The sequence below is a fragment of the Danio rerio genome, chromosome 4 (genome assembly GCF_049306965.1).
Source record: "Danio rerio strain Tuebingen ecotype United States chromosome 4, GRCz12tu, whole genome shotgun sequence".
NCBI lineage: Eukaryota > Metazoa > Chordata > Actinopteri > Cypriniformes > Danionidae > Danio > Danio rerio.
The window spans coordinates 57,420,411-57,480,712 of NC_133179.1; the positions used below are offsets into that span (position 1 = coordinate 57,420,411).

The 60,302-nt window shown below is 37.2% G+C and overlaps 1 protein-coding gene, 1 long non-coding RNA gene, 4 other non-coding genes and 1 pseudogene across 7 annotated transcripts; 2 read left to right on the forward strand and 5 right to left on the reverse strand.

Moving 5' to 3' along the window:
• Positions 1 to 6,788: 6,788 nt before the first annotated feature.
• LOC101885870 (uncharacterized) lies at positions 6,789 to 7,195 on the reverse strand. The gene is made up of 3 exons (XR_012402756.1): positions 7,073 to 7,195; positions 6,926 to 6,982; positions 6,789 to 6,852 (listed from the first exon to the last, which is right to left on the reverse strand). It is a non-coding gene; the product is annotated as an uncharacterized lncRNA (long non-coding RNA).
• A 9,496-nt stretch (positions 7,196 to 16,691) lies between these two features.
• On the reverse strand, positions 16,692 to 18,246 carry LOC137490824 (uncharacterized; annotated as a pseudogene).
• Positions 18,247 to 24,177: 5,931 nt separating this feature from the next.
• On the forward strand, positions 24,178 to 24,259 carry trnal-aag (transfer RNA leucine (anticodon AAG)). The gene has a single exon. It is a non-coding gene; the product is annotated as a tRNA-Leu (tRNA).
• A 3,206-nt stretch (positions 24,260 to 27,465) lies between these two features.
• Positions 27,466 to 27,538, reverse strand: trnaq-cug (transfer RNA glutamine (anticodon CUG)). The gene has a single exon. It is a non-coding gene; the product is annotated as a tRNA-Gln (tRNA).
• An 835-nt stretch (positions 27,539 to 28,373) lies between these two features.
• On the reverse strand, positions 28,374 to 28,446 carry trnar-ucg (transfer RNA arginine (anticodon UCG)). The gene has a single exon. It is a non-coding gene; the product is annotated as a tRNA-Arg (tRNA).
• A 5,254-nt stretch (positions 28,447 to 33,700) lies between these two features.
• On the forward strand, positions 33,701 to 33,773 carry trnak-cuu (transfer RNA lysine (anticodon CUU)). The gene has a single exon. It is a non-coding gene; the product is annotated as a tRNA-Lys (tRNA).
• Positions 33,774 to 37,575: 3,802 nt separating this feature from the next.
• LOC137491087 (uncharacterized) lies at positions 37,576 to 57,533 on the reverse strand. 2 transcript variants are annotated; one of them, XM_073948509.1, is made up of 3 exons: positions 57,478 to 57,533; positions 56,711 to 56,858; positions 37,576 to 43,118 (listed from the first exon to the last, which is right to left on the reverse strand). In XM_073948509.1, exons 2-3 carry the CDS (start codon positions 56,793 to 56,795, stop codon positions 41,830 to 41,832), a joined length of 1,374 nt encoding a protein of 457 aa, XP_073804610.1. In that variant the 5' UTR covers positions 56,796 to 56,858; positions 57,478 to 57,533; the 3' UTR covers positions 37,576 to 41,829. The 2 variants fall into 2 exon arrangements, with proteins under 2 accessions (XP_073804610.1, XP_068076270.1); XM_068220169.2 differs by having other exon boundaries at positions 56,711 to 56,891.
• Positions 57,534 to 60,302: the final 2,769 nt, after the last annotated feature.

The following is a 60,302-nucleotide window of genomic DNA, read 5'->3' on the forward strand; positions in this document are numbered from 1 at the left end:
GGGTTAGCAGTGTAGGCTGGCATGGGTAACCCCTATCCCCCAGCAGAAAGCCATCAATCTCCCCTGTAAAAAAAAAAAAGACACATTGGTTTAGTGCTGCATTAAAATGCCCAAGTGTGTAGTTCATACATTAACTTACCACTTTGCAGTCTGTTGCTTAGGGTACACTCACGATATATCCGCGAGTCATGAACAGAGCCAGGCCACTTGGCTTCAACATTAGTGATAATATGTGCAGCATCACATATAATCTTCACAGTGGAAAGAATAAGATATGAGATATAGTATTGCTATGTGTTGTTTAAACAATTTAAACTGCATAACTCAACGTACCTGCACATTAATACTGTGGATTGACTTCCTGTTAACATAGTCTGACTCATTTTCAGTTGGTGCAATGATAGGTATATGTGAGCCGTCAATGCATCCAACCACATTGGGGAATCCTAAAGGTAATTTTAAATATTACAATACTTTCAGAGGTCACAGCAAAATGTTATTAACTAATTCTAATATATATATATATATATATATATATATATATATATATATATATATATATATATATATATATATATATATATATATATATTTCATATTAAATACATTTGAACCAGCTTGAATGCTACAAACCAGCAATTCTGTAAAATTCCTCCTTGATGACTCCCAGGAGTTTGTGGCCAGGAAACACTACAAAAATGTGCAGAAAGCGTTTCAGAGCAAGGCACACTTTCCGTACAGCTCTGCATACAGTAGCCTTACTAATATGCTCCGCATCCCCGATATTGTACAGAAAGCTTCCATTAGCAAAGAAACGTAAAGCTGCACATAGTATCTGCTCGGATGTAAGAGCACGGCCACGATAGGTGATGTTACTGATGTAAGGACGGATTAGATTATGGATATATGTAATTGATTGCAACGAAAAACGGTACCGCTCAAACAAAAATGTATGTGGAAAAGACAAAAAATCCACTCTGGGTCTCAAAATCCTTGCTCGACGTAAATGTAATTCTCTTCGAATTAATACAGCCTCCTCATCTACGGGATCTTCCAAAAAAGGACAGGCCATTGTTCTTTGTGTGACTGAAATGAAGGTAATGAACGACTAAAGCTAAGGCAAAAAATACCGCTTCGTCTTTAAAAAGGGGAGGAGACCGACAGAAACTCAGAGTTTAGAGAATAAAACCTGCTCCGGACCAGGTTAGATTCACAGAGTAAGTTACCACAGTAACTGACTCTGAGTTAAAGTTACTTTTCTTTCAGAAACAGGCTTGACTTACCCTGATTTCTCGAGTTTAACAAACCTGCCATTTTGAAACGGAAAACCCAGAGTTTCTCTCATTTCAGGGTTAAAATACTCTGAGTTTTCAGTTAACCTCCTTTCTGAAACAGGCCCCTGTTTCAGTAAGGAGGTTCAAACAACTCGGAGTTTAAACTTGAACTCTGAGTTGATTTACCGAGAGATTAAAAACTCTGAGTTTTCGGTTTCAGAATAGCTGATCTGAGTTGGGTCAATCAACTTTGAGTAGACCATCTCAGAGTTAAGCGCGCACACCGTGACTATAAATAGGCATTATCAATGGAGCGCAGATATTACGAGTGACCATGGCAACATCTTAAAAAAAGAGATCAGCATTTCTTTCTCCGGCTGAATTTGATCTGCTAATGCAAAGTTATAGCAAATATGAGCGTATATATTTAAAAAGAAGCAATTATCAGTGAAACAGAGACAGCGTGAGAAAACAGCTGCTCAAGTTAATGCATAATTTTTTATTTAAAGTATTTAAATATTTATATTTATAATAAAATAAGTAATATAATGTGTGACGTTTATAAAATGTTTCTAAACTTTTATACACGTTTATCAGTTTTAATAGATTTAACAGTGCACTTGTGTGTCTGCCTTTTTATTGATCAAGTGATAGAGTTTGATATAACATTTAGAAGGTAAGCAGTGCTAAAAATACTTTAAAAAAAATAAAAATCCCGTTAATCTAGTAATAGTACATGTCAAAGGTTAAGCTAATTATTAATGAAAAAGGACAAGCCATTCTCTTTCGCGACTTTGATCTTTGTGTGACAAAAATGTAGGCAATATCTGTTTCCATCAAAATATATTACATAAATTCGTGCAAAACTGAAATAACGCCTAGAAGATGTGAATAAAGCAGCGTTTTCATCCAACAAGTCAAAGAGAACAAAATCGTCACTTCCTGATTAACTTGCGCCAAATATCAACAGTAAAAACAAAATTTACTGTGGTAGAAAAAGCTGTGGCAATGATTTTTTATTTAATTAATGTACTTGCGCCTCAGAAGACAATGCTGACACACAATGATCACGTGGGGGCATTTGAAGCCATGAGACGCGGAGATCTTGACATGCTCCAGACGCTCGGAGGTAATTACTAATATACACTAATACTGAAACAGTTAAGGCATTTTAGAATGACCAAAACAACATTTAAGATGTCCTTTCCTCAGTCTGCTGGTTTGTCTATTCACACACATTTTCATCCTCATCTCTAACAAACCTTTTTTTAATGCACATACTGTAATTTGTTAAGTGTTTTCTTCATATTTTATGCACATCTTTTCTTATCAAATAAAAGTTTAAAATACTCAGTTATGCACATGTTTTATTATGCATTTTTTTCAAAAGTTATGTGAATCACGACGTTTCCATCAATCGTTTTTATGCACATCTCCAAAATGAGCTCTAAAATAGGTGTGTGGAGACGTAAGGCTAAGGCAAGAAACACCGCTTCATCTTTAAAAAAGGGGAGGAGACCGACAGAAACTCAGAGTTTAGAGAATAAAACCTGCTCTGGACCAAGTTAGATTCACAGAGTAAGTTACCACGGTAACTGACTCTAAGTTAAAGTTACCTTTCTTTCAGAAACAGGCTTGACTTACCCTGCTTTGTCCAGTTTAACAAACCTGCCATTTTGAAACGGAAAACCCAGAGTTTCTCTCATTTCAGGGTTAAACTACTCTGAGTTTTCACTTAACCTCCTTTCTGAAACAGGCCCCAGGTGTCTGAATTCACTTATTTACATAGTCATTCACTCTGTCTAGTGGACTAAACTAATTGACCAATTTAAGGGCCAGGTGAATGAGGGTGTGGCGAGATTTCAGACACTCTGATTAGTTTCTCTAATACAAGGGTTTTCTACAAAGGTAGATACATGTTACTCTGTGTGACAAGGAGGCAAATCAGCTTCTAACGCCGAGAGGGTTATTTTACCTTTATCTAACTCTAGAATTTTAACACTTTACTCTGAATTACCAAAACACTTGAAATTTAACACCAATGAATTTGCTGTGTACCCACTACTCCACAGACCACCCCTAGTCTATAATATTTTAAATCTTCCTACATTTCTTTTTGTTGATTGATCAATGGTGTCACCAGTAAACAAGTGCCACGCGTCCTCCACCAAAACTGTAGGGATGGTATACAGTTTAACCCAAAGAATGACCAGTCGGGTATTTAAAAAAGAGCCGGAGTCAGAGATTTAAATAAATAAATCAAGTTTACTGAAGATAGTTTGCAGTTTTATCAGCTGAAACCAGCTTCAACACTCGCAATGAGTTCCTCGGCCGCTCTGTTTACAATCACCAATCAATAACAATTGCACTCTCACATAACGTCAATAGGCTCGTTTGAGGTGCGCCTTGCCTTGACTGCAATGTAGACGAGAGTAGGCGGCGTCAATAAGAGGAGGGTTTAAAAGCGTCATTTGAAGTCGGACACTACTCGAATCTTGCTGTGTTGCCGGCTGCAAACGTCAGCAATGGAGGAGATCGCGTTCGCGTTTTTTGTGTAGTGGACGCAATCAAAATACCACTGTTATTACATGAAGATGGTCAAAATTGCCAAAGGTGAAAAGTGCTCATTACTTAAATAAAAAAAAAAAAAAGAATTCTAAGATCATTAAGTCATGTTGCTTTTGTCTGACAAAATTTGGTTGTGTTTTTGCTAGGAATGTCCCTAGAATTCAGCATTTTGTTGATCAAGTGGTCCATCTATATAGTCCCTCTGAGTTTCAGAGTCATTTCAGACTTTCTAGAGGCCATGTGGAGGTATGTATGGTAGATAGGTGTATAAACTTTATATATATATATATATATATATATATATATATATATATATATATATATATATATATATATACATACACACACACTTAAATGTATAATGCATTTATATATACACAATAAATATACACAGTGAGCACAAACAAATATTATGTGAATACAAATTTTTATTAATCTTGGTACAGCACTAAAATGTGTATATATTGTATACACACACCGTTCTCATTGGTGTGTGTGTGTATATGTGTTCATTTATTTATTCACCCATTAAAAAAAAAAAATCTCCAAGCAATGTTCTGGGTTGTTTTATCTACATTTACTATATTATGTCAGAAAATGCATGAAATTATACATTAAAACAATTTAGCCTTGGACCAATGGATAGGTTGGCTTCAACTTATGTGCTGTTGTATACAAAAGCATTGTTTGTATTATGTTAATCATATTTTATTCTATTCCTAATGCAGGAGCTTATAAATGCACTTGGCCCGATTTACATGAATGCGAATCAGACCAAGGTGCCACTCACAGACAGTATACTTGCCTCTCTATGGACTCTTTCCAATCAAGAGTCCTTTAGAGGAGTGGCAGACAGATTTAATCTAACAAAATCCACTGTCTCAAAACACCTGCATGGGTTCTGTTCTCTTGTAATAAATCATTTGGCTCACCATATCTCCTGGCCTAGAGGACAAGCCCTGCATGTATCACAGTTGGGATTTGAAACAGCTGGCTTCCCGAAAACCATCTGTGCTGTTGATGGATGTCACATTCTCATTGTAAAACCTCACTGTGACAATCCTGTGGCCTACATTAACAGAAAACAGTTTTATTCTGTTATTCTTACAGGATTCTGTGACAGTCAGCGGCGCTTCTGTCATGTCAGTGTGGGTCACTCTGGTAGCTGGCATGACTCAAGGGCCTTTCGTTTGTCGGAAGTGGGTCACCTTCTTGAGGAAGATCCACATTCCCTGGTTCCAGAGGGGATGCATATAATTGGTGACTCAGCATACCCGCTTTCCCCTCAACTAATGAAGCCATACAGGGACAATGGCCACTTGACAGTTAGACAGAGGCGTTTTAACAGGAAATTGAATTCTGCTCGTGTTGTGATTGAGCATGCATTTGGCATCCTAAAAACAAAATTTAGGCGGCTCAAATGTCTACAAATGAAACATCTCAAGAACATATCTTCTGCAATCACAGCATGCTGCATTTTGTATAATATGTGCCTGGAATGCAGTGACATAGCAGCTGATGAGCAGGCCAATGATATGGATGAACCATATCCATCAGAAGGCCACATTCCCGGTGATGTGTTGCAGTATAGGGACTCAATCTGTGGCCTCCTGTAAGCATTACTTTCCCTTCCACTCTGCCTTAAAAAATAAAAATACACTTTTCTTTTGCACAAAGGATTTTCATTTTTTTTTTGTGAAATGGTAGATGGGATTGTACAGAATAATATTAAACAGTTATAAAAAAAAAATTTAATAATAATAAATATATATATATAATTTTGCCTCCTGACATGAAAAAAAAGTGATGTTATTAGTTTTATTTTGGAAAGAAAATCTTTAAACTATAATAATGGTGTGTGCTGACCAATAAAAAATAAACATGGGAGTGGGTTTATATTTATGCTTTATTTTTTTAATAACTCAATTATCATTTCTTGCGACTTGTTGATTTGTTTTAGCTGTTGAACTATTTCTGAAAGGCAGGTTAGAGTTTTCTTTTCAAACACCCTTCATCTTTTTTCTTTGAGCCTTCTTCGGCAGTCCAAGTGAGGCTGCACTGCTGCTTCTAATGCAGCGGTTCTTCTCTCTGCATGTGCCTCATAAACATCATATAAAAGCTTCCAACTCTCTTCTGGGGTCTCTCTTTAAAGGGGAAAGCAGTGGAGGGACCAGGCTGATTTGGAGGAAGATGTTCTTCTGARCTTGATGCTGGTATCAGAGACTGTGGAGCTGTTGTCACGGATGTTTTGAACAGAGTARTTGAGCAGATTGTGCCAGGTGGTGCACTCCCAACACCACATTTACCAAATAACTCCTCCATTTKCTGTGAGAAAGTATATAAAAACAAATTAATGCAAAATATTTTAAAAAGTCAACCAAATCATTCTGCAGCAGTTGAAATACATAAAGAATGCCAACCTTGTAGTACTCCCAAGTTATTTTTTCCTCCCCTGTTGCTCGGCACCGGTCCTTAGCTCTTTTATACGTGGTAATCATGTTACCAAGTTTTTTTCTAAGTTTCTCATTAGTCATATTGTAACCATTTACTTTAAAGTCTTGCTCAATCTTTTTATAAAAAGCAATTTTGTTTTTATAATATAACTGCATGTTTGCTTGTGTGAGGTCAAGCAGCAGCAGTGTGGTCCTGTGTGTGAATTCTGTGAAAACAATTTGTAATTTAGAAAAAGCTTTACAGAAAGATTACATATGCATTTTGAAATGGAACATACCTTGGATTTTGTCGCAWTCTGTCTGTTTTAAATGTATCTGAAGATTGGGTCCTTGTGGGGCTTTAGTGAGATCTATGGTTTTTGTTTTACCAGAACATTTAACAAATGCTGGACCAGGAGTGATCTTTGGAGGGGGGCACTGGGACAAAGGTGTAGGATTGTGGATCGTGACTGAARGAGTAATGACTGGAGGCGGAGGGCATTTGGTCAAAGACACTGTACAATGACTTGTAGCTAAAGGGGGACATGGTGCCAAAGAGGCTGGATGATGACTACTATCTGCAAAATAAAAAAAAATTWAAATTAATAAATCTTATAAGAATTTAAAAATTGTGATTACCAACAACCTTACCTTCTTTCAGTGTTGCAGATCTCACTTGCTGCATTAGACATGCTGCATATTTGTGATCTATAAAATAAAATGACAATTAAAAAGTTTAATTTACAAAAATCAAAGTATTAGTACTAGATAGTCAATGAATTTTATTTATGTTCTTACCTTGCTTTATTTTTTCTGCAATTTCTTTGGAGACAGTTAATGATAATGTTCCTTGGCGATCAGTCAGTGTTATGAACACATTCTCCATTTTGTTGAAACTGTTGGTTTTGAGGATGCCTTTTTATAACCAAAGCCCTAATGGMAAATGCACTGCAAATTTTAGATAGTAGATTTAACTACCTTGGAGTTAAAATTAACACTCCCTCAGAGTTTATATGGGAACCACTATAAGTGTTAAAAATAACACTTTTGAAAGTGTTAACATTGTCAACACCAAGAGAGTGTTAATTAACAAACTCTTATTGTGTAAAATATCTGTTAAATTTCCGAAAAAATACCAGCAGCTGTGGTTGCCAGTAATCTGCTGTTTTTCACATTCATAAATTCAGTTTACAGAATATTTCTGTTAAAAGCACATTCAACAGTCTGTATTTTTTATCGATCTCACACTGCAAATTTTAGATTTGGTAGRTTTAACTACCTTAGAGTTAAAATTARCACTCCCTCAGTGTTTATATGGGAACCACTATAAGTGTTAAAATAACATTTTTGAAAGTGTTAAAATTTTTAACACCCAGAGTGTTAATTAGCAAACTCTTATTGTGTAAAATATCTGTTAAATGTATGTCAAAATACTGGCAGCAGTGGTTGCCAGAAATCTGCTGTTTTCAACATTTTACATTCGTAAATTCAGTTTCCAGAATATTTCTGTTAAAAAYAMATCCCATAGTCTGTATTTTTCATTCGAACACACTTAAGCCTTAAATTCCACAGCAAAATCCTAACTAGTGTCCTCACTACAGAGGGCTGAACACTCAGACAGTGATGAAGTTAATGAGACAATTAAGTGTCTAATTAAAGGAGGATTGAGAATTGTTGATGAACAACTGTTAACAAGCAGAATCACTGAAGGACAGAAAAACACAAGCCAAAACCAAAGATGAAATCAACTGAGAAAAAAAAAAACTCTAAATAAAATAATAATCAATAAAAATAAAACAAATTACACAATAAAAAAATGTTATTTTTCAACATCTTTAAAAAAACTCATCACATTAAACAACTTATCATGGAGCTTCACCTATTACTGACCTTTGATTTTATTTCTGTCATGTGAACAAAMGCTCTTAATGAAATTTCCGTTGTTCATTTGAAGTCACCATGATGGAGGACAGAGTCTGCTTTAGTCAGGTTCTTCAACTTCTTACTATAAMTGTCTTTAATTTGGCTGCTATAGTTAGTGCTAATTACACTATTTATACATATAGCATGGAAAGCTGAAAGAAAATTAAAGTGTCAGTCTGAAGAGATTATTAATGATAACATAGYCWWYCTTTCCTGCTTKTTTTCTAATTCAATATCATATTAGTTATGTGTGAGAAATAAATAATATACATAAATGAAACCACTATAGCTTTAATAAAATAAAAACAATATTTACAATGAGAATGTTTGATCTATGGCAGAACTCAAAAACACACAGACATCAAYAATTAGTCTTTGAATCTCAATAATGGTGACAAAAATAAAAATCAAGTAAAAAAAAAAAAAACWCTACTGAAATATCACCTCCCAAAAACAACACAAAATAAAGGAAAAGAAAGAGATTGTAAGAACATAAAGCTGCATAATTTATTCATGCTGCAATGCATGCTGGGAGCTTTGTACTATGCTGGCACCCAGCATGCATTGCAGCATGAACTATGCAGCTTTTKTTTTTTAGCAACCACGGTTGAGGTTCATGTCCTGATTCTTGATGCCTGTGTGTCATAAAKAGCAAGCTGGAGCTTGAATGTTTAGTGCRTGACACTYTAATTATTAATTGCATCCTAATTGTTTGTTGAATYTTCTATGAAGAGMAKCAGACTACCWGWAGTATTGTYCCATGCAGTTTTAATWCAATTATATTTGMATATCTTTATGAATYAACTTAATAAACACCTGAAATTAAATCTATAATAATTAGGCATAAACAGTATAGTTTCTCTTGACCTTTCTTTCTATARCTGATGCATTTTAGAAACACAGCTATAACAGTCAGAGAATTATTAGGATATAAGAGTAAAGCTTCAAGAGCTCAAATAAGCAGCCTCTGATCTCTATGATGGTGAGGTCAAATGAAATATTTTTTTTWATAAAAAAAWATAAACCTCTGTTCATTGTCAAATATTCTTACAGAAWTGAAGTCAAACTGTAATCAGTGAAGCTGCTTATRCTATTATTTAATGGAGTTGTTTAWTCCTCTGTTTTAATTCAGYTGGTTTGGTGTGAGGCTGTGTCTGTAGWTTYATTTCTTCCTTCAATTTCTTATTCCTTCAGTGATTGTRYTTGTTAACAGCAGGTGTTCAWCAGCAGSTGTCTGAATTCACTTATTTGTGGTCATTCCCTCTGTCTAGTTGACTAAACTAATTGACTAATTTAAGGGCCAGGTGAATGAGGGTGTGGYGAGATTTCAGACACTCTGATTAGTTTCTCAAATACAAGGGTTTTCTACAAAGGTAGATATCTAACTCTAGAATTTTAACACTTTACTCTGAATTACCACAACACTTGAAATTTAACACCAATGAATTTGCTGTGAGTATAAGCTTTCTCCCTAGTGTGATCTCTTATGTGAACATCAAGCTTTGGCTTTTGACTGAAACTTTTTCCACATTGTTTACAGCTGAAATTACACCTAGGTTTGGATTTCCGAGGTCTTCCACGTGACAAAGTCTTTTTCGTCAGTGTAGGTTTTTCATCAGTCGTCATGTCTTGCTGTATCTCTTCCATTTCATTCTGTTGATGAGTCTTTTCTTTCAGCAACATCAGGTCTTAAAAAAAAAAGAAGAAGTTAACTTTAGTATGAAGACTCAAAGCGATAAGCATGAAATGGATGTTTCACCCACAAATATAAATGACCATACCATTTACTCTCTCATTTGCTTTTAAACAATTCCTTTCTTCTGGAACACAAAGAAAGCTAACATTTGTTTTCACAATATCTTCTTTTGTGTTCAACAGAATCAACAAACCCCATAAAGGTTAAAAACCACAAGAGGTATAGTAAATGGTGAGGTTATTTTCATTTCTGTTTCATAAATATCTTTAAAGGGTTCCTATTATGAACCTTTATTATTATTATTTTTTTTTTTAAGAAAAACTTATTAATATTATTATTTTTTATTTTTTTGAAAATAAGTCTTTGGTGTTCCCAGAATGTGTCTGAGGTTTTGGCTCAAAATCAGATCATATTCCTTTGAGAATATTTAATTTTGGTGGTCTGGAGGAAAACCAAGCTCTTTTTGCGCCTATAAGAGCTTCACATGTAAAGCTAACCTCAGGAACCACATGAATGGTCACACTGGAACCATAGTGTTCACATGTGATCTGTGTGGAAAGAGTCTCACACACAAATACTCCATAAAGAACCACATGAAGACTCACTCACGAGAGCGTTTTATATGCATTGAGTGTGGAAAGGGCTTTAAACATAAAAGAAGCCTCAGCAATCACATGGAGCTTCACAATGGAGAGCAGAGTCCTCAAAATTAAGGCCTTGTCAACACAAACACGAGTATATTCATAACAGCAGCCTTTTCATGTAGTTTGGCTGTTAATTGACGTGAGGTTTATTTATAAACTACTTTCGAGAGGATCACATGCTTATGATTGTCCACGGCTGGTTCCACATTAACCAACACACGATTCACCAATCAGACGATTCCTAACTCACTATAAATAACCAGAGTTTCTTACCTTAATTATCTTTATCTTGAGGAAATTCCCTCCCACCCCTACTCCTCCTTTCTAGAATGGGCAACACAGCAGCCCCGTGATTAGTATTGTTGCCTCACAGAAAGATTGTCACAGCAAGAAGAGCCCTCACTGAACTGGTTGATATTTGTGGAGAGTTTGCTTATTCTCCCCATGCTCACATGGGTTTTCCCCAGTTTCCTTCCACAGCCCAAAAACACGTAACCTAAGTAAACTGAACATTCTAAATTGGCACCGTAGTCAAGCTCTTAGAAGCCATATATCTCCCTTTAGCCATCTGGATATCTGTCATTAGAACAGAAACAAGTCGGGGGAGTTCATCAAGATCTACCTGAGCTCAAACTCCTCTCTCACCCTGCTTACGAGAGGTAGCCCGGGGCTGGAGGATGATTGTTACGGTCCGTGGGAGTTTGTATTTTTGTGCCTTCTCCCTCTCTGTTTTGCTTATCTCCCTTCGCTCTCTTCGCATCTCCTCGACTGTCATTCGCTCTGTCTCGCCCTATCACCTTTTGTTCCGCTACTTTTTCTCTACTAGGTACCTGCTGATTGGATCCCGTGCCTGTCACTCCTCATTAGGGCGTTTCCTCGTGGACCAATTGGATTTCGTTCCACGGACTTTAAATTCGACCAGCCCGCCTTGTTTTTCAGAGTGCTATGTGTGTGCGTGTTGGTTTGTGTTCGCTTGCTGTTATTTATAATGTATGCTTTGTTCTGTGTTTCTGAATAACTACATCAATGTAAATTAAGTCATGGTTAAATAGTTTATCATTCTTTTTTGGGGAAAAGGGAATAGTTTACTAAGCCACTTCACATACATTTTGCCCGTAGGTAACTTCAATGTTCAGAAACACTAGGTAAGTGGGTGAGCGCCACATTTTGTATTTTTGCTTATTATTTCAGGGAGTTTAGGTGTTGCTTCGCAAACGCTGAAGATTTTGGTTTCTTTTTCACATTTTGATTTTTATTAGTAAGTTTAGAGGGGGATCTTGTGTTCTAGTTTAGGTGGCTTTTGGTTTTGTTTAGTTCTTTGCTTTGGCGCCACTCTAGTTCCTTTTTCCCCTATAACTTTTGATTGTATTTCTTCTTCTTTTCTTCTTCTTCTTATTATTATATATACATTGTACAAAGCGCACACATGTAAGCCTCTCTTTTGTTGGCTTCATTTTTCTTCTCCTCATAAAAGGAATAAATGAATTGAATGTAAATTTTGGTGTCCTGGTGTATTTTCCATCCATCTACTCAGAAATAATTTAATATTATAAGTGTTACGTTTATTTTCCCCAGACAACTTAATTAAACCGTAACATTTAATGATTTCTCGAATTTCATCATATACTTGCTTTAAAATCCTAGATAAAATATCTTTAAAAACAATATAAAATTCACTTCCCAACCCATCTATTCCTGGACTTTTCTTTTTGTTCAATCCACTAATTGCTCTTTTTATTTCTTCTTCTTCTTCTTTTTTCCCCTTCTTCTACTCTTGATTTTATTAGATTTAGTAATTCCCCTTTTTCTTTTTCTTTTATCCCCTCTGTGCAAAACAATTTCTCATAATATGATCTTATTTCTTCCAAAATCTCCTCATGTTGTTCTACTATGTTCCCATTTTTGCTCCTTATTTCTCTAATCATTTCTGACTTCTCTCTTCTCTTCTCTAGATCAAAGAAAAATTTAGTGCACTTTTCCCCCTCCACTGTAAACTTTGCTTTGCTTCTTAATCTTGCACCTTCAAATTTCTCCTCCTCCATTTCATTTAATCTTCCTTGCAGTTCTTTTATCTTTTGTATATTTTTTCCATTCTCATTTTTCAATTCGTTTTCTAGTTTTTCTTTCAGCTCCTTTTCCTTATATTTTTTACAATTTTGTAATTGTCTACAATATTTTATCGTAAACTTTTTAACTAAATACTTCACGTTCTCCCACCACATTCTTTTGTCCTCATTATAGATTTCATTCCCTTTTTCCTTTTGAATAATTTCCTTTACACTTAATTACTCTTCATTCTTTAAAACCGCTGTGTTTAAAACCCATACCCATGGCCCTCTTTTCACATTACTCCAGTCTAGCTTCATAAAAAGTGGCTTATGGTCACTCAGACTTGTTTCTTCATATTTAATCTTGTTTATAAACCCTTCAACATTTCTTGTGCATAAAATAAAATCAATTCTTGTTTGACAACAAAAATTCCCCACTAACTGTCTTCTTGAGTACTCTTTTGTCTGTTCATTCCTTTCTCTCCACACATCAATTAAATTCATTTCCTCCATCAATATTTTCAGTTCTTTTCTCCCCTTTTCCGTTTTAAAAACCATTCCCTCAGCCATTTCTAATTTACTAAAAACAGTGTTAAAATCACCCATGATAATAACTCTTTCGTGTTTCTTTAAATAATCTCTAAGTACATTAAAATACTCGTTCTTTTTGCACTCCTTTGTTGGGGCATGAACGTTCACCATAATTACTTTATTCTTTTCATACTTTATTTCACATACCATACACTTCCCCTCTTTGTCACTATATATTGTTTTACATAAAACCCACTGTTTTCTTTTATTAAAATTGCAACTCCTCTCCCTTGCCTCCCATCCCCATCATTGTATAAAATCTCCCCACTCCACCTTTTTCTTATTTCCTTCATGCATTCTTCCCTCTAGTTTGTCTCTTGTAATAAAATCAAATCTTCGGGATTTGAATTCAGAGATATTATTAGCAGAGCGGAGTGAGCGTGGTAGAGAGTTCTAGAGTTTGGGTGCAATCGGTCATTGTCAGTCACGTGCGTTTGTTGTTTGTGACGTCACACGTGCGCCATTTTGGTGGTATCGTTTCTATGAACAACACAACAACTCTCGAGAGACAAAACAGCGCCGTACAAGTTTTGTATACATCTGGATAGAAAAACACACGAAAACGGAGAGGACGTTGTACCGCAACAAACTTAACCAAAATGCCAAAGATCGCTATTTTGAAAAACTGTCCTTTATTCAGGACATCGATCCATACGAAATTACTTCAAAACAATGGAGTGCCGACCCCTCTTTCCTTCCTCCTACTTCCTACCTGGACATCGTAAACTACCTTGTTTATGGTGTAAGTGCATACACAAGTGAACAGTTTAGAAACTACAAGTCTTTAGAAGCCCATGGACACTTCACAAACGGCTGGGTACAGGATTTGTACTCATTTCTACAGACAGACTGTGACAACTCAGTTGTAACAGCAAAGGTAAGCTGATAATATTGTAAATAATAATAATATAAATGACAAAATGTCATAGTATTTGTCCAGAATATTTAAATAAATGTTGTTTTGATTACATTTATCGCTCATATTTGTAAAATTACCTTCGACAGAAGCATCTGTGTAATGATTTGTAAATGTAAATATTAGATTGTTGTTATATATTAGAACATTGCAATACATAATTAGAATGTATTACTGTTTAATAGTGTTCCAATAATTTTCCAATATACATTGCTTTAGTTTGAACACTATCATTGAGTAATAAAATCTAAATGTGTATTGCAGTTTTCTAATATCTAAATACAATGTAATATTTACATTTGCAAATCATTACACAGATGCTTGTGTCGAAAGTATTTATACAAATATGAGCAATAAATGTAATCAAAGCAAAACAGAACAAAAAAGTATCTTAATATTGCGTTTTATTAGTCAAATACATTACAGATTTCATTGTTAAAAAGTGTATTGAATCCAACATTAATATGTTTACTCTTGTATTATATACAGGTCTTGCACTCACAGCGTTTAAATGACACGCCACTCAAGCCTTGGGCCATCATCAATTTAACAGGTGCTGTATCCTGTTGTCACTGCACATGCATGGCAGGAATAGCAGAAACATGCACACATGTGGCAGCTCTACTTTTTAAGTTGAAGGCAGTAGTACGATGTAGGGAGACAACCACTGTGACTGGCCAGCCTGCATACTGGATGATACCTACGAACATCACAAAAGTGGGAGCGGAGGCAGGACACAGAATAGACTTTACTTCAGCAAAGGCAAAAAGAAAGTCTTTAAACAGCCTTTTGAATGGTGAAGTTACAAGTGTGCCAGTATTACGGACTTCAGAGAACAAGTGTATGTTTGCCATTGCAACACAGGAACAGTGGGACTCCCTCCTCGCGCAGATAGAAAAAGCATGTCCTAAAGCTGCTTTTCTGTCCACCATGCCTTTTTCTTGTTAGGCATTTGTGGACCCTGTACAGCCGTTCTCAGCACCTGAGTCTCTGCACAGTCTGCGGGATAAAAAATGGACGGCAGTGAACTGTCCGTTTTGCGCCAGCACTGCAAAACCTTAACCTGCAAGGCTGATGTTTCATCTGAGCAGGCACACAGCATCGAAGGACAGACAAGAAAGCAGCACAGATGTGCAAGTTGGTGTCACTTTCGTGCTGGGAGAATTACTGCATCTAATATGCATGCTGTCTTTGTGGCTGACTTAAACAATCCTGCACTATCAACAGTTAGGGCAGTGTGTTACCCCAATACTACTGCAAACAAGTTTCCTGCTACTGCTTGGGGAAGGAATAATGAGGAAAATGGGTGAAAACAGTATAAACTGTGCAATGCCAAACATCATACTGACATGAACATAACAGAGTGCGGGTTTATCATTAACCCCAAGTTTCCTCAGGTTGGAGCATCACCGGATGGCTTAGTGCAGTGTGCTTGCTGTGGAAGAGGCAGCATAGAGATAAAGTGCCCTTATAAGTACCGGGACAGCAAAATAGTGGAAGCATGCAGTGACAAAGACTTCTGTTTGACAGTTGTGAATGGCAAGCTTCAACTAAAAAGATCAAGTCCATATTACATTCAAGTCCAAACTCAGATTTTTGTGGCTGAAGCACAGTATTGTGATTTCATTTTGTGGCCTTTATAAGACTGTGTCGTTTTGCGTATTACACCTGACCCCCAGCTGTGGAGTGCCGTTCTCAAAAAAGCACACCTATTTTTTGAGTGTGTGTGTCTCCCTGAACTCGTTGGTGCTGCCTTCACTCAGGTTTCAAGCCAGATGCCTCTCAAAGACAGTTTTGTTCCAGCAGAAAATCTCCGCAAGAAACAGCGCACCTCAACAAAACCAAAGATGGGCAGGAGCAAAACAGCTGTTAAGTTGTGGTGCCTTTGTCGTGGACCTGAGAGCAAGGACAACATGGTAGCTTGTGACAATAAAAATTGCAAAACAGTTTGGTTCCATTTTAAATGTGTGGGGCTGCAGCTTGCACCTGCAAAAGAAGCCAGTTGGTTCTGTCCCAAGTGTTCGACTTAAAGTGATATGTGTACATAATATATGACATATTTATATCGCAATATATTTATTTGTGATCAACAAACAAAAGAGACTGAGAAAGGATTGTCAGTACTTTGCGGGCAAGTTGGTTCTGTCCCAAAGTGTTCGACATAAAGTGACATGTTTACATAATATATGACATATTTATAGCAGAATATATTTATTTGTGTTCAACAAACGAAAGAGACTGATAAAGGGTTGTCAGTACTTGCGGGAAAGTAACTAGCAAGTACATGTAAATGTTACGGTGAACTTTCAGTTTAAATAAAACTACAGTTTGACAATGTTTACCTTTGAGCAAAGGCACTTCAGTTCTTTAAAGCATTATTTTGCTCAAATAATTACTGTTTACCTTATGTTTTGTTTGAATATACAAGTTTCTTTTTGTGATTAAAACAAAATAATGATAAAAACACATCTTCTGTTATTCTCCTTTTATTTACATTTGTTCATGCATATTTATTCAGAAAGAAAAATCACACACCAAACACACTCTAGTAGTTAGGGGGAAAGTAAAGTTACAAAAATGCAAAGGAATTAGCTGTGAATCTATCAAATTTTCAAGGAATTCATTTATACATCTGGCTTCTTCAACCCATGCTGAAACTAAAACTACTACACAACAGTAGGACACAGGTTTGTAAGTGCACAACAGACAGTTACAACCTTATCTACAAATGTAACTTCTTCACCATCACATGGAAGTATCATGTTGATGGGCACAGTTCCTGTTAAGATTTTGTATTTTTGACAAACATTCCCGATTACCCTTTCCACATGGATTCTCAGATGTGCTATTTTTCCGGTCTCTTCCACATCTCTAGCAGCTAGCTGACTGTAACCCTTTGTAAAGGCCGGTAGTTTGACTTCTGCACACAACATGCTAACAGAGTCTTTTATGTCGAAACCTCTGTCAGCCAAAACAATATCGCCTGGCAGCAAATTGTTGAGAAACCCACTATGCTGTGTGATGTGTTTGTCACTTGTACGGCCACCCCACCCTTTTGATAGGAAACAAATTGAACCTTTTGGTGTAATACCTATCAAATACTTCATTGTATGATTGTGCTTTTAGCTGAAAAACATTTGTGCACGTGCTTTAAGATTAGATGGTTTCTCTGTGAATATCTCAAAGCAGTCAATAATTACTGCTACTTTGTGTCCAAACGATTGCACAAACTGGTGAGGCATAACTTTGTGCAAAGTTTCTCTGTCTGGCCATACAATGGAGCGCTTCAGGTTTGCGTGCAGAAAAGAAATCATTTCACTAAATGTTCTGTAGACTGTCTTTGGTGAAACGTGAAAGAGGTGGGCTAAGTGTCATGCAGGCAAATCCAGTCTGAGGCGCATAAAGGTTAGAAGCAGCATCTGAAATGGACTAAGAATTTTGTTTTGGTCAGGCATAAGGGGCACCAAAAAGTGAAATAAGGCCATAAAGGTTCCTAAATTTGGGAGACCGGTGTAGTACTTTACTTTGTCATCATTATTGTTGAAAAATCCTTCCGACATCCTGTATTTGTCCAGTTCACAACGCAGCTGTCGGTTCTCTTCCAAAAGACGGTTTACTTCCACGTACCTGTCAATGCACAATTTACATTCAGTTTGTGTTTCATGTACCTCAGTGTGTCTGTCACCATCTTCAACCTCATGTGTCACCTCCTCTTCAGTGTGTCTGTCACCATCTTCAACCTCATGTGTCACCTCCTCTTCAGTGTGTCTGTCACCATCTTCAACCTCATGTGTCACCTCCTCTTCAGTGTGTCTGTCACCATCTTCAACCTCATGTGTCATTTCTTCTGTGTATCTTTTTTCCTCAGTGTGTCTCTCACAATCTTCAATCTCATTTCTCACCTTCTCTGCACGTCGTTCTCCCCCATGTTCAGCTGAGTGCAGTGTAGACTTTATTTCCCCCCTCCTGGTTCGTCTTGCAGAGCGTGCAGTGTCAGTCTGTTTAATTTCTGTGTGGCCCAGATGTAGAGATGGTGCCCAGTCTGGGTCGGTGTCCATCATTTCATAAGCAGGTTGGCCTGCATAAAACAAAAATAGAAATGTAATTACAGCAAAACATTGTTCACATAGAAAGAATAAGTACAATAAAGCACTACATTGCTACATATGGCAGTATGTCACTTTTAAGCATAAGGAACCTGATATGTTTAACGCTTAACCTCTTAAAGTATTAACTCAGTCATAGAATTTAATTTTCTTATAATTGTTCAATTCCTTAAATTAGATTTTTCTACAGTGATTTCCAAAATGATAAAAAAAATAACAGTTTCATAAAGCTGAGATGTGGAGTTTTCAAACATTTAACAAAAATTCTCTACATGAATAAAAATTCTGGAAGTTTTCAAAAAAAAAAACAAACAAATAAAGCGTTTTACAAGGGGTGAGTAAATCAGCTGAAGTCAGTTATAACTTCCGTGAATTTAAATTATTTTTACAATTAGCATTACTATCAGATTGTAAAATGTTGTACACTCAAAACAGAAGTGTTACATTGAATTAACATGAGCATTTAAAAGCCCAATCAATGATAATCGTAAAGTAGCTTAAAAAGTGCTTACCTTTGTGGAAATGTCGAGAACAAACATACATATACGGAGATATGTTTGCAAAACATATATTTTTGCGTCTCACTGCAGCAACCCAGGCCATCTAACGTCTCTTTGTTATTTCTGCCACATTCTTTCCATATCCTTGCTTCCAGGTGGGAAACTCAAAATATTTGTCGTCGTGATTAATTCTGTTTCCTTTTCGATCGTGCGACTTACTGTTAAAGTTCTTAACGCAGCAAGAACGTAACATTGTGTTTGTTTTGAAAATCGCTTAGACCTGCAAACTGCTCTCGCGAACTCTGATACAACACAAATGGCGGCCAACACCCATAATGCAACTCGGCGGTCGCGAGGGTTACGTCACCTGACAAAGACCGATAACACTAAATGATCTGCCCCCCATTGAAGAGAGGCGGTACCGAGGGACAGCAAGAAGGCCAGAGTCAGCAGATCGTAAAGAGCGAGTTGGGGTGTAGGGGACAAGCATGTTGCAGAGATAGGAGGGTGCAAGGTTATTTAGGGATAAAAATGCAAGGAAGAGAATTTTGAATTTAATGCGGTATGCCACCAGGAGCCAATGGAGATCGTACAAGAATGTGGGCAGAACGTTTGGTATCAGTGAGTATTCTAGCTGCAGAGTTTTGAATATACTGTAATCTGGAGATGAGGCTGGCAGGCAGGCCAATGAAAAGAGCATTACAGCTGTCGATGCGTGAGGAGACTAATGCATGGATGACAGTCTCAGCATCCTTGCTACTGATGAAGGGACGTAGTTGTGAAATGTGACGTAAATGAAAGAATGCAGATTTAGTGACAGATTTAATGTGAGACTGAAAAGAGAGTGTGGAGTGAAAGATTACACCTAATTTTTTTACAGAAGTAGATGTTTTAATGTGCAAGCCAGCAATCTCACCGGAGAAACTGGTGGAAATATTGCTGGTAAGTGCTGGGGTGCCAATAAAAATTATTTCAGTTTTGTCCATGTTGAGTTTTAGGGAATTTAAGGTGAGCCAATCATTAATATCCTTCACACAAGCAAAGATATTATCAATTTGGGCGGATGAGGTAGGTGTACATACGGAGTAAAGTTGAATATCGTCTGCATAAAAATGATAGTTAAGACCGTGACGTTGTAGAATCAGACCAAGTGGGATTAGGTATATTGAGAACAATGGTGGGCCTAGAACAGATCCCTGGGGAACACCTCGCTTCAGGGGGACATTAGGTGACTGAAAATCCATAACAGAGATGAAGAATTGTCTATCTGAGATATATGAAGAGAACCAAGAGAGAGCAGTACCAGAAACACCCAGATCAGAGAGACGTGAGAAAAGTAAATCATGAGAGACTGTATCAAAGGCAGAGCTGAGGTTGAGTAGAAGTAATATAGACAAGGAGCCAGAATCACCAGAAAGCAATAGATCTTTCACTACCTTTACAAGTGCAGTTTCGGTACTATGGAGGGGGCGAAAACCAGATTGAAAAGGGTCCAAGAGTTTACAATCAACTAGAAAAGACTGGAGTTGGGCAGCAACAGTACTTTCCAGTAATTTAGATATGAAAGGTAGATTGGAAATTTTAAAATTAGATAGAATCAAGGGGTCAAGGTTGGGTTTCTTAAGCACAGGTGTGATGGCAGCAATTTTTAGTGGCAGAGGAAATGATGCATGGGTGAGAGATGAATTGATAAAGTGAGAGATGACAGGAGAGATAACAGAGTGGCAGAGTATCAGGAGAGAGGTAGGAGCAGGATAGAGGTGACATGATGATGAGCTGGATTTCAATATTAGCTTAGAGACAGAATCAGGGGTCGTCAGTGAAAAGCAGGACAGAGACTGACTGGAGAGACATGATGGATGGCTAAGCTCTGTATCAGTGGGAACGCACTGGTGGACAGCATTAGTCTTATCGAGCAGATAATCCAAATAGGAACAGCAAAACAGCAAAAGTTGAAGCTAAGGCCCTTTGAGGTGGGGGGCTAGTAAGCTTATTTATTGTATTAAATAGTGATTGTGGCCTATTGCTTGATTTATTAATTGTAGCAGGAATGAATTTAGAGTGAGCTAAGATGAGAGCAGATTTATATGATTTAAGATGGTCTTGAAAGGCCAAATAATGAACAGTAAGACCGGTTCTCCTATAGAGACTTTCAAGCTGTCTACCAGTGGCCTTGAGAGTACGGAGCTCAGGAGTTAACCAGAGAGCAGTGTGATTGGCGGGGACATATCTGGTCTTAATAGGAGCTTGCTGCTGCAGGACTTCAGAAATAATAGAGTGATAGTTGGACAGTATCATAGATGGGGAAGAGATATTAATGACATCAGAGAGGTTGGAAGAAACAATAGAAGTAGAAAATGACACAGTGTCAATAGCTTTCAAATTTCGGTATGTGAAAATGAAAAGCCGTTTTGACCAGCGTGCTAAACTTTGCAGTTTTGTTCCAGGTGATAAGGTGCTCGTTCTATTGCCAATGTCAGGTTCTGCATTGCAGGCTCGCTATTATGGCTCGTATGTAGTTAAAGAAAAGGTGAGTGAACTTGACTATGTGATTGCTACTTCTGACAGAAAGAAAAAAACTCGGCTGTGTCACATAAACATGCTTAAGCCTTACTTTGAACGATCGTCAAATGTGTCTAGAGAGAATGCTGCTGTTTTAACTGTGTTGCCCACAGAGACTCAGTTGACTAACGAGGTGCTGTCCGGTGCTGAAATTCCTGATCACCGTGCGCTGTCCAGTGCTAATCCGTTGATCACTCCTTTGTCTCCCATTGTTGCTGACAGCGTGTTGTTGGAGGAGGAAGACGTGGAGTTTCCTGCTCCTGAGTTAGTGGCGGGAAGACATAAAAATTCTGAGATTGTCCAAAACCTTGACTTTTATCTTTCCTATTTAACAGTTGCTGAACGATCGGATGTGGTTGGTCTTATTGAAAATCATCTTGAGTTATTCTCGGATGTTCCTACCCGTACGTCTTTAATTGAGCATGATATTGATGTGGGTGACGCGTTACCAATAAAACAGCATGCTTATCGGGTAAGTCCAGAAAAGCGAGAACAGATGCAATAAGAGGTAAATTTCATGCTCGAAAATAACATCGCTGAACCAAGCTCTAGTCCATGGAGTTCACCCTGTTTGCTTGTAAAAAATCTGACAACACATTTAGATTTTGCACTGATTTTAGAAGTGTAAATGATCTCACCAAGCCTGATAGTTATCCGTTACCTCGTATGGAGGATTGCATGGATCGCGTTGGGAATGCGGTTTTTGTTTCAAAAATTTATCTGCTCCGAGGTTATTGGCAGGTGGGCCTTAGTGACCGTGCTAAGGAAATATCTGCATTCGTTACACCAGATCGTTTTCTAAATTACACCGTAATGGCTTTCGGCCTTCGAAACGCACCGGCCAAATTTTCCAACGTTTAGTAAACCGCATAATTGAAGGCTTGCAGAACATCGAAGCGTATTTGGATGACTTGGTTATTTATAGCACGTCTTGGTCTGAGCATATAAAACAACTAGAGACCTTATTCAACCGTCTGTCGAGTGCCAACCTCACTATCAATTTGGCAAATTGTGAATTTGGTCGAGCAGCTGTGACTTATCTTGGGAAAATTGTGGGTGGTGGACAAATCGTCCAGTCGAGTCAAAGGTGGAGGCAATTCGTAATTTTCCAGTGCCCACTACGCGCCGTGAACTCCGTCGCTTTTTAGGGATGGTTGGATACTACAGAAATTTTTGTAGAAATTTTACTGTAGTTGCTTGTCCCTTAACTGACCTTCTCAGTCCAAAAGTACCATTCGAATGGTCTGAGGAATGTCAGATGACTTTTGAGAAAATAAAAGCCATTTTGATTAGTTCTCCAGTCCTATCTGCGCCCAATTTTTCTTCTCCTTTTATTCTTGCTGTTGATGCAAGTGACACTGGTGCAGGTGCTGTTCTCCTCCAGAAAGATATAAATGGAATCGAACACCCTGTCTGTTTCTTCTCGCGGAAATTTAATAAACATCACCGAGGTTACTCAACCATTGAAAAGGAGGCGCTCGCACTTGTCCTTGCTCTCCAACATTTTGATGTTTATATTGGTTCTGTTTCGTATCCTTTAATTGTTTACACAGATCACAACCCCTTACTTTTCATTAGTCGGATGAAAAACCACAACCAGCGTTTGATGAGGTTGAGTTTGTTTTTACAAACGTTTCAACTAGACATTCGGCATATCCGTGGAAAGGATAATGTTATTGCGGACGCTTTATCACGCATCTGATAGAACAAATTGTAGTTTTTTTTTCAGGTAAGATGTTTTTTCTTCTCTACAATTTATTCTCTTAAGGTGAAGGGTGTTACGTGGGTCTGTGTTATTTAATAAATTTATTTATTCCCAGTTTGTGCTTGTTGCAATCAAGTACTAGGATGAGTGTTTCTACCCGGCTTATCCAGGATTGGATGATGCCCGTGACGTCACTGGGGATTCCCACTATATAAGGCTGACAGCAATGGCGTCTCTGTCTCTCTCTGTCTTGCAGTCTCTCGCCCTCCCTCAGCTCGGTGGTGGCTTGCGCTCAGGCGGTCTGGCTGGCGGTGCTGCGCAAGCCCAGCGATCATTCATCTAGATGCTGCTCCATTTAATGTTTTGCTCCTGTTCATCTTTTGATTCTTAGTTTGTAATGTGTTAACTAGTTTGTTTATTTTGATACTTTGTTTTGTAGCAGGTAGGGGTTTATTTTTCATAGTCACGTTCTGTTATTTATTTAGTTTAGCGAAGGTAAGCAGTGGCCCGGAAGACTCACCTATTTTTTATTCCTTTTCACGGGAGTTTAGGTAAGATCTGTCCATTTAAAACAGTTTAGTCAGAGACCTGTTTACCTTAGCTTCCCTACCTGTCTACTTGATTTTTGTTAATGTTTTGTCAATTTTTGAAAACTTATGATTCATGGAAAAATAAAACGTATTGACGGAACGTCAATGTAACCATTTCAAACTTCTGTGTCTTTCATATGTTCGGCTCAAACCTTGATTGTTGTTGTTATTCGAGCCAGATTAGAGTTTGGGCCATAACACCCACGATTAGATTGCAGCATCTTAACAAAGTCTGCACTGGAAGTCTCTCTCTGCCATTGCTCATTTTAGCAAGAGCCCTATTGAAACAGGAACACTAAAGATTCACAATTAAAGTAGTAATACTCTACAACTGGATTTGAATATAATAACAACAATGTGGGGTCTGCTGTGATGGAATGAGTAATTTCACTCGTTTGTGAAATAACAGTTACCTTGTAATCAGGTGCTTAAATGCATTGCAGCTGGCTGCCGTTTGGAGTAGACTTTAAATGCCTTCAGGGGTGCTCAAATAGAGAAAGAACTATGGTTGACAGGAAGGTGGGAGTGCTTCCTAAGCTGGTATTAAGGAGCTCTCTTTCTTTGTGAAGGAGCTCCAGCAAGGTGTTGGTATGAAAACTGCTCAGGGAAAGCAGCTTGACGAGGTAGCGTGGCCGAGTGGTCTAAGGTGCTGGATTAAGGCTCCAGTCATTTCGGGGGCGTGGGTTCAAGTCCCACCGCTGCCAGGCAGTCCTTTTAGGATGCTTGAGATGACCTCTCTGCTTGAGCAAACAGACTTGCAAAGTGATACTGCATGCTTCCGCTCACATCCAAACGTAGACTCCTTGGCCAAAGTTGAAGAGCTTCACTAGGAAGCTCGGCGTCCTCTCTGCTTCCGTAAAATTGGGCAGAAAAGGGACCACTGCATGGAGTCATCTGGGATAGCATTGCCAAGGGTTCTAAGGCGCTGGTTTTTGGCTCCAGTCTCTTCTGGGGCATGGGTTCTAATCCCTCCGCTGCCAGGCAGTCCTTTTAGGATGCTTGAGAATGATCTCTCTGCTTGAGCAAACAGACTTGTGTAGGGGATCAACCTACGTTTTCAATGAATTTCAATGAATCATTTCAATGAATCGGATCCTGAAGATTCGAATCATTGTTTTGACTCAAATGAGTCAGATTGAATCAGATCAAAAGATTCACACTTTATCTACCATTTGTCCCGCAAATAGAAGACATCGTATCTTACCAATCTTGTTTATATTATTTACGTGGCCAACGATCATAACATAACACAGTATTGGGTTAACTTTTAGCAAGGTAACAAGACCTACAGCTCAAGGCAATGACTTAGAAGCACATAAACAAGAACACAGTTCTTACAAAATGAGTACAAAGATTTATTGAGCTACACTACGATAAATGAAACTAACTACGTAATAAGCAAACAACAAACAAACACACACATTCACACATACACACAGAGGCAGTTCAGAGGATGCAAAATGAGTTGACAACGTCTTAAATTAATTCTAATACTTCTTGCAAGATCTTAGAATAACACCTGAGAAACCACAAAAGCAGAGATATGGCTTATCTTTAACTGCTTAAGATCAATCTGCACAAGATCAGCAAGAGACAACATTAGTTTGTGTTACTTGCGCCCTTTTTGCTGAAGTCGAATCTCCCTCGCCGGCTGGCCTTGGGGAAACACGGTGCTCCTGATTGGGTAGTTTCTCGCTTCGATGACGTCTATGGGATTCACACGCTCGTGAATGGCTGTTGTCCTGGGTTACCTAGGTGACGGACTGCTGAGAGTCGGTTTTGCGAAAGTTCGTGCAGTTTCGTGAGTCCCGAAACTTAAGAGGTTTGCGTGGAAGTTCGTGGTGACCCAATCGCGTGGCGGCACGGTGTCCGGGCAGGCGAAAGGGGGCAGAGAGCAAAAGCATGCGCAAGGGCCATTGTTTTTAATTTAACTGATTTAATTAATCATTGGCTAGTTAGCCGAAGGGTACTAGAACATCTGCATAGAGGTACTGGTCAGAGGAGCCCGAAATCAATTGGCGCTCTGTTATCCTGATGGTATAAGCCCTCAAGCTAGTTCAATGAATGAGACCATTGGAGATGCCCAAGATTTCAGATTCAACTTGTGTTGACCACTGCAATATGCCGATGAGTTCCTTCACTTGCAAAGTGATACTGCACGCTTCCGCTCACATCCAAATGTAGACTCCTTGGCCAAAGTTGAAGGGCTTCACTAGGAAGCTCTGAGTCCTCTCTGCTGTTCTGCTTCCGTAAAATTTGGCAGAGAAGGGACCACTGCATGGATACATCTAGGGTAGTGGGGCTGAGAGGTCTAAGGCGCTGGATTTAGGCTCCAGTCTCTTCCGGGGTGTGGGTTCGAATTCCACCGCTGCCAGATGTGGTTTTAAACACGGCCAAACTGCTTGAGTGTGTGCACTCTCAGTGAACGCTGGAACACTCAGTGAACACTCTTCACTAGGAAGCTTTGTGTCCTCTCTGCGTCTGTAAAATTTGGCAGAAAAGTACATTTAAGTACATGAGAGAGTACATTTAAGTTGGCAACTAGTCAGTATAATGTGTTCTTTGAAACTCACGGCAGACTCGTTGGTGTGACAGCAACACATCCCTAAGCTCGAATCTGCTCAGGTGCAAGTGTCTTTCCCACGATTAGATTGCAGCATCTGGTAAGACCAAAGCTTGAAATTCGCATTACGTGAGTGCATGAGACCAATAGAAGATCAAAACATGAGCTATATGGAGCAATCAGTCGCTTTTAGCAACGTCTAATCATATTGTTTTATCCCGCACTTTTTTGCAGCGCTGTACGAAAGAATTTTGCAAGCACAAACTCTAGTGTGACCGCGGCCCAACTTGCTTTCAGATTAACTATGCCCAGCTGCTATATATATATATATATATATATATATATATATATATATATATATATAATATGAGCCTACCTTAGACAGAGTGGGTGCATTTAGAAGCTGATGTGCTGTGGTGTGGAAGTTTCTGATTAAAAGTTGCTTTCTTGATTTCTTTGTCACTTGATTTGTGCCTGTACCATAACAGATCTCTCTTGTTGTGATATATGTCTTGGTAACCTTTAATGTGTTGTTTTTTGCTCATTGATTCAACTGCATTGAGTGAGTGAGTGCATTTTCCCTCCTTCTCCTGGTTAAGAGATAAAGCTATATAATAGAATTAGTTATATATCAGATAATATAAATAAATTATTAGCAACAAAAGACCAACTTCATAATGATTTTACTGTAAAACACTTTCATTTGAAGAAGAAAAAAAAGATGCTGAAGGACTGAATCAGATATGCATCCAGGGAGTTGCTGACGCATGTAACAAAAACAACATGAACAAAAAGTAAATTGGACCAGTTTCACAGAATTTTTTGTGGCACTGCAGTGCTTCTAAAGGGCTCATTGCTTTAGGGGTATGATTCTTGCTTTGGTTGCAAGAAGTCCTGGGTTCAAATCCCAGACGAGCCCTATGTCGGTCACAGAAAAAGCAGTGATGCTTTGGTGTTTCTGTGTTAATTGAAGCAACTTTTGCTGTGACTTTAGTTAATAAACATTTAGTTGATTTCTAATCTGAATTAGCCTAACCTGTACAATTATAGACAAAAAAGCAGTGGCAATGATTCGGTTGTTAGATTTGTTTATGGATCTTGAACAACGCACCAGCTTTATATGCAAGCACCATTTTTGTGTTTGTACGCAGTCTCTTCTCTGTAGGCACCATGCAGGATTCAAAATGACCTTTCGTGTTAGGAATCTTGTTACCCTTTTAGTCATAACAGGAAATATGGATGACAATGAAGGAAGTTAATGACACACTAAAACATCTCAAGGTTTTCACAGCTACTGTGATTCATCTACCAAACATTGCTCCCAAGTAGAAGTGAGACCTTCAAGAACGACCCAGATGGGACTTGAACCCACAATCCCCAGCTCCAGAGGCTGATGCCTTATCCATTAGGCCACTGGGCCATGTCACCAGTCTTCTATCAAGGATCTCTTGTATGCCTTCAACAAGATGCCACCGCATGGAAAACTGCACTTTAGGATCTCAATGCCAGTTTGAATTCCGTCAAATAAAAACTAATGGACAAACTTTTTCTTTCTGCAATCATTCACATTCGCGTCTCTGGTTCTGGGGTATGGTTCTAGCGTATAGTATGACCGGTCGTGAGAGTTTCGAATTCCAGTCAAGGCCACTCTCATTAACTTGAAATCACAACTTTTCAGCAGCTATTTTCTTGTTTGCATTTCATCACCATCCACCTAACATGAGACCGTGAGTTGAGAGCCACGGGGTACTTGAAATCAAGATCTCCATTACCAGAGCTTAGCGGAACCATTTAGTTTCTAACTTGACAGTGAGATTCGAGCAAGATTGGAAGAATCTTAATTGAAGTGTGCAGCAAGTCTGAGAATTCTAAGCTAACTATTATCCTCAGATCATCACACCTAAGCTTCAAGTGGTCAGGATTTTTTCACACAACTTAAAAGTAACCCAACAAACATGACTTGAATCCACAATCTCCAGTTTGGAAGGTTGATGCCTTATCCATTAGGCCACTGGGCCAACACAAGCATTTACTATATCTGTTGTATGACTCAGTAAGTTCTTGTAACTCAGAAAAAAGCACTTTAGGATTCCTATTGCTTTCAGACGATCTGGTGTGTACACCTAATGACAAAAGAGCTTCTCTGAAGAGTTTTCCATTGTCATGTCTTTTTGACCTAAGGGTATGAACCTAGCTTTTTGAAGGTCACACTGGATTGTGCTGCACAGCCAACTTAAAAGGAACTGCATCAAAAACGACCCAGATGGGACTTGAACCCACAATCCCCAGCTTCGAAGGCTGATGCCTTATCCATTAGGCCACTGGGCCACTTTTTTTCTGCCTGTAAACTAAAATATGTATCCATGGGGGTTGCTGACGCACGTAACAAAAACAACATGAACAAAAAGTAGTTTAGACCAGTTTCACAGACTTTTTTTGTGGCACTGCTGGGTGCTACTTCAGGACTTGTTAGGGGTATGGTTCTCGCTTAGGTTGCGAGAGGTCTTGGGTTCAAATCCTGCATGAGTCCCCTGGCTGTCACAGAAAGAGCAGTGAAGTTGTGCTGTCTAGGGTATGTCTATGTTAATTGTAGCACTTTCAACTGTGAAATCAGTTAATGAACATGAAGTGGACTTCTGATCTAAATCAATCTGACTTGCACATTTATACAGACAAAATAGAAGCATCATATTTTGGAACCATTCCTATAGGATAATTTCTACAATATTTTAATGGGATACAATTTATATCTTAATTAAGATATGCTTTTCTATTCACTTGTTAAGTGGTGACGTGTTGGTGACTTATGTAATACTGTTTCCGGGTCCAAGCCGCCACTCGTTTGAGTTGAGAAATTATTTGTTTATGATCACTTTTTATTCATATCACACATTAAAGTTAATTTTTTATAAAGTCAGTATACGCAACAATCTCTGGGCTTGCTGCATCACAAATACCAGAATTTTAACAATTTATAAAAAAATTAATTACTTTCTGGCCATTGTATATAAGGCATGGACATATATGTTGTGATCTTGATTTTCGAAACTAAATCGCTTTGTAAACATTTATTATTACCATTTCACGAGTCTCCCCATTCAGTTGAATAGAGTGCTTGGACCCGGAAGCCACTTTGCATGACGTCTCACTGAACTAGCAGATTGTCTCTCTCAGTTTTGAATGTTTTATGCAGTTTGCTTAAGCTCACCTTCATGTACTTGAGTGTACAGTATTAGTGCACAAATTTCCATACAAACATGTCTATACCAAAAACATATACAATGTCGCTAGACCAAACTGTGGGCTGGCCCACTCGAAACAGAAGTTCACTGTGGGCCCAAAGCAAGTCCACACAAAAAGGAGTGTATATGGCCACACTGGGTGAAGTATAGCTATACTGGGGCACAGTATCTGGGTCAGAAGTATGTCCTATGAGCATGCTCTGTAGGCATTTAGTAATTAACAAAATAGTTAGGTCCCACTAATACTAAGTTGAGTCCAGGCACAAAATGTGCCTATAAGGTCCCAGTAAAGCACTTTTATGCAGGGCCATTGTGGCTTTAACACAGAACAAAACTAGTTCACTTCTACTATGTAGCAAAATAGCACAATATCACTTCAACTGTATAATTACATATTTTGAAAGCATAAACTAAAATCAGTAATAAATGAAGCCATCTAAAAAATATTAAGACAACATGGACTATTTTTCAAAGGTTTGGGACAAAACTGCTTTAGTTTATAAAAATGCAAATATAAAAGTAACCTTGTAAATAATTATTCCTTTTTAATATGTTTGCTTTTCCAGTTGAATATGTTAAAATATAATTTATTCCAATGATGTTAAAGCTGCATTTAAGGCATTTGTGTCCGACATGAAAGCATCCGAATGATTTGGTGCTTAAAAAAACATTTAGATTTTTTATTGACTCAAAACTACTCATGCATTTTGACTATTTTTTATGTTTTGTGTTACAATGTAAAAGTTATTAATGTCACACACACACACACACACACACATATATATATATATATATATATATATATATGATAAAAAAGAACAACTATATATAACATTAATTTATAAATCTGTCCTCTCAGGGGCATCAATATACTTATGTCTGATCACTGATCTTCTGCTCTTTCCATCACCCTGTGTCTTGCAAGAAGTTTTCACTTTGGATGCTGTGGCCAAGCTGCTTTTTGTATCACCTAAGTGAGATAAAACATAAAAAATATATTGAGTTAAACAAAACAAAGTTAAATTTTCATGTTTGTATTTTCCCTACGATTTGTACCCTAAAATTTCTAGAGTAAAGAATGTTTTGGGGAAACTCGGGAAATACCATTTGATGACAAAGTTCTAGACAAAGTTCTAGACATTTCTACACTCAAAACAAATTAAGGCTTTGATTTATTTATTTTTTTCAGAGAGAGAGAGAGAGAAAGAGAGACGGAGAATGCAAACAAACTAGTTGAATAGAAAACAAATAGATGGATGCATGCAGAAAACCATTTCTGTGCAATTCCTGAGAACCCCAGTTGTTAGCATGCACGCGGAAAAAATATACATCGATCATGCATTGTGAGACTGGCATAACAGCCTTCCATGCAGAGGTGTCTGCACACAGTGAGTTTGCACGTCAACTTCAATCACCTGATCAAACTAAAGTTTAAACAATATGATGATTTTATTTTGACTGAGCTTGGCTACTGTAAGATAGATAGTTTTGTATGAAGCAGAAAAGAGAAATGTAATTCTTGGCCACCAGAGTCAGGTCTTAGATAACAGATAATTCTATAAAAAAGATTAAATTAATATTCATAGAAAAATTATTTTTTAGATAATCTTAACATATCACACCAGTTGAGTCTTGGTTCCCAGTTACTGCTTCCAGTTGAGGGGGAGTCGTGCTAGGTTAATCACTTACAGAAATTATGTCCAGTCCTCTTCCTGGAGAACCAATGTTCCTAAGAGTTTGGCTCACAGCTGCCCACACATCTGCTTGGTAGCTTCAGGTGCTTGATTGGCAGGTATAACTGTGCTGGACTGGAACTGGAGTAAAAATGCAATCAGGACTAGATGTAATCCAATACTGCAAAGAAAGAAAAAAACAAGCAGTATGTTAATAGCATAAACACAAAGTTTAAAAAGAAGATGTAATTTTTTCTTTCAGCAAGCAAATACTAACAACGTGTCAGTGCAGAAACAATGATCTGATCACACAAGATAAAAAGAAGCGCAGTCCTCCCGCCCACCGAATTGATTGACAGCTTCGTGTAGTAACATGTCCCGGTAGTCACGTGTATAATCATATCAACAAGACCAGACGTGCACAAAGCAACCTGGAATAAAAGGTCTGTTCAGTTCGCTAGGATCATCAATCATCATCAAATGTGATCAAGAGTAAGTTTCACATGTTTAAAGTGTTTTAAAACAGTGCACGTGTGTAATGAAGTACAGTGATTCACTTCAGCTTTACTTCATCAATACAGCCGCTTGTCAGAACAATTATAAAAGAAGACACTTCAATCCTGGTTTTTAGACGTTAAATCAGGTTTATTTTGCACATTAACATGACAGATATCCATACAGCAGTAAAGATTAAGCTGTATCCTGTCACATATGCATGCAAAAAGAGTGGGAAGCTAAACACGCTCTGTCTGTCAGTGTGTGTGCATCTGTGTGTGCGGGCGTGCGTGAACTTTGTACATTGACATTGTGGGCTCTGTTTTGACGGTCCATGCGCAGATCGCAAACGTTTTCAAGGCGAATGCATTTATGCTAACTTAAGGACGGGAAAATCCGCTTTGCGCCATGGCGCATGGTCTAAAAGGGTTGAGTTTATTTTCTTAATGATTTACAAGTGTGTTTTGAGAATAAACCAATCAGAGTCTCATATTCCATTACCTTTAAGAGCCAGCTGCGTCACGCCATAAGCGCATTGCTATTAACATGACATAAAGTAAGTTCACTTTCGCTTTTGCTCTCATGGATAGGGAAACCTTACCGCACAGACATCAATTAGCCTATAAATAATTAATTTTGTTTGTTAAGCGCAAAGATTTGTTTCAAACTATTTCTAAATTCAGTTCTAATTGCCAGCAAACGAATAAATGAATAATAATAACAAAGTTTGGTCAAAATACTGAGTTATTTCCAAATACACCCGCTATGCCCCATATGGTGTAAAACCTGACAGGTGGACAAATCTAAGCTTGTTTTTAATAGAACAAATATAAATATGGCTATAATAAATAATACTGCTAATAATGATAACATTATACAAAAGAAAATTGAATGAACTGAAAAAGCCTCCCGAGATGAAGAAAGTATGAAGGCAGTGGTTTTTAAATTCATGTAGGCTATAAATTAATGTTTTGTAATATTTTAATCATTTATATTTATATACTATATATATATCCTTATTATATATCCTTATTATATTATATCTTTTTCATATGTAAAGATATTTGCGTATTGCATCTTGTGTGTAGTGTGTAAGCCAGGCGCACTTTGCGCAAGACAATAGACAGACTTTGTTCTGGTCTAAAGATCAGACTATTTACTGTTTCTCAAAATAGCAACGCGCCAAAACACGCCTGCTTTTTTAGACCAGAACGCCTATGGGCGCACATTTGAGCGCAAATGCATTTGCTATTAAAACAGCGTAGCGCACTGCCTGAAAATGACCCTTGCGCCAAGCTTAAATTAGTAAAAGACTATTGCGCTGCGCCTTGCGCCACATTGCGCCGGGTTTATAATAGGGCCCTACATCTCAGGGTCGTGGTTTCAAACCCCACGTTGGGCGTTTCTTTTATCTTTCTGTCTCTCTCACAGTAAACTTTTATTAGGGTTCATATAGCAGACCTTTTGAGACAAAGTTCAGCGTTTCTATCACTGTAGGTGACCTTTTACTATGTCTTTGTGGTGCAATCAGTTAGCGCGTTCGGCTGTTAACTGAAAGGTTGATGGTTCAAGCCCACCCAGGGACGAATTAAGCTTCTTGCTGCCTTACAACTGCTAACACGTGCACTGGGCATAGATCCTGAGCCTCGTTCTGTTCAGCGTTTAAGATGAATTCAGGATTTAACAGAACGTTCTCACGGGTAGGGAGGGTATTGATGTCAATGGTGTCTAGCTCTTGAGTAAGCTCTTCAACAGCCCGGCTAGCTCAGTCGGTATAGCATGAGACTCTTAATCTCAGGGTCGTGGGTTCGAGCCCCACGTTGGGTGTTACTGTTATTTTTCTGTTTCTCTCACAGCAAACTTTCATTAGGGTTCATATAGCAGACCTTTTGAGACAAAGTTCAGCATTTCTATCACTGTAGGTGACTTTTAAGTAAGTCTCTGTGGCGCGATCGGTTAGCGCGTTCGGCTGTTAACTGAAAGATTGGTGGTTCAAGCCCACCCAGGGACGAAGAAAACATTTTGCAGGCTTGCAACTGCTAACACGTGCACTGGGCATAGATCCTGGGCCTCGTTCTGTCCAGCGTTACAAGATGAATTCAGAATTTAGCAGAAGATTGTCACGGGTAGGGAAGGTATTGATGTCAACAGTGTCGAGTTCTTAAGTAAGTTGCCCGGCTAGCTCAGTCGGTAGAGCATGAGACTCTTAATCTCAGGGTCGTGGGTTCGAGCCCCACGTTGGGCGTTTCTATTACCTTTCTGTCTCTCTCACAGCAAACTTTCATAAGGGTTCATGTAGCAGACCTTTTGAGACAAAGTTCAGCGTTTCTACCACTGTAGGTGACCTTTAACTAAGTCTCTGTGGCGCTACCTGGATCAGGATCGTCTGGCTCTCGCTCTCCATTGTCAGAATAGATGAGAGCCAATCGCGTTGCGGCATATGCAAATGAATAACAACACCGCTGTATTCTCACGAGCGCACAGCACAATATAACAGATCAAGGTAAGTTCTTTTTGTCAACGTTTAAATCTACTGATAAAAGCTGTTTTGTTTATTGTAGTCTTTTGTTATGTCACAGTCTTGGCCTCCTAACACTGATTTATTATTGTATGACAAGAATTTTAACAAAAGTCACCCTAAGTTCACTGTTTTGTGCATAGTGTTAAAGATCACGACCCGCACCCTGTTTAACATTACAGACTTGAGATACGATTAAAGAAATCATTAATTTGTTCGAATGTGTGTTTAATTTAATAACTGTATCTATATGAACATGCATATGTACTGTATATACAGTTGTTTGTGTTTATCAAAACGTTTGTCGACGCATCAACAGCATAAAGGTAAAGTTGGTTTTATATTCACACAGTCAGACTTTCCCCTTAATAATATAATTCCTTTAAAGTATTATTTGCAAACTCCAAACAGTGAAATCATATTAGAAGCCAATGACTATCAAAGTACAACATTGTTCACAGTCAAATAAAGTGTTGATGTTGTTTTCAAGTCATATTTGCATGCTAATTCCGATCGAATATTCAAAGTAACATGGTAAACAATATAGAGACTTCTAAATGAACGAATGTGCGAATATAAAACCAACTTTACCTCTATATCAACAGCCCCCTCCCCTCATATTTCTTAGCCTAAAACAAAATAAAGTTTACACAAAATTATAGACTTTCTCTGCTAAATCTTCATTAGCTATATGAATTGTAAGAATAAATTAAAAGCTGTAATTGCCTGCCTTTTGTTGCTAAATGTTTATTATGTTTGTATGATGTATAACTTACTACAATGATGTACCCATAAGATATAGCTGCTAAATAATAATGAGCTATATGAATTATAGTTATGTATAACTTATGTGTTACAGTCATTCTGCTCTGAATAATAAAATTGTGTCTTTTGCGGCTAAATGTTTATTATCATGATTACTATTGTGTTAATGTGTTATAATTACCCATCTGATAAAAGAAATGCATGCCTTTTGCTAATATATATTTATTATACTTAATAACAATTATTTATAACTGTTGTGTTGTAATCATGTACCTATAATTAATTTTATTTTTATGTTTCTATTAATCAATATGTTTTAATAATATCCCTTTACCGGTTCCAAGATGGCGGTTTGAAGGAAGGCTGTGTGTAGTTAAGCGGTAGTGTCACGTTGTCATATTTTATTTTAAAACTTTCAGTAGGTTACGTTTTAACACGCGCAGACTCAGTATTTTACAGTATGAACATGGATGACTACTTTCTGAGGCAATCGAAAAAAATGGCACGTAAAAAAACGCAGTTTACCAGCCGTGAAGAGGCTAACGAACATCCTGACGGCGCTAACACGAGCTCATCCACAAACCCAATGTCGGACGCAGTAGCGGAGATTACAGCTAATATCTCTAAACTCATAGATGATAAAATGGACCTGATATCACAGCTACTGCAAATGCACCACGCGGAGCTAGACAAGCATAATAAAAGGATTGCAGAAACCAGGATATCTGAGGTGGAAGACGAATTGTCCCCTTTCAAAACTAAACTACAAAGTCTGGAGAAACTTATGCACGATTTGAATGAAAGGGCGGACGACCTTGAAAACAGGGGCAGACTGAAGAATATCCAAATTGTCGGATTACCTGAGGGCATAGAAGGTGAAAATCCAACGCAATTCTTCGAGTCATGGCTTCCTGAGACCCTCGCCATCCCAACAAAAGAGGGCCGTATAAAGTTAGAAAGAGTGCACCGGTCCCTCGCTCCGAAACCCCCCGCCACACAATGACCACGTCCTATCCTGGTAAGATTTCACAATTTCCAAGACAAACAACGTGTGTTAAATGCTTCGCGGGAGCTGGGATCCAGAGGTTCTCCTTTAAAATTTAGAGACAGCACAGTGTTGATTTTTCAGGATTTCTCCGCGTCCGTTCTCCGTAAACGCAGGATGTTCGACGAAGTCAAGAAACGCCTGAAGTCCATAGGCGCGGAATACAGGCAAATTTACCCTGCTCTCCTCAAGGTAAACTTTCGTGGCTCAGTGAAGGTGTTTCATGACCCAGCTTCTGTTATGGCATTTCTAGACTCGTTGAATGCAACGTCTACCGATAGTACCTGAATCACCTTGATGGGAGACCACTTGCGTGATAATCGCCCAACTCATACCACAGACACTCACACATTAACGTGAAGGCAGACATTGTGAATTTATCTGGGTATTTGAGAAATATTGGCCAATAAGGCGTACTGTTTGGTTTATTAAAACCATGCTGATGTTTATAGCGGCACTACCGCTTAATATTTAAGTAGGAGTTTTCTTAGTAGTTCCTTTTGTCGTTAAGGGGCCTCTAATTCACAGTTACTCTCATAACAAGAGCTGGTGTGAAATATTTTGATGTTTAATGACTGTTCTATTGTTCCAGTTTTGTGTTTGTTGTATACTTGGATGAATCCCTTTTTTGTCTCCCCATTTTTTTTTTCATTTTCGTTCTTTTTTCCCTTTTCGTACGATATTCATGCAACCTTATCTATATAAATGGGGGTCACATTATGTTTAATATATACTTAAAATGGTAAATCTGAAGGTCTGTACTTGGAATGTTAATGGAATTCACACACCTATTAAGAAACGAAAGGTCCTGACTTATCTAAAAAAGGAGGGGGTGGACATTGCATTACTTCAAGAGACCCACTTAAATGACCAAGAACATACTAAGCTTTCGCAGGGGTGTTATGCCCAAGCCCATATTTCCTCTTTTACTTCAAGGAGTAGGGGTGTAGTTATTTTAATTAGAAAAGGTGTGCCACTTCAATTGGTGGAAGTTATTAAAGACACTAGAGGGCGCTATGTACTTCTAAAAGGGCTTTTACATGGGGAAGAAATTCAAGTGGTGCTTGCTGCAGAGCCATTTGAGGAGAGCTGAGCTCCAGCGAGGGGGAGCTTAAGCTTGAGCTCCACCTTTTTTGCACTTCTTCTACGAGTGATGTCACTGGGGGTAGAGTTAGGGGTGGGGTTGGTGTACGCATTAAAACAGCTTACAGGAGGAGGAGCGACAGCTCATGCTCCCCCTCGCTGGAGCTCAGCTCTCCTCAAATGGCTCTGCAGCGAGCACCCTCTCAAGAAATTGCCTTCATGAATATTTATTGGCCTCCTGGTCACCCAAATAATTTTCTTACTGAAGCCTTTTTAAATTAGCAGACTGGGGAGTTAAAACATTATTCACTGGGGGTGACATTAACTGCCATTTATGTCCTATTATTGATAAATTCCCAGCAGGGAAACCGTTACTATCAGTACAGGCTAAAACACTTAAGGCCCTGTGTGAAGACTTTGATTATGAAGATATTTGGAGGGCTTGCCACCCTGCAGAGAGAGAGTACACTTATTTTTCAAAAGTTAATAGTTGTCACACGAGAATAGACTATCTATTCTCTCCCAAAATATGTTGGAGCACATAACATCTTGCAAAATCGGAGATATAATAATATCTGACCACGCGGCAGTTTTCACTGAATTTTCCTTTGGAAATCAAAATAATAAAGCCAGTGGTTGGAGATTTCATCCATTTATATTAGCTGATCATAACTTTATTACATATTTTACAGAGGAATTCAACACTTTTATGTCCATCAATTCGGTCTCAACTGAAGATTCATCCTTATTATGGGAAACAACCAAAGCATTTTCTAGAGGCATTATAATAGAGTACACACATAGTAAAAGGCGTAAACAAGCGGAACAAAAAGAGATTTTAGAGTCTAAGCTTAGGGATGCTGAGAGAACATACATTAATAAACCAAGCCCTGTTAAACTAAAGGAAATTACGGCGCTAAGGTCTGCGTTAGACTCTCTTTTAACAAAACAGGCAGAAGTGAAAATTCACTTTGCTAAGCAGAAAATGTATGAACATGGGGATAAAGCTAGGAAATATTTAGCACACCTAACAAAGAAAAAATCCGACTCTCAATCTATACAATCTATTATAGACAGTAACGGTAAACACTCTATGGACAGCATATTCATTAATAATACATTTAAAGATTATTTTGAGAATTTCTACAAATCAGAACTAAATGGGGACACAACACAAACCACAGAGCTTTTCTTCTCGACACTTAATCTCCCCACGTTATCTGAAGATCAGTTATTACCCCTTAATGCCCCTATATCTAAAAATGAGGTTCTAGCAGCAATAAAGAGTTTACAATCTGGGAAAGCACCTAGTCCAGATGGACTTAGTTGTGAATTCTATAAGGAATTCAAAGACTTATAAGTGGATCCATTATTAAATATGTTTAATGACTCTTTCTGAAAAGGCCGCCTACCACAGTCACTGAGAGAGGCAAATATATCCTTAATTTTGAAAAAAGGAAAACAACCAAAGTACTGTTCGTCATATCACCCCATATCACTGCTAAATGTAGATCTGAAGATCCTTTCAAAAATTTTGGCCACCCGCCTTAAAGGCTTTCTTCCTATATTAGTAAAGGATGACCAAACCGGCTTTATTGTAGGCCGTAACTCGGTAAATAACATGCGACGTCTTTTGAATGTGATTCAATTTGCTAAACAACAATCAGTAGGTCTTGTGATCTCATTAGATGCGGAAAAGGCGTTTGATCGCATCGAATGACCCTTTTTATTCCATACGTTACATAGATTTGGTCTTTGTATAATTAGCCTTTTAGTGCTGTACTTACTAATGGCTGTAGATCCTCTATGTTCAAAATTGAGAAAGGAACAAGGCAAGGTTGCCCTCTCTCACCCCTTCTGTTTGCCTTAATAATAGAGCCATTAGCAGAAGCAGTACGGGAAAATAATAAAATTAATGGTTTTATGGTAGCAAACAAACCACAAAAGATTGCTCTATATGCCGACGACATTCTTATATTCATGGTAAATCCTGAAACCTCTACCCCAAATCTCTTAGACACGATTGACAGGTTTGCAGATTTTTCTGGTTATAAAATTAACTACCATAAATCAGTGGCAATGCCTATAGGAAGTTTACAACAAATACCCCAAACACTACCATCATTTCCATTTAGGTGGGCCCCAGAAGGTTTAACATATTTGGGCATCAATGTCACCCCCTCCTATGAACAAATTTATAAAGCCAATTTTAATCCACTTTTTGAACGCATTCGAATGGACCTAGAGGATGGAATATTCTCCCTATTTCTTGGATGGGTCGGATCTCCCTTCTGAAGATGAATATTCTACCGCGAATACTCTACCCTATTCAAATGATTCCGATCAATTTTACACACAAAATCATTAGGAAACTGAATGGCTGGTTTAATTCTTTTATCTGGGCAAACAAAAGAGCATGTATAAAAATTTCAACTTTAATGCTTTCATCCTTGGCAGGTGGTCTTGACCTTCCAGACATTCGAAAATACCAATTAAGCGTACATTTGCACTTTATTTCTGACTGTATACATAAAGGACCCAGTGCAGTTTGGTTTGACATTGAAAGTTCACTCTGTAAAATCCTCTCAGAAATTTGCTTTTTTTAAAAAAAAGCTTAAATCAGTGAAAATTGCCTGCAATAATCCCATCACGGTTTGTACTATCAAAGCATGGCAATCTATAAAACGTTTTGAAGGGAGATCTCTACTCACCTCAACCTTTACCCCATCTGTGATAATTTTGACTTTCTGCCAGGAACTGAAGACCCACAATTTAAAGTCTGGTCACAAAAAGGTCTCACCACATTACATGACTTGTTTGATGGAAATATTTTAATGTCTTTTGACCAACTGACCAATAAATATAATATTCCGCGACAAGATTTTTACCGCTACTTGCAACTAAGAGACTTTGTGAAAAAAGACACTACAGTACTCGAAAATGACTGTCTGAAAATCAGGACATTTCAGTTGACAACTTTTTTCATACAGGGACAATTCCACAAGCTGTTTCTACAAAGTCCTGAAGGATTGTGGCTCTTTAAATACGGGCTTCTTGAAAGAGACTTGGGAAAGGACCCTTGATACACAAATCACAGATGATCAATGGAAGGAAGCTTGGAAAAATGCAATGTCCCTAAGTGTATGTAACAGAGTAAAAGCAATGCAACTGAAAATTCTACATCGAGCTCACATCTCTCCCTCACGGAGGCACAAGTTTAAAGAGGAGTTGTCACCAATGTGTCTGAAATGTAAAACCGAGGAAGGAGACCTGGTTCATTGTTTCTGGCTTTGCAGGGAAATTCAAAAGTTCTGGGCCATGATTGAACAAGAAATTAGTGGAATTTTATCTTTTAATATTGGTTGTGACCCCAAGCATATGCTGCTTGGGATATTCGACGAGATTAATATGGACAAGCATAAAAAAACACTTTGCAAGTTCCTGACATTTTGTGCAAGAAAATGTATTCTCCTGAACTGGATAACGGACAAAACTCCTACAAAGTCTTTATGGCACAGGGTAATACTTGAATATGTACCACTGGACTACTTAACTTGTGTCCTACATGGCAAAGATGTTTTATTTCATGAGAGGTGGGATCCATTTTTGTTACATATGGGTTTAAACATAACCTCCATAATCATCAGAGGATTGATTTAACAAGGATGCAATATCGCTACTTTAATTAATGCCCCCCAACCCCTCCCCCCCCCCCCCCCCCTTTTTTTTTCTTTCTCCCCAGGTTCTGTTCACTTGTTTGTTGTTGTATCTGTATTGCTTAAAAATTCATAAATACATTATAAAAAAAATTAAAATAAAAAGTCAAAACGAAATAGAAACTAAAACTAATGAAAAATCCAAAACTATTATAACCTTGGTCCATTATCGGTGAATCAAGTCAAGAAGATTTACCAGTCTCTTAGAGTTTTTTGTTAGGATCTGTCAGGTTTTACCCTTTCAAACAAAGCTAGTGTTGTCCCTTTGAAATTCACATAGTTTTTCCCGGATCTTCGCTTGATGTTTTTCCTTACTTTTCTTCCATGTCACTCCAACCTTTTGCCAAGGTCTTTGTTTCTCTTTCCCAGGGATTCCTATAATAGTTCCTTATTCGCTGTTTATCAGTCCTTTTTCTTTCAGATCTCTTGATGCCTCCGTCATTGAATTGTACATGATCGGCCCATTTACCAAAAAGATTTTAAGTTTTGCCGGCGGTGGTGTTTAGAACTTAATTCCCTTTTCATTCAGAATGCTTCCTTCCGGGATTCCAAAAATTTTATTATTATTTCTACGGGAGCGTGTTTCTAGATCTCACAGTTTCTCTTTTAAATTTTCTTGTATTTGAATGGATTGATTGAGCATTTCTTTCATCTCAGCAATGTTCTCCTCCAAAATTCTCCAACTCGCTTCTCCACTTCGTTGACCTTTTCTGTCGTTGCATTTAGGTCCGTGATAAGGTCATCCAGTTGTTGATTGACTTCTTGTTTACAGTTACTTAATTCCATTTTCACATCTTTTGCGAGAGAATCTTGGAAGGCGGTTAAATCAGATTTAATATTCTTCTGGAAAACTTTGATGTCTGTAAATATTGCTGCAATGATAGGTGACAGGCTATCAGCTATCCCGTCCGTCTTGGATTTTTCATCTGTTGATTTCTCATTTTTTTCAGGATTAACTGGTTGTTTTGTCCTAGCCTTTTTGTTTTTGTCCCTCCTCCATGTCATTTAAATATGGTTTAGGTTATTATATATGATGTAAAAAGGAGGATTAATACCAGTGTGTATGGAAGCGCTCTTTCTATGCTGCTACATGTGTCGGCGCCTTACCAAAAACCATCCCATGTGATTCTTAAGCTGCCCTGATTAAGTGAAACTTTGTACACACTGATCATGTCTACAGTTTCTCTCCAGTGTGAATCCTCTCATGTGTTTTCAGGGTTCCTGAGCGAGCAAACCTCTTACTGCACTGTGAACACTTGTACGGTTTTTCTCCAGTGTGAACCCTCTGGTGGCGTTTCAATTCTGCAGCTGTAATAAAAGTATTCTCACACTTCAAGCACATAAACTCTTTCTCTCCAGTGTGGATCATCATGTGTCGATTAAGGGATGTTGATCGGCTAAAGCTCTTCCCACACTGAAGGCATGTGAATGGTTTCTCTCCAGTGTGGTTCCTCATGTGTATATTAAGGTTTGATGATTGGCTGAAACTCGTACCACACTGAGTACATGTGAATGGTTTCTCTCCAGTGTGGATCCTCATGTGTATATTAAGGTTTGATGATTTGCTGAAACTCTTCCCACACTGACTGCATGTGAATGGTTTCTCTCCAGTGTGGATCCTCATGTGATGATTAAGGTATGGTGATTGGCTGAAACTCTTCCCACACTGACTGCATGTGAATGGTTTCTCTCCAGTGTGAATCCTCATGTGTATATTAAGGTTTGATGATTGGCTGAAACTCTTCCCACACTGAGTACATGTGAATGGTTTCTCTCCAGTGTGAATCCTCATGTGTAGATTAAGGTTTGCTGAGTTGCTGAAACTCTTCCCACACTGGGTGCATGTGAATAGGTTCTCCCCAGTGTGGATCCTCATGTGTTGATTAAGGTATGTTGATTGGCTAAAACTCTTCCCACACTGAAGGCATGTGAATGGTTTCTCTCCAGTGTGGTTCCTCATGTGTATATTAAGGATTGATGATTGGCTGAAACTCTTCCCACACTGAGTACATGTGAATGGTTTCTCTCCAGTGTGGATCCTCATGTGTAGATTAAGGGATGATGATTGGCTGAAACTCTTCCCACACTGACTGCATGTGAATGGTTTCTCTCCAGTGTGGATCCTCATGTGTAGGTTAAGGTTTGATGATTGGCTGAAACTCTTCCCACACTGAGTACATGTGAATGGTTTCTCTCCAGTGTGAATCCTCATGTGTTGATTAAGGTTTGCTGAGTTGCTGAAACTCTTCCCACACTGGGTGCATGTGAATAGTTTCACCCTATTGTGGATCCTCATGTGGATCTTTAGTTTGCTTTTGTTTGCCAAACTCTTCCCACACTGATTGCAGGTAAAACAACGCTTGTCTCTCATTTTTAAAATATCATCAGTCTCTAAATGAGTTTTGTCTTCAATTTTGACATGATGTTCCTCCTCTTTACTCCTCTCATACTCTTTAACTAGATCTGAAATAATAAAAAAAAGTTCAGCTTTTAGTAAATCATTAAAACTCTTAGTAAAAAGGAAGTGAAAACTTTATTTTGATGCACATTAAATGTAAAAACAGCAGATCATATTTAGATTGATCATGTCATATTAACCTCCTAGTGTCCATTACACACAAACACATTTAAGCGGATACTTATATGATTAATCCCAGAGCATTTTGGTCATATTGATGAGACATAAATTTGAAAGCTGTAAATGGCCAGTTTCTATTTGTATATATTCGTAATGACACAAAACATGTTTTTGAAAAACTTGTAAAGCAGATAATGAATGCTTTTTCATTCTGTGCCTGACTGGTAAACCTGTCAGAAAAAAAAGCAGCTGAATCTCTGAGAATATTTGCCCCACAGACATGAGACATATCTGCATAACATCTGCATAAAGCCTTAAACCTGCACCTTTAGATGACAAATGTTCTCTGGTTTAGTAATCTGCATGTAACGAATGCAATGCAGAATACTAACACTTAACTGTTCCAGATCATCAAACAAATGTAAATATTAGACAAAGATAACATAACTAAATGCATTGTGCAGTTTTTAAATGAAGAATTTTATTCTTAAAAGGAAGACAAAACACTGAACTACACAGACTTGTGTGAAAATGTTTTTCCCCATTAAACATAACTTTATTTATCACACCGGGTTCAAGTTCTCTAGCCACACCCAGACCTGATTACTACCACACGTTCTCAATCAAGAAATTACCTAAATAGGACCTGTCTGAAGTAGACCAAAAGAGCCTCAAAAGCTAGACATCATGCCAAAATCTAAAGACATGTAAACACAAATGAGAAAAAAAATTCTTGTGTCACAAGTAAAAAAAAAAAAAAAAAAAAAAACTGAATCAAATGCAGAAAAACAACAAGGGTTTATTAAGGAGTGAGAACCGGAAAAAGCAAAAATCAAAGTAAACACCCGGTCGGGTGAGCGCTGATAAAGTTTCATGGGAAAAAACAACCAGACACTCACTCACTAGCGGTCCTGGACACAAATACAGGGTGAGTAACAAAATAATATGCACACAAATTATCAATAACATACTGACAAACATGAAGGGAATGATGTGGTATAAACAGGAAAAAAGGGAAACGAGAGCTTCTGTGACTGCAAATAAAAGCAGATGACATGAGATAATCTGTAACCCAGAACAGGAGAAGAGAGCAAAAGTGTGAGGTACGGTGACAGTACCCCCTCTCTCAAGAACGGCCCCTGGCATTCCCTTAAGACTCACTATGGAACTAATGAAACTGATCAATGAGAGAGCGGTCCAGAATATCCAGAGCCGGAATCCAACATCTTTCCTGTGGACCATAACCTTTCCAGTCTACCTGATACTGATAACCTCTCTTTAAAGCCATAAAGAATCCGATTCCATGGACCGAAGAATGTGAGCGGGCTTTCATAGATACAGTACATGTCCCTGTCGAAGGTCTGTAATTTTAAGCTAATTATTCATTAAAGGCCAAGCCATTCGCATACGTGACGTACTGTTCTTTGTGAGACTGAAATGTTGGTAATAGCTGTGTTTCCATCCAAAAATGAGAACTAAATTTATTTGCAAAACTGGAATATTGTATGAAAAATACACAAATAAATCAGCGTTTCCATCCAATGAATCAAAGAGAACAAAATCGTCACTTCCTGATTAACTGGTTCCAAGTATCAACAGTAAAAACAGAATTTATTACGGTAGAAATAGTTACATGAATCTTTTGCTTATTTAATAAATGACTTTCCCCTCAGAGGACAATGAACATGTGGTGGCGTTTGAAGCCATGAGATGCAGAGAACAGACACTCTTGACACACTCAAGACGCTCTGGAGATCATTAATAATATAATGACATGAATACTGAAATGGTTCAGGGGCCTGTTTCAGTAAGGAGGTTCAAACAACTCGGAGTTTAAACTAGAACTCTGAGTTGATTTACCGAGAGATTAAAAACTCTAGAGTTTTCGGTTTCAGAACAGCTGATCTGAGTTAGGTCAATCAACTTTGAGTAGACCAACTCAGAGTTAAGCGCGCACACCGTGACTATAAAAAGGCATTATTAATGGAGCGCAGATATTACGAGTGACCAAGGCAACATTTAAAAAAAAAGAGATCACCATTTCTTTCTCCAGCTGAATTTGATGTACTCATGCAAAGTTATAGCAAATATGAGCATATTTATTTAAAAAGAAGCAACCATCAGTGAAACAGAGACAGTTAGCCTGGGAAAACACCTGCTCAGGTAAATGCGAAATTTTACATTTAAAATATTTAAATATTTAAGTATAGTAAAATAAGTAATGTAATGTGTGATGTTTATAATTTTTTTCTAAACTTTTATACACGTTTATCAGTTTTAATAGATTTAACAGTGCACTTGTGTCTGCCTTTTTACTGATCAAGTGAAAGAGGTTGATATAGTACATATATATATAGTACATGTCGAAGGTCAGTGAATTTAAGATAATTATTTATTGTTCTGTGTGTGACTAAAAGGTAGGCAATGTCTATGTTTTCATCCAAATATATTACACAAATTTATGTGCAAACTGGAATATTGTAAAAAAAAATGCTAATAAAGCAGCGTTTCCATCCAACGAGTCAAAGAGAACAAAATCCCAAATGTCAACAGTTAAAACAGAATTTACTGTGGTAAAAGAAGCTGCGTCACTTATTTCTTTATTTAATAAAAGTACTTGCGCCTCAGAAGACAATGCTGACATACAGTGAACACGTGGGGGCGTTTGAAGCCATGAGACGCAGAGACTCTTGACACGCTTCAGATGCTTGGAGGTAATTAATAATATATACTAATACTGAATCAGTTAAGGCATTTTAAAATGACTAAAACAACATTTAAGACGTGTTACAGTGTGCTCACCCTGCTGGTTTGTCCATTCACACACATTTTCATCATCAAATGATGACCTTTTTTAATGTACATACAGTAATTTGTTCAATAAAAGTGTTTTAGAGAATTAGAATTACCGCTTCGTTTTTAAAAAAAGGGGAGGAGACCAACAGAAACTCTGAGTTTAGAGGATAAAACCTGTTTCTGACCAGGTTAGGTTCACAGAGTAAGTTACCACAGTAACTGACTCTGAGTTAAAGTTACCTCTCTTTCAGAAACAGGCTTGACTTACCCTGCTTGCTCGAGTTTAACAAACCTGCCATTTTGAAACGGAAAACCCAGAGTTTCTCTCATTTCAGGGTTAAAATACTCTGAGTTTTCACTTAACCTCCTTTCTGAAACAGGCCCCAGGTGTTTTAGAATGACCAAAACAACATTTTAGACGTGCTCAGCCTGCTGGTTTGTGCATTCACACACATTTTCATCATCATAGAATCTCTTATAGCCAACCTTTTTTAATGCACAAACTGGAATTTGTTCAGTAAAGGTGCTGGCGTACTTTACGTAAGTTTATCTTTTAGTTCCTGCCTGACTGCTTGAGTCCATGAAGTGATTATTTCTAATTTACACACCGGTTTCTCTTTTCTTTCAGATTTTACCTCATAACTAGGGCCAAACAGAATCTTGACCTTTTTTGCTATTTCTTCTGAGAATTTAGTATAAAAAATAAATAAATAAATAAAAACTGCGCATTTATGTGGTTTTATTTTGGGAGTATCTTAATTAAAAGCTTTTTACAAAGCAAATCTATCTAGATCCACTTGTTTGGTAAACAAAGCAAGTCTCTTCTATAATATCTCTACTAAAAGACAGAAAATATTACTTTACACACTGTATTGTAGATAAATTAAATAAACATTTTCATATTAGTTAATAATATTACTGAAATTAATTTAAAAAACTGAAAAAATAAATAAATGTACACACATTTATACAAGTAAATAAATAGACTCAATGATGGGCTAAAATTCTGCGGATTTCTGTGCACACAGATTTTATGTGGGCCTACTCATAACCTTCTGGCGTTTTTAAAACGAAAATGAAAAAACGGCTCATTTTTCTTTTTCGTGGTGAAAAACGAAAAAACAAAATTCAAAAATGATTAGATTTTTTATTTTGAATAGCAAAAAATAAAATCACCAGAAAACAAAAACGGTCAGTGTATGGTCCGTGTACGTTTTGTTCATTTGTTTTCCATTTTCAAACGGAATAAAGGAAATGGAGAAAACGGCCGTTTTCCCATTTTCTTTTGCTCACGAGAAAACGAAAAAACGAAATTATGGCTGGATTTTCATTTTTTTGGTTTAGGGTAGGAAAACGGATAAACGACTTTAAAATTAATTTTACACATGTAGACGGTGCTGAAACGCCCATTTTTATGTTCGCCCTCAAAATAAAAGCCTTACACGCAGGCTTTTATTTATTATTAATTAGCCTATATATAAACTAAGTTTACATATTCTATCATTTGAACCACACACAGTTGGCAGGCTTACATTCATTGCGTATGTATAAACTAAATAAAAACATAAATTAGCAGTATTCTTAGGGTGCTTTCACACCTGTGAATCGATTCAGTTGTTCCGAAACAGAGATTACAAATGTTACATTGTTGCTCTTTGCTCTTGGAGCGGTTCGCTTTCACACTGCAAAGTTTCTAATCGGACCAAAAGAGCTAAAACATGTCACGTGCGAGTAAACTCTCCTCACATTGGTCAGAGTGTCAGGGTTTATTTTGCGCTAAGCTGTCAGGAGAGGTGGTGGTTTGGTGGTGATTGACAGGGTGCGCGCGTGATGTGTCTGAGGAGAGACACGGTGGGGAGGGGTGAGAAGGGTGCGCGACGATGCCTATTTGAGGACTGGGAGAGAGACGCGAGATTACCGGGAGATCTTCACTCGTTTGCGGGCATCCGGAGACTCGCGAAACTTCCCGCCTTACTCATAATTCTCTCTTCATATATCCGTAAGCCTATTACATATCCATAAAACACTGTGATATAATCGCACTCGGATCGGATCGCTTTCTCACTGCAATCGAACCGCTCCAGGGTTCGTTTCAATCAAGCCGAGACCACCTCATTCAAGCGATCTCGGAGCAATTACTTTGGCGCGGAACAGAGCGCGATTGCCCTATTCACATATGCCAATCGAACCGCGCTAACTGGGCAAACGAGACACCTTCCGAAACAAAAGTGTAGGTGTGAAAGCACCCTTAGATGTTTGCCATTAAAATAAGGTCATAGTTCACTGCCAAGCTTCTTGCTGCTGTGCACCTGATGCTGAGCAAAGATAGCCATTTCCGAGCAGCAACTGGTTTACATGATTGTTTCAGGGCTATTGTAGGCCTAAATAATACTCTGTATAAAATAATAATTTATTATTATTATTTTTATTATTATTATAATATTATCATTATTAATATTATTATTTACTTAGTTATTTACTTAAATGATTTAACTTAAACTTTAAACTTCAAATTTACAGAATATGGCAAATAAGTATTTATTAAATGGAGGTCAGGTGGTTATCTTAAATATAATTATTAAATAATTAAATATTATGATATTATAATTCAGTGGTGTATTGGAGAGTATGCAGGCAACCCGTGAAAACGCTCTTTAAGATTTTAATGCAACACCAAAGTAGGTCTGTCTTATTTTTTTGTTATTTGTTGCTGTTATTATTGTGGCATTATTTATATATATATATATATATATATATATATATATATATATATATATATATATATATATATACACAAATACACACACACACACACATATATACATATATATATATATATATACAGGCTGCGGAATATTTTAAATAAGTGGTTTATCCTAAATAAAATACAATAGGATCGGTGGATGTGCAATAAATAGTTTGAAAAGCCCTGGTTCAGACTAACAGACGAGCTAGCTGTCTGTGCGCTGCGCTAATAACTTGGCATTTGTTCTTTTCGGTGCTGCCAGATGCATTTACTGCATAAAATAATAAAAAAGGTAATTCGGTAAAGCGCGCAGAAATAAGCACACTATATGCCTATGCCGAATTAAGTTCTCTTTATTTCTTTCATCAAGACTTTTCCATGCGAGGAATTACAGTTATTAATAGCTTAGTCCTTATAAACGATCAGTTTATAAAATACACAATTTACGGATCAAGCCTAATGAAGAATAAGAAGAATATGCAACGCATTATGATCCTTGAATGATCAGAGCGCATTTATATAAACTATATATTTTATATAATCCATAAATATTAAAAACATTATACATTTAAAGTAATGGAACATTATATGTTATAAAATCTAAACTATTATTTAAGCTACAGGCTAAATAGAAGCGCCTTTTCGGAGCATGTCAAAGAAAAGACATGACACAATCTCAATAAAAACTTGTTGCTTATTTACAATATCTAAAGGGATATAAAACATCTAACATGCATCTCCATTCTCAACGAGTTTCTGTGTTCTGCATCCTTCACAGACCGAGTTCTTATTCCGAGGTAATCTGTAAATATTCTCATTTTTAGAAGAGTCTGTAAAGGCTGTTCTGGCACACTCTTGATTAAAAGTGAAACTGACCAGCGCAACGGATGATTTGTCATTTAGATAAATACAGTTATAATACAGTTATGGAACTATGAATATTTCATTTTAATTTCATATTATTATTTTATTAAACTAAAAAACAGTTTGTGTATTGGCGCTGCATGCAGCGTATTGTGAATATTATTTTGAAGCACTTCAAATGTTATTCTTCCTTTTTATTTTTATTGTATTTTTAATATTTTTAATTATACCAAACAAAATTGTTTCTAAACAGATACATTTTCCTATAGGCTACGATGAAGTGTATATTTTTGTTCACACAGGTCCTATACAAAACTGTGTGAATGGATGATTTGTTTCTCCGTGAAAAATCACTCATTTAATAAGCAAAACAGGCCAAAATGTTGTTTAGCTTGCGTCAAACTGGATGAACAATTTACAAATATTAAATACAAAGGCTGATTATTTTATGCAATGAGGGACAATAGGCCTATTACAAATTAAAGAAAATTATTTGCATATTAAAACGAAAATATATAAGCTTTACAACCTGTGAGAAATGACTTTAGATAATGTAAACAAGCATCAAGTTTTGTTTGAGATTGTGTCCTCTAATTCATTAGTGTAGCCATAAAAGAGACTGTGCATCAGAAATACTGGGTGCCTTATTTATTGTCAAAATAATGTGCAAAAAAATAAATAAAAAAATTACTTATCACCAACCTTATATGTGAAATAAGCAGGGCCCGCTGTAGCACTTTCTCAAGAAGAGCAATGTCAAATTATTAGCGCAACGCACATGCAGCGAGCTCATCTGTTTATCGGAACTACTAGGCACTAGGGATGTAACGGTATTGTAAATACCGTCATACCGCAATATTACATTTTTTCGATATTACCGAAGTCGCATGACTCGGTAAAACTATAGGTCTTCTGAGAAAATTTGCTCAGGCGAATGAAGCGAACGGGACGTAGCTAAAACTACATTTCCCATCAGCCCAGGCGTGGCCATAATCCTTTGCGGTCTGTTGTTGCTACAGATCCAGTAATGCGGAAATGGAGTGTGCTGCTAGCAGCGGAGATGAAAAAAAGATGGAAATGATCGAACCTAAAGCGGGTGTTGTCGCCGCGCGCGTGCTGAATAGCGGTGCTGTCGCGCGCGTGCTGATCAGCTGTGTTGTGGCGCGCGTATTGTAAAGCGCCGAGGGGGGTTGAGCGCGCATAGTCAAGAGAGGTGTTGTCGCGCGCCTACTGAAGGGCTGGACTGGACGGAGGTTGTGTCGCGTCGCGGGGGCACTTTTGATTGTTTTGGAAGGGCATTTTCTATCCAAGACTAAAAAGGGCATGTGCACTGCACAGGTTGAGCCCTATGTGTGCACGTGCCTGCAAGTTGGGGAATACGACTAATAACAGTCATGGGGACTGCAGAAACACAGCACACTGTTCAGATTGATGCAGACATTGACTTGTACCGCAAAGAGACCTCTATCTCACTCATGGTTTGTCTTCTCAAGTGGGGGAAAGACAATGCACAACGTTACCCCATTGCTGTCAACCTGGGCCAAGTCATATCTCTCTTGTCCCAGAAACCTCAGTCCCAAATGAGAGCTTTTTTTTCTGTTGCAGGGGACATTGTAAATACCCAGAGATACCAGCTTTTACCAGATTATAATTATATGATAATTTTCCTTTAAACCCATCTCTATGTAAGTGAGTGAGTGATTAAATGTTGAATGTGATGAGTTTTCAACAATACTAAATTGAAACTTTATTTTTTTACATGGTTTAATAATTTTTTGTTATTAAAATTGAAGTTAGTGTTTCAAAGCTTACAGATAGATGGCTAATTTGTATGTCATTGACACTTTTGGCACTTTTTTGGAGTATTTTCAAAAGTTTTTTTTTTCCTGTAAATGATTCAATAAATACCGTACCGTGATATTCATACCGAGGTATTACCGAACCGTGAAATTCTGATACCGTTACATCCCTACTAGGCACTATTTTTTATCAACTATAATGTGTTTAATTAGTTAATTTGAAATTTATTTTATTATTTCAACAATAATTGTTGAGTGAAAGAATGTGCTAGAAATATGCATTGCGGCTCACTTTATTGTACAGGCTTATTGCACTTAAACTTTTTAAGGTTCGGCTCTCGAATAAGTAAGGTTACGAGTAAATGTTATTTAAAATATTTCGCAAAGCATGCCATGTAGCCTACAATAACAATTACAGCAAATTACAAAAAATAATAAGACAAGCCTACTTTGGCTTTGCAATAAAATAGTATTAATTATCAAATAAATAATTTCAATATATAATTAAAATATAAAGAGATAAAATAAAAACAAATGGTACCCTTTGTTTTTATAGCAGGGCCTAATGTGTTCTTATTCTGGTTCTGCTAACAACTATTAAAAAGAAAAACTAAACAATAAAAACACTAGTAAGTGATAATAATAATAATCATTATTATTATTATTGTTATTATTATTATTATTATAAAGCCCTTGCTCTGAAACAATCATACAAACCAGGTGCTGCTCGGAAATGGCTATCTTTGCTCTGCATCAGGTGCACAGCAGCAAGAAGCTTGGCAGTAAACTACGACCTTATTTTATTGACAAATGTCTAAGAATACTGCTAATTTACGTTTTTATTTAATTTATACATACGCAATGAATGTAAGCCTGCTAACTGTGTGTGGTTCAAATAATAGAATATGTAAACTTAGTTTATATATAATTAAATAATAATAAATAAAAGCCTGCGTGTAAGGCTTTTATTTTGATGGGGCGACGTCACAAGCTCAGATTTGGGTGACCAATTAGAGGAAAGTGGGCGTTTCAGCACCGCCTACATGTGTAAAAGTAATTTTAAAGTCGTTTATCCGTTTTCCTACCTTAAACCAAAAAACGAAAATCCAGCCAAAATCTTGTTTTTTCGTTTTCTCGTAAGCAAAAGAAAAATGGCCATTTTTTTCCTTTCCTTTATTCCGTTTAAAAATGGAAAACAAATGAACAAAACGTACACAGTCCATTCCGCTGTGACGACCCCCAATTAATAAAGGGACTAAGCCAAAAAGAAAATGAATGAATGAATCAGCGTTTCTATTTAATGAATCAAAAAGAACAAAATCGTCACTTCTTGATTAACTGGCGCCAAATCTCAACAGTAAAAACAGAATTTACTGCGGTAGGAAAAACTACATGAATCTTTTCTGTGTTTAATAAATGACTTTCACCTCAGAGGACAATGTCAGCACACAATGAACATGTGGTGAAGATTTAGCGCATGTTTTTTCATGCCTATATTTCAAAAGTTATGTGCATCATGATGTTTCCATCAACTGTTTTTTTTTTACGCTCATAGCCTATCCAATATGCACATAAAATAGGTGGCTAAATATGTAAGGCTAAGTGAGAAATACTGCTTCATTTTTAAAAAAAAGAAAAGGAGACCGACAGAAACTCAAAACAGAGTTAAGAGAATAAAACCTGCTGACCAGGTTAGGTTCACAGAGTATGTTACCAAGTTACCTCTCTTTCAGAAACAGGCTTGACTTACCTTGCTTTCTCGAATTTCACAAACTTGCCATTTTGAAACGCAAATACCAGAGTTTCTCTCATTTCAGGGTTAAAATGCTCTGAGTTTTCACTCAACCTCCTTTCTGAAATGGGGCCCTGATCTCATATGCTATTGTTTTAAAGCTTCAGTTGCCTACTGGAGAAATGACTAGGACTAATAAACGGCTACTTTCTCCACAAACAAATGTGTTCATGACTATACATACAAAGAAAAATAATTAAATTAGAAAATATGACTTTGCAACAGGGGCGAAGCAGAGGCACAGTAGATAGTGCTGTAGCCTCACCACAAGAAGGTTTGCATGTTCTCCCTGCCTTCCCATGGGTTTCCTTCGGGTGCTCCGGTTTCCCCCACAGTCCAAAAACATGCGGTACAGGTGAATTGGGTAGGCTAAATTGTCCGTAGTGTATGAGTGTGTGTATGATTGAGTGTGTGGATGTTTCCCAGGCATGGGTTGCGGCTGGAAGGGCATCCGCTGCATAAAAACTTGCTGGATAAGTTGGCAGTTCATTCCGCTGTGGCGACCCCCGATTAATAAAGGGACTAAGCCGGCAAGAAAATGAATGAATGATTGACTTTGCAACATCAAGCAGCATTAAGCATGGACCATGTGATGGCCAGTGTGGTGTATGTTTTTTTAATTTAGTTTTGTTTTGAGTTTAAGTTACCGTGCTGCAGTGTCGACGAGGAACGGAGTTTCTGGATGTAGTCCAACAAACTAAAGGGCAGACGTGCCGCAAAGTGGCATTTATTGGTTCCACCAATCGATACCATTGGCTTAATGGCTTGGAGGGAGAGCTGATCTTTAGTTTAAGTTCATTAATGATTTGCAGTGTTTGTTCAGATTTATATTTAGTTTTGCTTCATTTAGAATTTATTTAACTAATATTTAGATTTGTATTTAGATATTTGACTTAGTTTATTGTTGTTGTCTGTTTTTGTCTCCCCCTTCTTGTTTACTGTGGACTAGTCCCTCTGGTATAAATGTGGTCAGTCTTGTCATTTCAAGGAGTTCTGTTTTTGGTTTATTCATGATTAGTTTGGTTTGAACTCAGTTTTGTTTTCTTTGTTTAGTTTATTGATTTTTCAATTGATTTAATTGTTTCATTTATTTATTTTTTGAGTTTTTGAGAAATTTTTTGACTTTATTAAAAATAATTATTTTGGAAATCTACTTTTTGTATGCCCCTTACTATATGTGCTGGCTCAGTCCGTCACAGACCAGTATAAGATTCTGACGGTGTGATAAACTTGACTAAAAATATCATGATTTCTCAGTACTGTGATTACCATTTATAAATATATTCTTTTTAAATGTCTGGTTAAAAAACCTAAACTTTTTTTTCCCCTTTGAACACAACATATTTTCACTTGAGAAACTTTGAAAGTATTTTGGAGCAGTAAACATGTCAGGCTAAATAATTCAAATTAATTTTTTTTACTATTTAAAACAGCATCTTTGGATATATTTTCTGCTGGAGACACTGTTGTCCTGAAAATCTTCAAACAAAATGTAAAAAAACGTATGGATGGTACAGCAGAAATAATGGTTTTAAAACTTTTTTTAAACCGCGGTATACCTTGAAAACTGTCATTGTCCCATGCCTAATACCGTCCAATGGCGGCACCTGCTGGTACGTGAAGAATATGGTCAATACTGACAAACTTTACACTCAAATGTTTGCAAATCATCAGCATGCTGTAATCCATTTCTTAAACAGCAAAAGTCATTTTAGACTAGTTTGTTGGCCAGTTGTAGTCAGTGCAATGCTAAATGTTATTGTTCCACTATAAATTGTTAGCTTTGCTTCATGTCGTCCCTCAACAACATCATATAGTTTAGAATACTGTACAATGTTTTATAACAGTTAATTATTTTAGTGTCCATTTCATTCAGCATATTTAATATTGGGCGCATCCAAGCTTTCTGACATAAAGAAATTTTTCAAATGGCCCAGATGGAAAAGATTTTAATTTGCCCTTTCAAAGTATATATATTTTTATTTAATAATACAATAATAAATGAATAATGAAAAAAAAAAACAATATTTTCGATATTTCTTAACAAAAGCTCTAGTTGTATTGTTTTGTAATTGTTTTTCAAAATAACCTTTAAAAAATTATTTTAAAAAATTTACAAATATTTTGAAAAGTTTTAAAAACTATAATAAAATAAATCTATGCAAGTCGATATCCTCAGCAGGAAATACATGGAGCTTATTTAAACAAAAGTTATTGTGAGAAAAAATAATTAAACTATTATGATAAATAGAGTTTAAACTTTTTATTTAAAAAGGTCATTTTAAGTTTTATTGAGATGGATTGTTGGTGATTTTGGACAGGCTGAGTAGCAAAACATGAATAGAGGAAAATGTAGGCTTTAAACTTTTAAAAATAAAAATAAAGACCTACAACACAATACTTTAGTAAATGTAAGACTTTTTAAGGCCTAAAATTTTTATTAGCCCTGGTAATTTGGTATTATAATAATGATGTAATTCTAACAGTTTAACCGCATAAAGAAGTTGATGAAAAAAGGGAATTGTGATCAACGTGACATATACCAATGGAAAGTACTATACCAACACTATCACTGTAATAGCAGATATCTTCTATGATATACTACTATACTGTAGGTCAAATATCGACAGCTCAGTTATAGTCATTCATTTTCTTGTCAGCTTAGTCCCTTTAATATTCCGGATGCCCTTCCAGCCGCAACCTATCTCTGGGAAACATCCACACACACATTCACACACACACACTACGGACAATTTAGCCTACCCAGTTCACCTGTACCACATGTCTTTGGACTGTGGGGGAAAACGGAGCACCCGGAGGAAACCCGCGCGAAGGCAGGGAGAACATGCAAACTCCACACAGAAACGCCAGCTGAGCTGAGGTTCGAAACAGCGACCTTCTTGCTGTGAGGCGACAGCACTACCTACTGCGCCACTGCCTCGCCCTCATCTCAGTTAAACTTTTTAAATTTATTGTTTTTATTTATTTATTTTATATATTGCCAGTGCTCAAGGACGCTTTACTACCAGTAGAAGAACAAGGAAAGCAATAACCTTAAGAAGGTTGAGAAAATGGGAGACTAATAATACATAAAATAATGACAAAAAACATGAGAACAAGTAACGAATGAAACTCATTCCTGTTTATCAATGAGTGCTTATGTGCATTTAGGAGAACTAGGTAGCACACTCAGGGCTGCAAGATGGATTTAATTATAGAGGTAAAGTTGGCTTTATATTCGCACATTCAGACTTTCCCCTTAATAATATAATTTCATAAAATTATTTTTGCAAACTCTAAATAGTGAAATCAAATTAGCAGTCAATGGCTATCAAAGTACAACATTGTTCACAGTCAAATGCTGTGATTTCAAGTTATACTTTCATGCTATAAACAATATAGAGACTCCTAAATGAACGAATGTGTAAAACCAACTTTACCTCTATATGACTGAGTTGGTCTTTGAGAATGAAAACTAACCTGTTTGTTCCTGCAGATCTTCCTGTTTGACTGAGAATGTCTCTTCGATCTTCACATCTTCACTCTCCTCTTTAATAAACGCCATCTTTATAACAGTGTGGAGATCAGTCGCTTCAGCAGGAGTTTTTCTCTGTTTGGACAATTTATCCTGTTTAAAACGAATAAAACAATAAAAAATGCCCTGTTTAAAAATAGAGGTAAAGTTGGTTTTATATTTACACATTCAGACTTCCCCCTTAATAATATAATTTCAGAAAAGTATTATTTGCAAAATCTAAATAGTGAAATAATATAAGCAGCCAATGACTATCAAAGTACAGCATTGTTCACAGTCAAATAAACAGTGTTAATGTTGTTTTCAAGTCATACTGGCATGCTAATTCCACTTGAATATTCAAAGTAACATGGTAAACAATATAGAGACTTCTAAATGAACGAATGAATATAAAACCAACTTTACCTCTATTGTTTAAAATAGATAAAACAATGAACAGAAACAAAATAACTTCTCTTCAACACTTGCTTCAACGGTTTATTTATATGAGAGTAATAAACAAAACGTTTCTTTAGAACACTTATTACACACTTTTCTGTTACTTTATTCAAACAATAGCCCTCGGTTACTGAGAATAAAATAATACTACGTTGAATAAAGGATTAAAATATTTCCAACAGCAGGAACATAATTTAGCATCGTATAACAAACTAAAACCTTCGAACTTTAACTTTAAATCGATTTATATCTGTGTAAACATTTTAAAACAAACCTTTCTCCAGTTGAATCACAGCGCTGAAGCGGCGCCGCCTGATGACGTCACACGCCAAAATAAAAGTCTTTTCTTGTTTAGCTTTCTTGCCACTTACTTTTGCAGTCATGACTTATTGATATATTTCTCCCATGGTTTTTACTTTACACTATATCTGCTTTCTCTCACACAAACCTTAAATCTAAACATTTTCTTAACTTTTTTAATCCACTTATGATGACTTGTATGTCTGCAACACATTACTTCCTATTAATATCTGAGTTTTCCCAGAGATGGGTTACGGCTGGAAGGGCATCCGCTGTGTAAAAACTTGCTGGATAAGTTGGCGGTTCATTTCGCTGTGACGATCCCAGAATAATAAAGGAACTAAGCTGACAAGAAAATGAATAAATAATATCTGAGTCCAAATCTCATCCTTATAATTATAACCTCTTCTTTTCTATTTCTACAACATCATCTATATAGAGTTTCCTTTTTTCCACATGAATTGTCGTCTCTTGTTATCTGTGTTCCACGTTTCCTGCCATTCTTTAGCAATATCTTCAGTAATAATATTTAATTTACCTTTACTTACAGAAGCATTAAAGGGATAGTTCACATAAAAATCACAATTATGTCATTTACTCGTCCTTTACTTGAACCAAACCTGTTTGAGCCTCTTCTGCTGAATGCAAATGAAGAGAATACGGAGGCAAAAACAGACATGGTTCAGCTGTTCTCATTTTGGACCTGGCTGCTTTTTTCAACATTTTCTTGCACACAAAATGTTCTTGGAACTTGATTACAATTGAACCACTAAAGTCATATGTCACATGTTTTAAAAATGATTTTGGTTCCTTTTCTGGACTTTGAGCATCTCGGCACTCTTGCTGTCTATGACAGATGAAGGAGCTCTCTGACTTCATCTAAAGTGTCTTCATTTGCGTTCTGAAGATGAGCAAAGTTCTCAGGGGATTAAACAACAGGTAGAGGGACAATCATTCTTGAGTGCTTAGTGTACACTGTAAAACACGCCTCCCATCATTGCTGATATACAGCCTACAGCCACATTACACTGCTTTTTAAAAATGTATTTATTCATTTTTAATTGCAATAACAACTGGCCATTACAACAAATAGAAATACAAAAACTGATAGAAGGCTACATCGCACTGCTACTCAGGTGATATTACTCATGTATTCATTTATTTTTATTATTTTTATCAATCAGGAGTCAGAGCGAATGATCTTCAAGCTGCTACCCATTACTGGGAAACATGCATACACACTCATTCACACTGCATGCATACCGCATGTCTATGGACTTTGGGGAAACCAGAGCATCCGGAGGAAACTCACACGAACACGGGAAGAACATGCAAACTCCACACAGAAATGCCAACTGACCCAGCTGAGGCTTGAATCAGCGACCTTCTTGCTGTGAGGCGATCGAGCTACCCACTGCACCACTGCACTCACATGTGTAATTATTTGAGGTAAACTGGTATTAGTGAAGAACTTTGCTTACAAATGGTTGTTATTTGTAAAACAGGTCAAATGGCATCATTCAGATGTAGCGATCTGGAGAATCAAGCATGTATTGATATAGACACTATGCTTATTTGTCTTAAGAGATGTAAGGCAGGTCCTGTTCATGTAATATGTTCATGTAATAGTCTATCAAGTTGGTATTGGCATGAACAGCTATACATGTTAACGGGTTTCTTATATGTAAAACGGTCCTATTCAGTTAATGATCAGGCAACTATTACTAAAGATGATTGCACACAATGATGAGCCATTTATTTAAATGAATATGTGACACAGATATTTAAATTTCATTGTTACAAACAAGTTAAAGGAGTAAGTGCAGTTGTTGTTTTATGTCATGTTCACTACTGTAATAAACACCATGGGGAAAAAAGAAGTCTGAGAAATGCTGTAGTTGGTGTAGGTGGAGCAGGTTAATCACATTAACAGTTCTGCATTTTGTAGTTATAAAAGTGAACTCTTGTCATTGAATTATTCTGTATAAACTACCTATACAATAATTTAACTTGTGATGTAATTATTTTCTGATTATAAATATTTAGATGCATCACAGTATGTGATAGCTTTACTGTGTTAAAAGAAAAAGGTTTGTCACATGGTATCTTATATATGCTTTTGTGAATGTCTATGCATATTTGTTTGCACAAACACAAGTGATAAATAGAGGGATAAACTTCTTTAATACATACCAGGTGAATAAGAGGCAAAAAAGAAAAAAAATTGGCACAGAAACAAGTTACATTTTAATAGTTAAAATCTATAGACATTTTTGTAAGTAAATAATTGATCTGTTAAGAGTGTGTTGACTATTACAAAAGTCAGTAATGAGCTGCATGTGCTTTAAGAGAAATAAAGGACTCTAAACTCAAATAAAGAACAAGTTCAGTGATAAATAAATAACTAAAACATTGCTAATAGTTAGCTCATGTCAATATATTGACTGAACCTAACATGAATAAAACTTCACTGTGAAGTTTAGAAATTGTTTCTTTCAACGAATGATAATATATCACAGTTTAATAGTATACATCTTCTATCACTATTATATAAGTGAATGTAGTTGTGTGTATTGAGAAATCGGTATGAATTGAGTTTTCAATGCTCATTTGCATCTTTAAACAAAGACTTCAGCCAAGAGACTGAGAAGCTTCTGCAAAAAAAAACACAACTCTTGCACTACCTTTTAACCAGGCTTGGGAAAAAATTAATTGAAATGTGTTACATATCATAAGTGTATCAACATTAACTACAAAATGCAGCAGCCAAAATAAAAAAAAGCTTTCATCAATAGTACT

Bases quoted from the DNA above. Each gene is read 5' to 3' on its own strand.
- LOC137491087 (XM_073948509.1), bottom strand. From the start codon at position 56,795: ATGGCGTTTATTAAAGAGGAGAGTGAAGATGTGAAGATCGAAGAGACA. The intron at 43,119-56,710 runs GTTAGTTTTCAT...TTATTATTTCAG, and splicing joins AGATCTGCAGGAACAAACAG to ATCTAGTTAAAGAGTATGAG.